At 44.6% G+C, this 72,089-nt stretch overlaps 5 protein-coding genes across 5 annotated transcripts; 4 read left to right on the top strand and 1 right to left on the bottom strand.

Moving 5' to 3' along the window:
• Window positions 1-192: 192 nt before the first annotated feature.
• LOC136624888 (rab-like protein 3) lies at window positions 193-1,734 on the top strand. The gene is made up of 2 exons (XM_066598842.1): window positions 193-234; window positions 1,144-1,734. Exons 1-2 carry the CDS (start codon window positions 193-195, stop codon window positions 1,732-1,734), a joined length of 633 nt encoding a protein of 210 aa, XP_066454939.1.
• Window positions 1,735-6,628: 4,894 nt separating this feature from the next.
• LOC136624794 (rab-like protein 3) lies at window positions 6,629-8,091 on the top strand. Its single transcript, XM_066598755.1, has 2 exons — window positions 6,629-6,670; window positions 7,468-8,091. The coding sequence occupies exons 1-2, from the start codon at window positions 6,629-6,631 to the stop codon at window positions 8,089-8,091; spliced, it is 666 nt and encodes a 221-aa protein (XP_066454852.1).
• A 10,950-nt stretch (window positions 8,092-19,041) lies between these two features.
• On the top strand, window positions 19,042-20,576 carry LOC136624691 (rab-like protein 3). The gene is made up of 2 exons (XM_066598666.1): window positions 19,042-19,083; window positions 19,986-20,576. The coding sequence occupies exons 1-2, from the start codon at window positions 19,042-19,044 to the stop codon at window positions 20,574-20,576; spliced, it is 633 nt and encodes a 210-aa protein (XP_066454763.1).
• A 5,977-nt stretch (window positions 20,577-26,553) lies between these two features.
• On the top strand, window positions 26,554-49,460 carry LOC136624592 (rab-like protein 3). The gene is made up of 4 exons (XM_066598584.1): window positions 26,554-26,559; window positions 26,915-27,407; window positions 31,224-31,243; window positions 49,404-49,460. The coding sequence occupies exons 1-4, from the start codon at window positions 26,554-26,556 to the stop codon at window positions 49,458-49,460; spliced, it is 576 nt and encodes a 191-aa protein (XP_066454681.1).
• A 35-nt stretch (window positions 49,461-49,495) lies between these two features.
• Window positions 49,496-57,765, bottom strand: LOC136624488 (probable G-protein coupled receptor 148). The gene is made up of 3 exons (XM_066598502.1): window positions 56,741-57,765; window positions 55,980-56,055; window positions 49,496-49,561 (listed from the first exon to the last, which is right to left on the bottom strand). Exons 1-3 carry the CDS (start codon window positions 57,763-57,765, stop codon window positions 49,496-49,498), a joined length of 1,167 nt encoding a protein of 388 aa, XP_066454599.1.
• Between the last annotated feature and the right edge of the window lie 14,324 nt (window positions 57,766-72,089).

Here is a 72,089-nt window from a genome sequence, read left to right as displayed (position 1 = left end):
TTATCCATTGAACAATGGCGATCACAAGACCAGTAACTACATACCGTGGCTTCCCGTGACATCTCCAGGCTCTCAGCTACCTTTGGTAGCCAGGAGCAGGGAGATTTTTAATTTCCCGGGCAATCCCTGACTTTTGCACATGCGTCCGCCATTATGCTGACGGGCGCATGCAGCGAAGCTGGGGTTAGGTCCATGGATAAAGATCCCATCGGGGAACAAATCCAGGGACCTTGGGTATGTAATTTCATCTCCCGTCATGGCTTAAGATCCGAAAGGGGCGATGAAACTTTAACTTTTTAAACTGTTTTTTTTTACACTTTTATTTTCGATGGATAACGGTGATCATGTGACCGGGAACCGCATACAGCGGTCCCCGGTCACATCTCCCTGCACTCAGCTATCTTTGACAGACGGGTGCAGGGAGACTTTGAATTTGCCAGACGACCCAGCATTCTGCGCCACATTGGCAAGCCCGCCGCAGCTCTCGATCTTCGAGGGTCATCATGGAGGATGAGGGGGAGGGGGGAGTATTTTCTCCTCCCTCATGGATTTGATCCATGAGGGGAGGGGAAACTTTAACTTTTTAAAACGTTTTTTTTTACTTTTCCGTGATCGCCGTTATCCAGTGGATGCGGTCCCCAGTGACTTATCCTGACTTCCGGCTATCGGTAAAATCTCCTACCTCCCGGCTGCCCTCAGGGGCTGGGACCCAGGAGATTTCAAATTTGCCAGAGCTCCTGGCCTTCTGTGCATGCAACCACATCAGCGGGGGACAGCACGGAGGATGGAGGTGAGTAATCTCAGCTGCCTCCATGGATCCGATTCATGAGGTTAGCTGAATCTTTAGCTTTTTTAAAACTTTTTTTCACTTTATTGTGATCGGCGCTCTCCAATGAATAGCGCCAATCCCATTGCTGGGGGGGCTCCCCGGAGCATGGAATGACTGCTCCATGTTGTCAGCTACCTCCGGGCACCGACAGCATGGAGCTGTCACTTCCATAGCCCATGGGGCTTTAATCCCTGCAGGATGCATGTTTTTACGTCCTCAGGGATTAAAGCCCATTTAGGCAGGACATAAAAACACTATGGGCTGGTCACTAAGGGGTTAAAAATGATTGCAATAACTGGTGCTAGATAACTCAGGTATTGAAAAAATCGTCTTTGGTCCATTTGCTATGTCATGACCAAGTCCTGGGAAACCAATCATGGACAGTTGGCTGCTCGGTGGATGCCTGGCTGCATGAGTATCGGGAGAGGAACACGGGAGGGGAGACATTTTATATTGTGTTGTGGCACGTTGGAGGGTTGGTGGGCAGTGCAAGCAGCATGAAAAGCACCAGAGCCGTGTTCTACAATGGTGTTAACGGTATTGTCCTCGTTCATGATCTCACAAACAAGAAGACATCTCAGAACCTGAACTGCTTGTCCTTAGAAGACCTGAATCAACATCTACTGCCAGCAGGGGTGCTGGTGACCAACAGGGACTATGACCGGGAGCAGTTTGCAAGCAACCAGATCCCTCTGCTGGTGATCGGCACCAAACTAGATCAGATCCCAGAGGCAAAACAGAACGAGGCTCTGACCCGCACTGCGTTTTTGTCTGAGGACTTCAACTCAGAGGAGATAAATCTGGATTACAAATGCCCCCACTGGATGTCCGACTTCATCATTGTGTCATATGTGATGGATCTTGAGTCCCAAACAACCTCTCCCAAACCAAAGATTGTGAAATAAATACACAGTACACTTTCATTGGTGTTTAATTGACAACATTTTATTTGAAATAACATATTTTTATTCAGAGTCTCAAATCTAAGATCAGACCAATTGCTATAAGAAGACACTGAAAATGGCGCACCTCCGACTCACGAAGAGTCATCGTCCAGCACTCAGGAGAGGAAAAACCCCCTGTGGAGGAAACCTCTGGGGAGCCATGGCTGGAGGACGGCCCTCCCTCCGGGCTTAGGGGGTTAATGCCAATATATAACAGCATATTTATCAGAGTTTATACATTTCATCATATTTACAGTAATACATCCTATAACAGAACATATGATAGTTATTAGTAAACAAGGCGAGGGCAAAGCAGAGGCCCCGTGTGATGCCTAATGGAGATATCCAAATGTGACCTCTCCGGGCAGCGGATACTGGATATGACGGAGATCTGGCTGCAGCATCTGTCACCCCATGGATCGCTAGGGATAATAGACATGATCTGGCTGGCTGCGCAGTTATGGCTGATTGGGCTGGCTAGGTAAATATGGCTGATCTGGCTGGCTAGGCGGGCGTCCCCTCCTCCCTCACAGATGGTGAAGCTCCAGGTCTCCAGACACACCAAGCACCACGCTGCATCTGGCCGTATCCCCTTCCGTCATGGAGTTTTATTGTGTAGGCAGTTTATGACATAGGCCTAGCTGTGGATGACATCAGCACAGTTGCCATGGTGACTGCAGGTGTTTATCACCAAGGCCTCATCCACTTGAAGTCACCCATAATTAACTGTTTAATGACTAGTACTGTGCTTATCTACAATAGTTTTTTTATTTTTCCGTTGACATAGTTGTGCAAGGGCTCGTTTTTTGCGGGACGTCCTGTAGTTTGCGTTGGTACCATTTTAGAATAGATAAGACTTTTTGATCGCTTTTTATTGCATTTTTTATTGGAGGCAGGCTAACAAATAGCGCATTTCTGGCGTTCTTTATTTTTTTTTCTGACGACGTTCATCGTGCGGGATAAATAATGCGTTACTTTGATAGATTGGACTTTTATGGATCATAGCAAATCATACAATGATACCAAATATGTATTTTTGTTTTATTACTTAGATTCCTTTATTATAGATACAGTCATACCTCTACTTTTGTCGCCTTCGTCTTTCATCGATTTCCAGTTTTACCAATTCTTCATTGCAGAATTTTGCCTCTTGTTTCATCGCTTGCTTCTAGGTTCGCCGCCGGCCCACGTGACCTTGCTGCGTCACAGCCGCGGCCCCTGCCGGTATTCACTGCCGTGATGAGCTTCTGACGGTGGCGTGTGCCAGCAGGGAGGGCTCTGCGTGCCACCTCTGGCACGCGTGCCATAGGTTCGCCACCACTGTCCTATACTTTGGAACTTGCTACCTCAACCCATTAGACTCTCCACCACCTGGGAAAGCTACAAAAGGAACTAGAAAACCCACTTTTCCGAAAAGTCTACAACCTACAGTAACCCTGAGGCCACACAACAGGAGCATCATCTACCCTCACCATCTGTCTGTAAGTAGTGAAAAGTTTTGTTTGACCATTTTGACGAACGTTTGCAAAAAATACAGTTCAGGCCAAATTTGTTTGAATGAAACAGGAAATTGACAAAAATCCTTAAAACAGTTTTTTAACACTATCACTCTGAGAGTGATATACAGGGCTATTATGGCTCTTAGGCCAGGTTATACACCAGTGTTGAGCACTAATGTTGAACAAACTGAACCAGTAGAACTCTGCTTTGGCTAGAACGTTACTAAATGCTTGGTTCGGGTTCATGCTGAACTGAACTTTTAGCAAAGTTTGACTCAAAACCGTGTACTACTGGTTGGGTTCGCTCAGCACTAACTGTAAGTCTCCGCGAGCAGGGTCCTTTCTCCCTCCACATCAACTGGTTAGTCATTTAGTAGCTGTTTATCATTCCTGTCATTTTATATATGCAATGTGGTTACACTGTACATGTAGTAGTTAGAGATGAGCGAACGTACTCGTCCGAGCTTGATACTCGTTCGAGTATTAGCATATTCGAGATGCTCGTTACTAGAGGCGAGTACCACGCGATGTTCGAGTTACTTTCACTTTCATCTCTGAGATGCTAGCGCGCTTTTCTGGCCAATAGAAAGACAGGGAAGGCATTACAACTTCCCCCTGCGACGTTCAAGCCCTATACCACCCCCCTGCAGTGAATGGCTGGCGAGATCAGGTGTCACCCGAGTATATAAATCGGCCCCTCCCACGGCTCGCCACAGATGCATTCTGACAGAGATCAGGGAAAGTGCTGCTGGTGCCGGAGCTGCTATAGGGAGAGCGTTAGGAGTTATTTTAGGCTTCAAGAACCCCAACGGTCCTTCTTAGGGCCACATCTGACCGTGTGCAGTACTGTTGAGGCTGCTTTTAGCAGTGTTGCACAATTTTTTTTTTTGTATATCGGCCGTGCAGTGCATTGCGTCCGCAGTCTGCAGTCATTGTACAGAGTATAGGGCCAGTACTGGTGAGGAAGGGAAAGAGATATTCAGGCTATATAGGCAGTGGGCTTTTTCCCCAAAATTGGGGAAAAATACTATATTTGGGCTGCCTGTGACCGTCTTCAGTTTACTGCGTGTCTGCTGGGGGTAGTAGTCCTAATTAATACGCAGCTAAGCGTTACAGCAGGCTTGCACAAAATTGTTTCCTGGATCTGCTGTCTCTGTTGCATCAGCGCTGTCATCCCGCCAGAGGGAAAGAGTATACATAACATTATACGCTGCCTACAGTATCTATCTGCTGGGGGTAGTAGCTGTAATTAATACGCATCTAAGCGTTACAGCAGGCTTGCGCAAAATTGTTGTAATATTTGCGCATGCAGGGTCAGTTCACACACCATTTCCGTGGAATTGATTGGCTATTAAAGCCTAATAAGGTCCAGCTGTCTTCTTTTCGGGCCTTTTGTGCAGTGTTTCACTCTTCCCCTTGTGTATTTGTGCATCTCCCATAGACTTCTATGGGGCCATAAATGTGCAAAATGCAGGAAGATAGAGAAAGTCCTATTTTTTTGTGCACACAGGAAACGCGCGCAAAACACGCTGATGAGAACGAATTCATAAAAATCAATCAGTTTTATTCTCTGTGTTTAGCGTGCACAGATTTTGCTTCTGAAAACAGAACCGTGTGAAGGGGCCCTAAGGGCTTCTTCATGCTGCATATACGCAACTACGCTCGCCGCTACAGAGTGTGGCGGTGCATGAACAAGGTAAAAATCTTTTTTTTAACTTGCAAACTCTGCGCTATTCCGTTTGAGTTTGAAAAAAAAGTGGGAAGGTGGGTCCTGCAGTATCTTTCTCGCACATAGTATCTTTACTCAGGTGTAGCATTAACGCCTGAGAATACCGCTAGTGGAAACAACTTCATTGAAATAAATGGTTTTGTTTCATCTCGATTCGCAGACGCATAACGGGACTAAATCACGCCCATCTGTTTAAGCCCTAACTGTGAAAAAGTACTGCTAAACTTCTATACTTTGTGGAGTCCGAAAAGAATAAAATAACACTTAAGCCCTTAGGACTCGGTCACACGAAAATCTGCACCTGCCAAAGAAAGAACATATGGGAGGCAATGAACGTGGTCATGCGGATTTTCATCCGCAAGCGGTGCAGATGTTTTTCCACGCGGTAATACATGCGGATCGCCGCTAGTCTGACTGAGCCCTTAGTGACCAAGCCTGTTTACACCTTAATGACAAGGCCAAATCCTGGAAATCTGACGTCTCACTTTAACATAGAATATCTCTGTAAAGGTTTTGCATATCCAAGTGATTCTGACATTGTTTTTTCACCACATGTTGTACTTCATTTAGGTGGTGAAAATAGTACGATAGAATTTGTGTACATTCATTAAAAGCGCCAAAATTAGGAAAAATTTTAAAAAATTTTCATTTTTTCACATTTTCAATTGTAATATATCAAATATGTGCCAAAATACTGTACAAGATATATATTTACATCTGTTTACTTTATTCTGGACGCACATTTGAAAAACTTTTGTTTTTTTTTAACCAGATTTCAGCCCGGCCATGGCCCTGCGTACGGCAGTGTACTGCACATAACTGCGTACTCACACAGGCAGTCATGCGCCGTACACCTTTATTTGTTTATATTTCTCGCGCCAACGCTTAGCGATGAGGCAGCTACCCGCAGCCTGTATACAATATAGTTGTGTATGGGCTGCGGGTATATCTGTGACCATGGAGCACAATAGGCTCTATGTCGCAGATATCCATGGTAAAATAGAACATACTACGTTCTGTTTTCTGCGAGTGGATTACGTAATTCCGACCCGCTAAATTGAGCGGAATTGTGCAATCCAATGCGATTGATCTGCGTATTACCGCTGATCAAACACATGCAGAATCTGCAATTTCTATCTGGTTATGTGAGACCGGCCTAATGGTAGATCACTACTTTTTTATCCCGTGACCGGGGATCGCTCAACCAGGCCACCAGTCACTGCTCCAGGCACTCGGCGACCGTTGGTGGTCGTGAGCAAGGAGATTTAAAATCTCCCGGGCTCCCGCGAATGTGTCCGGAAAGGTCCATGGAGGATGATCGCATCTGGATTAAAATGCGGAAACCTCCGAAGGGATGTTTCATCTCCTCTCACCGATTGCTTCGGTGAGGGGAGATGAAACTTCAACTTTTTAAAAAACTTTTACGTGATCGCCATTATCCATTGAACAATGGCGATCACAAGACCAGTAACTACATACCGTGGCTCCCCGTGACATATCTAGGCTCTCAGCTACCTTTGGCAGCCAGGAGCAGGGAGATTTTAAATTTCCCGGGCAATCCCTGACTTTTGCACATGCGTCCGCCATTATGCTGACAGGCGCATGCGGCGAAGCTGGGGTTAGGTCCATGGATAAAGATCCCATCGGGGAACAAATCCAGGGACCTTGGGTATGTAATTTCATCTCCCGTCATGGCTTAAGATCCGAAAGGGGCGATGAAACTTTAACTTTTTAAACTTTTTTTTTTACACTTTTATTTTCGATGGATAACCGTGATCATGTGACCCGGAACCGCATACAGCAGTCCCCGGTCACATCTCCCTGCACTCAGCTATCTTTGACAGACGGGTGCAGGGAGACTTTGAATTTGCCAGGCGACCCAGCATTCTGAGCCACATTGGCAAGCCCGCCGCAGGTCCCGATCTTCGAGGGTCATCATGGAGGACGGGGGGGAGTATTTTCTCCTCCCTCATGGATTTGATCGGCTATCGGTAAAATCTCCTACCTCCCGGCTACCTTCAGGAGCTGGGACCCAGGAGATTTCAAATTTGCCAGAGCTCCTGGCCTTCTGTGCATGCAACCACATCAGCGGGGGACAGCACGGAGGATGGGGGTGAGTAATCTCAGCTGCCTCCATGGATCCGATCCATGAGGTCAGCTGAATCTTTAGCTTTTTTAAAACTTTTTTTCACTTTATTGTGATCGGCGCTATCCAATGGATAGCGCCAATACCATTGCTGGGGGGGCTCCCCGGAGCATGGAATGACTGCTCCATGTTGTCAGCTACCTCAGGGCACCGACAGCATGGAGCTGTCACGTCCATAGCCCATGGGGCTTTAATCCCTGCAGGATGCATGTTTTTACGTCCTCAGGGATTAAAGCCTATTTAGGCAGGGCATAAAAACACTATGGGCTGGTCACTAAGGGGTTAAAAATGATTGCAATAACTGGTGCTAGATAACTCAGGTATTGAAAAAATCGTCTTTGGTCCATTTGCTATGTCATGACCAAGTCCTGGGAAACCAATCATGGACAGTTGGCTGCTCGGTGGATGCCTGGCTGCATGAGTATCGGGAGAGGAACACGGGACGGGAGACATTTTATATTGAGTTGTGGCACGTTGGAGGGTTGGTGGGCAGTGCAAGCAGCATGAAAAGCACCAGAGCCGTGTTCTACAATGGTGTTAACGGTATTGTCCTCGTTCATGATCTCACAAACAAGAAGACATCTCAGAACCTGAACTGCTTGTCCTTAGAAGACCTGAATCGACATCTACTGCCAGCAGGGGTGCTGGTGACCAACAGGGACTATGACCGGGAGCAGTTTGCAAGCAACCAGATCCCTCTGCTGGTGATCGACACCAAACTAGATCAGATCCCAGAGGCAAAACAGAACGAGGCTCTGACCCGCACTGCGTTTTTGTCTGAGGACTTCAACTCAGAGGAGATAAATCTGGATTACAAATGCCCCCACTGGATGTCCGGCTTCATCATTGTGTCATATGTGATGGATCTTGAGTCCCAAACAACCTCTCCCAAACCAAAGATTGTGAAACAAATACACAGGACACTTTCATTGGTGTTTAATTGACAACATTTTATTTGAAATAACATATTTTTATTCAGAGTCTCAAATCTAAGATCAGACCAATTGCTATAAGAAGACACTGAAAATGGCGCACCTCCGACTCACGAAGAGTCATCGTCCAGCACTCAGGAGAGGAAAAACCCCCTGTGGAGGAAACCTCTGGGGAGCCATGGCTGGAGGACGGCCCTCCCTCTGGGCTTAGGGGGTTAATGCCAATATGTAACAGCATATTTTATCAGAGTTTATACATTTTATCATACTTACAGTAATACATCCTATAACAGAACATATGATAGTTATTAGTAAACAAGGCGAGGGCAAAGCAGAGGCCCCGTGTGATGCCTAATGGAGATATCCAAATGTGACCTCTCCGGGCAGCGGATACTGGATATGATGGAGATCTGGCTGCAGCATCTGTCACCCCATGGATCGCTAGGGATCATATACATGATCTGGCTGGCTGCGCAGTTATGGCTGATTGGGCTGGCTAGGTAAATATGGCTGATCTGGCTGGCTAGGCGGGCGTCCCCTCCTCCCTCACAGATGGTGAAGCTCCAGGTCTCCAGACACACCAAGCACCACGCTGCATCTGGCCGTATCCCCTTCCGTCATGGAGTTTTATTGTGTAGGCAGTTTATGACATAGGCCTAGCTGTGGATGACATCAGCACAGTTGCCATGGTGACTGCAGGTGTTTATCACCAAGGCCTCATCCACTTGAAGTCACCCATAATTAACCTTTCAATGACTAGTACTGTGCTTATCTACAATAGTTTTTTTATTTTTCCGTTGACATAGTTGTGCAAGGGCTCATTTTTTGCGGGACGTCCTGTAGTTTGCGTTGGTACCATTTTAGAATAGATACGACTTTTTGATCGCTTTTTACTGCATTTTTTATTGGAGGCAGGCTAACAAATAGCGCATTTCTGGCGTTCTTTATTTTTTTTTCTGACGACGTTCATCGTGCGGGATAAATAATGCATTACTTTGATAGATTGGATTTTTATGGATCATAGCAAATCATACAATGATACCAAATATGTATTTTTGTTTTATTACTTAGATTCCTCTATTATAGATACAGTCATACCTCTACTTTTGTCGCCTTCGTCTTTCATCGATTTCCAGTTTTACCAATTCTTCATTGCAGAATTTTGCCTCTTGTTTCATCGCTTGCTTCTAGGTTCGCCGCCGGCCCACGTGACCTTGCTGAGTCACAGCCGCGGCCTCTGCCGGTATTCACTGCCGTGATGAGCTTCTGACGGTGGCGTGTGCCAGCAGGGAGGGCTCTGCGTGCCACCTCTGGCACGCGTGCCATAGGTTCGCCACCACTGTCCTATACTTTGGAACTTGCTACCTCAACCCATTAGACTCTCCACCACCTGGGAAAGCTACAAAAGGAACTAGAAAACCCACTTTTCCGAAAAGTTTACAACCTACAGTAACCCTGATGCCACACAACAGGAGCATCATCTACCCTCACCATCTGTCTGTAAGTAGTGAAAAGTTTTGTTTGACCATTTTGACGAACGTTTGCAAAAAATACAGTTCAGGCCAAATTTGTTTGAATGAAACAGGAAATTGACAAAAATCCTTAAAACACTTTTTTAACACTGTCACTCTGAGAGTGATATACAGGGCTATTATGGCTCTTAGGCCAGGTTATACACCAGTGTTGAGCACTAATGTTGAGCAAACTGAACCAGTAGAAGTCTGCTTTGGCTAGAACGTTACTAAATGCTTGGTTCAGGTTCATGCTGAACTGAACTTTTAGCAAAGTTTGACTCAAAACCGTGTACTACTGGTTGGGTTCGCTCAGCACTAACTGTAAGTCTCCGCGAGCAGGGTCCTTTCTCCCTCCACATCAACTGGTTAGTCATTTAGTAGATGTTTATCATTCCTGTCATTATATATATGTAATGTGGTTACACTGTACATGTAGTAGTTAGAGATGAGCGAACGTACTCGTCCGAGCTTGATACTCGTTCGAGTATTAGCGTGTTCGAGATGCTCGTTACTCGTGACGAGCACCACGCGATGTTCGAGTTACTTTCACTTTCATCTCTGAGACGTTAGCGCGCTTTTCTGGCCAATAGAAAGACAGGGAAGGCATTACAACTTCCCCCTGCGACGTTCAAGCCCTATACCACCCCCCTGCAGTGAGTGGCTGGGGAGATCAGATGTCACCCGAATATAAAAGTCGGCCCCTCCCGCGGCTCGCCACAGATGCATTCTGACAGAGATCAGGGAAAGTGCTGCTGATGCCGGAGCTGCTATAGGGAGAGCGTTAGGAGTTATTTTAGGCTTCAAGAACCCCAACGGTCCTTCTTAGGGCCACATCTGACCGTGTGCAGTACTGTTGAGGCTGCTTTTAGCAGTGTTGCACAATTTTTTTTTTTGTATATCGGCCGTGCAGAGCATTGCGTCCGCAGTCTGCAGTCATTGTACAGAGTATAGGGCCAGTACTGGTGAGGCAGGGAAAGAGATATTCAGGCTATATAGGCAGTGGGCTTTTTCCCAAAAATTGGGGAAAAATACTATATTTGGGCTGCCTGTGACCATCTTCAGTTTACTGCGTGTCTGCTGGGGGTAGTAGTCCTAATTAATACGCAGCTAAGCGTTACAGCAGGCTTGCGCAAAATTGTTTCCTGGATCTGCTGTCTCTGTTACATCAGCGCTGTCATCCCGCCAGTGGGAAAGAGTATACATAATATTATACGCTGCCTACAGTATCTATCTGCTGGGGGTAGTAGTCCTAATTAATACGCAGCTAAGCGTTACAGCAGGCTTGCGCAAAATTGTTTCCTGGATCTGCTGTCTCTGTTACATGATCGCCGTCATCCTGCCAGAGGGAAACAGTATACATAATATTATACGCTGCCTACAGTATCTATCTGCTGGGGGTAGTAGTCCTAATTAATACGCAGCTAAGCGTTACAGCAGGCTTGCGCAAAATTGTTTCCTGGATCTGCTGTCTCTGTTACATGATCGCCGTCATCCCGCCAGAGGGAAAGAGTATACATAATATTATACGCTGCCTACAGTATCTATCTGCTGGGGGTAGTAGTTGTAATTAATACATATCTAAGCGTTACAGCAGGCTTGCGCAAAATTGTTGTAATATTTGCGCATGCAGGGTCAGTTCACACACCATTTCCGTGGAATTGATTGGCTATTAAAGCCTAATAAGGTCCAGCTGTCTTCTTTTCGGGCCTTTTGTGCAGTGTTTCACCCTTCCCCTTGTGTATTTGTGCATCTCCCATAGACTTCTATGGGGCCATAAATGTGCAAAATGCAGGAAGATAGAGAAAGTCCTATTTTTTTGTGCACACAGGAAATGCGCGCAAAACACGCTGATGAGAACGAATCCATAAAAATCAATCAGTTTTATTCTCTGTGTTTAGCGTGCACAGATTTTGCTTCTGAACATGAATCGTGTGAAGGGGCCCTAAGGGCTTCTTCATGCTGCATATACGCAACTACGCTCGCCGCTACAGAGTGTGGCGGTGCATGAACATGGTAAAAATCTTTTTTTTAACTTTGCGCTATTCCGTTTGAGTTTGAAAAAAAAGTGGGAATGTGGGTCCTGCGCTATCTTTCTCGCACATAGTATCTTTACTCAGGTGTAGCATTAACGCCTGAGAATACCGCTAGTGCAAACGACTTCATTGAAATAAATGGTTTTGTTTCATCTCGATACGCAGATGCATAACGGGACTAAATCACGCCCATCTGTTTAAGCCCTAACTGTGAAAAAGTACTGCTAAACTTCCATACTTTGTGGAGTCCGAAAAGAATAAAATAACACTTAAGCCCTTAGGACTCGGTCACACGAAAATCCGCACCTGCCAAAGAAAGAACATGTGGGTGGCAATGGACGTGGTCATGCGGATTTTCGTCCGCAAGCGGTGCAGACATTTTTCCACACGGTAATACATGCGGATCGCCGCTAGTCTGACTGAGCCCTTAGTGACCAAGCCTGTTTACACATTAATGACCAGGCCAAATTCTGGAAATCTGACGTCTCACTTTAACATAGAATATCTCTACCCGCAGCCTGTATACAATATAGTTGCGTATGGGCTGCGGGTATATCCGCGACCATGGAGCACAATGGGCTCTATGTCGCAGATATCCATGGTAAAATAGAACATACTACGTTCTGTTTTCTGCGAGTGGATTACGTAATTCTGACCCGCTAAATTGAGCGGAATTGTGCAATCCAATGCGATTGATCTGTGTATTACCGCTGATCAAACACATGCAGAATCTGCAATTTCTATCTGGTTATGTGAGACCGACCTAATGGTAGATCACTACTTTTTTATCCCGTTGTGAGGGTATATATATATATTGCCATATGTTTTTTTTAATGTTTTATACCTATATGCAAGTTTTATTCAATTCCAAATGAAAAAAACTTATATGTCGCCTTACATCAGATATTCCAAGAGGCTTTGCAAGGCTGAGAGAGATGTTCTAGAAATTCAGAGAAAACCACGGAACCAGACGCAAGGACGCATGTACTTGGCCGTTTTCCCAGAAGTGCCGTATCAAGATGTTCAACCATGTACATAATTTTCACTGTCCCAGGCCGGAAATCCGGACTTCTTAGAATTGAGTGGGTGATTCTTTGCACTGGAGTTAATTGAATACGTGATTTTCTGTACAAGCCAGAGGCGCCAGTATCAAGATAATGACTGTTATATGATTTTCACTGTCTCAGTCCGCAAATCCGGACTTCCCATATATGGTTATGAGCCCATCACCCCCTTGGGGATGGGACAAAGGGTATAAGATCTCATGTAATCTGTAATAAAGCACGTTGGCACAGCCGAGAGCCATGTCCCGTGTGAGGAATGATACCAGATCCCTGTGTGGTGTCTCTTCTTACCGCCGGCAACGGGGCAAGTGGGGTGGGCCCGATTGGTGCTGTACTTAGAATTTTAACCCTGATAAATGGCGCCCGAACGTGCGGCGACAAAACCGGAGCTTACAACGCATTCCACCCGGATCCACGCCGCAGAGAAACCGTCCTGCTGCAAACCGAGCCTGATCAACTCACTTAGAACTCCAGGTAAGACAAACATATATTTATGTTGTGTTTTACGCTGAGAGTCTTGCAGCAGGACTGACTATCTGTGGTTTGTGACCGGACGGGTTGGGTTAAGAGTTCTACACGGTAACTCGTGTGGGCTCCGGGTTTGCCGTCATGGACCACTGACCGTGATATGCGCACCAATGGCTCACCCAGAAACTAGTCTGTAGTCTATTTGTACTTTGAAGTTTTAACGTTTTAATAATAGTGGAGATTGTTGTATCTGCAGAAGTTTTTTTTCTCTCTTTCTTTTCATTTAGTCTCATAAGAGAAGGGACTCTCGGTCGGTTTGCCTTATATATGGGGCTAGCGATTTGATTTCAGAGAGATGCATTTTATGGGGCTGGTTCCATAAGGAGAAGGGACCCTCGGTTGTTCTGCCGGTATACAAGGGGCTGACAATTTGAAAATTAAGAGGGATGCATTCTATGGAGCGTGTTATTATTATTATTATTGTTGTTGTTGTAATATGCGTAAGACCTTATTAAAGAAGATAGAGCCCCTCAAGGGCTGCCGCCGTGTGGATGAATCTGTAAAATGTAAGAAAACTCTAATGAAAATGTGTGACACCGACCCGCACGGCAGATTACAAAATGGTGTCTGGGAGGAGGTCTTTAGGACCGAGAGGTGCCTTGAAAGACCAAGGTTTGCTAGGAGAGAGAGAGAGACAGTCAGAGAAAGTTGTATGTACACATTATTTGTTTAAGAAAGTATCTGTAAGTGAAATGTTGAAAAGTACAGTAAGTGATCAAGAGGGCGTCAGGAGAGTGTCTATTAAAGGTTATATTGGCAGCTAGGTAAGGGAGAGAAGTATGAGTAACAAGCAAGTCGATAAGGAAGTTACAATGCATGTGATTTGTTGGCAAAGAAAGAGATGAAAATGTGTATAATACAAGATAGATAATAGATAATATGTATAATCCATACTAGGTGGATATATATGTGTATATATGTATATACTGTAAGTGCAAATAGTTAACTGAGCTTGCTTTTAGGGGAGAAGAGTTTTGTTGACATGTAGCTGCGAGTCTCTGTGTAGCCTTCCAAGGTCAGAAGATAACAGCGAGAGAGAAAATGCAATAACAACCTTGGTTAATATCTTGGCTTGCTTACAATGAATTGAAATGAATTTAATTAGTTATACTGTCTTAGTAGGCAGGGAAATATAGCAATTTCTAAAACATATATTCTTACTTATACAGGGGTTGAAAGTGAATGTTGCAAGGTCCCAGCATATGTGTTAATTATGATTTCAAAATGCAGGCAATAGTTTAAGCTAAAAACAATTCAGTCTGTGTTTCATATTCGCGGAGAGATAACGGGTTGTTTTAAAAAGGGGGGCTTTCAGAATTCACTCCAAATTCAGGGTCACAGATTCTAAAACACTTCAGTGTTTAATACAGCATATAATAGCTTCAGTAGATAAGAAATATAGAATGTATCAGCAAACTTTTTCACATAATTTGTCAAAGATAGCGCTCATTCACAATCTCATCTCAATAGAATCATGTACTTTATAAAATAATAGCACTCACCTCGGTGTTTTTCAGCTGATGTATGTATGTTTGTCAAACTTTTTTTTGTCCGTGCATCTGTATGTACTGGTACGCCTTCAATAGGGGGTGACGGAGCAGACTTGAGAGCATGGATGGATGAGAGTTAGTGACCCGTGTTCAAGCTGTGGTGGAATGTGTGATGTGGATAATGACTGGGGATAAAAGTCCTCCCCATGCATGGGACTTTGCTTGATTGAGATGTGGATGCTTGGACTGTTACGCTGAAATTAAGTTGGGAAGACGGACGCACGGTGCCAATATCGAAGGGGTGGAGCTAGATGATGTAATAGTACGTAATGTTTCATCCGTCTTGTCCAAGGGAGGGGGTGAGGATTTTGAGCAGCTAGTAAAAGTTTTTTTTTTTTTCTCCTGTCTGAAATTTGATAAAGATATTGCAGGCAGGATCAGACTAATAATGAATTCACTTAAAGGGATATCACATTTCAAATATGAATAGATGTTTTGTAGATTATTCTTCCCTGATGTAACTCATGTTTCTGTTATTGGTGCTAACATCTTACAGGCCTTATCTGCATCCATCAAATCTTTTTACAATGTTGTACTAACTTAAACCCGGCTACTATTGTTCCAATTGAGTACCCTGGTTTAAAGGGGGGGAGGAGAAGGCATAGGTGATCTAGGTATTGCAAGTCAGCCATTTTTAAATTCAGCCATTTTTAAATTTTTTGCAAGTCATTTTTTAATTTTTTAATTTTTTGCAACAAGGTTCTGATCTTTTTTAAATAGAATACCAGTCTGATTGTCTAGCAGTGATGCAACAAGAAAATTTAAGTTTTAAAAAAGTTACTGAAAGCCCTTGTTAATAATGCATATTTTGAGTTGTTTTTTATAGATGGTACCCAGGGTGATTGACGACTCCACACTGGATATACGGTGGTTACACAACAAGATGTCCTAAAAAGCAGAATGCCTCCGCATGTCGCAGTACAAGAAGCGGAACTAAAAGCCCTCGCTGAGGCGTGCAGAGTGGCCACAGGTAAGACGGCAAACATTTACACTGACTCCCGGTATGCATTTGGCATAGCTCATGATTACGGCCCAACATGGAAGACCAGACAGTTTTTTACCACAGCAGGACAGCCAATTGAAAATGTTGCAGCGGTGCAGTCTCATGGAGACCCTACTTCTACCTGACAAAGTGGAAAGCTCACACCAATTCCTACAACGGAGAAGCAAGAGGCAATGCCATCACAGGCCACACAGCAAAGGCAGTGGCCCTCAAGCCGTGGAAGAAAGAAGAAAAGAAGAATTTGATAATAACTTTGGACTTTGGCTACTTTGATAAGAACTTGGACTTTGATTTGAACTTGGACTTTGATTTGAACTTGGGCTTTGATAAAAATTTGAACTTTGATATGCTAAAGAAAAGACTTTACAGTTAAGAAAAAGACAAATGGACTAAAAAGGGACGGCGTATGGTGAACAGTCAACAGCACTTGCTTACCATAGTCCCTGTGCCCCATGATGGCCCAGCTGACGCACGGAAAGACGCACCTCTTAAAGCAACAATGATGTCGACGCTTGAACGAGGACGGGTGGCTCCTTGGTTTTCTGTAGCTGCTGCATCATTTGTCCAATTTTGCATGATCTTTGCCGTAAAGCAGCAGGGCAGAAGTAAATTTGCCACATAACACTTGCCTAGACCACTCTACCCATTTCAGGGATTGCAAATTGGCTACACTCAGCTCCTACTTGTTGGGAAGCATGAATATGTGCTTGTTGTTGATTTTTTTTCAGGTTGGAGACCTACTCTGTTACCAAAGTAAATAAGCAGGTAACCGCACAGAAGCTCATGAATGAGGTAATTTGCAGATACAGGGTACCGGAAGTGATTGAGTCAAACAAAGGTACAAATGTAACAGGTGAAATAATGCAACACATCATGTCTGTTTTGGGGTATATTCCAGGCTTTTCACACACCCTACCGTCCACGGAGTAGGGGAAAGTAGATACAAAAGGCAATGGAGGAAACGGACAAATTTTGAATTGAGTGTCTTTCATTAGTTTTTCTTTTTCTCCAGGAGGATACATGTCACAGTAGCAGAGTTTGGGGAATGATTCTCTTGTTAATTTTGTCATAGGCCTCTCCAAGGAATTGTTAGTAATCCATTCTGCAGTCTCTGCTTTTCTCCCAGGTCCTACAGATGAGTGTCACAATCTGAAACCAGGTGACAGGGTCTATGTGAAAAAGTTTGAGAGAGAAACCCGGTTTGAATGTCCCTTACCAGATGTTGCTCACCACCCCAACTGCAGTCAAGCTTGAAGGAAAGCCCACTTGGATCCACACTTCGCACTGCAAAAACTAATGATCCTGTATATCCTTTACATGCTATAATGTGGTACACTTCCTCTAACACACACCTTTGACTACTGTACACTAGCCCCTGTTTCAGAACAAATTAATACAATCAAATGTGCAATATGTAGACTACACTGAGGGTGAGAATCCAACACCGCATTGTGCTAAGAGAGAAGTTAACGTTCTAGGTGGTAACTTTGATCCACATGTATACATAGATGTAATAGGAGTGCCAAGGGGGGAGCGAGATTAATTTAATTCTAGAGATCAGGTTAAAGCAGGTTTTGATTCCTCATTTGCTTTTGTCACTGTTAATAATAATGTAGATTGGATGAATTATATCTATTACAATCAGCAGAGGTTTGTAAACTACAACAGGGATGCTTTGCAAGGGTTAATTGACCAGTTAGGGCCCACTGCAACCATGGCCCTAGAGTGGCCCTGGATATGATTTTAGCAGAAAGAGGTGGGGTATGTAATTTCCTGCTTGTGTATTATCCCTTTAATGTGACCAAAATTTCCCTTGTTTGAAAAAGATGAAGAGCCAGTTCCGATAGTGCCAACCAGGTACGTTACCAGAAGAATGGAGAGATGGACTAGTACTGCGCCTGCCTCAGTCTCCTAAGATGGACTGTCAGTGGACTTCCCATTTGCCTAGGGAAAGTGCAGAAGACCTTAGGTTCCGGCGAGGGCACACCCTGTGGGGTGTTAACTCGTACAGATAGAGGGTATGGATGCCCGGAAATAAGCCCAGGGAATCCATGGCCTCCTTCTGAGGTGAGGTAGGGATCCCTCCCTTTTAGGAGTAGGGACTTACGGGCAGTGGAGAAACCCTGACGCAAGGGAGAGACGACCGAGGAAGAGTGCAAGGTCTGATGCTTGATCTCCATATTAAGTTTTTTAGGGGGGTTTGTGAGGGTATATATATATATTGCCATATGTTTTTTTTAATGTTTTATACCTATATGCAAGTTTTATTCAATTCCAAATGAAAAAAACTTATATGTCGCCTTACATCAGATATTCCAAGAGGCTTTGCAAGGCTGAGAGAGATGTTCTAGAAATTCAGAGAAAACCACGGAACCAGACGCAAGGACGCATGTACTTGGCCGTTTTCCCAGAAGTGCCGTATCAAGATGTTCAACCATGTACATAATTTTCACTGTCCCAGGCCGGAAATCCGGACTTCTTAGAATTGAGTGGGTGATTCTTTGCACTGGAGTTAATTGAATACGTGATTTTCTGTACAAGCCAGAGGCGCCAGTATCAAGATAATGACTGTTATATGATTTTCACTGTCTCAGTCCGCAAATCCGGACTTCCCATATATGGTTATGAGCCCATCACCCCCTTGGGGATGGGACAAAGGGTATAAGATCTCATGTAATCTGTAATAAAGCACGTTGGCACAGCCGAGAGCCATGTCCCGTGTGAGGAATGATACCAGATCCCTGTGTGGTGTCTCTTCTTACCGCCGGCAACGGGGCAAGTGGGGTGGGCCCGATTGGTGCTGTACTTAGAATTTTAACCCTAATACCGTGACCGGGGATCGCTCAACCAGGCCTCCAGTCACTGCTCCAGGCACTCGGCGACCGTTGGTGGTCGTGAGCAAGGAGATTTAAAATCTCCCGGGCTCCCGCGAATGTGTCCGGTAAGGTCCATGGAGGATGATCGCATCTGGATTAAAATGCGGAAACCTCCGAAAGGATGTTTCATCTCCTCTCACCGATCGCTTCGGTGAGGGGAGATGAAACGTCAACTTTTAAAAAAACTTTTACGTGATCGCCATTATCCATTGAACAATGGCGATCACAAGACCAGTAACTACATACCGTGGCTCCCCGTGACATATCTAGGCTCTCAGCTACCTTTGGCAGCCAGGAGCAGGGAGATTTTAAATTTCCCGGGCAATCCCTGACTTTTGCACATGCGTCCGCCATTATGCTGACGGGCGCATGCGGTGAAGCTGGGGTTAGGTTCATGGATAAAGATCCCATCGGGGAACAAATCCAGGGACCTTGGGTATGTAATTTCATCTCCCGTCATGGCTTAAGATCCGAAAGGGGCGATGAAACTTTAACTTTTTAAACTTTTTTTTTTACACTTTTATTTTCGATGGATAACGGTGATCATGTGACCGGGAACCGCATACAGCGGTCCCCGGTCACATCTCCCTGCACTCAGCTATCTTTGACAGACGGGTGCAGGGAGACTTTGAATTTGCCAGGCGACCCAGCATTCTGAGCCACATTGGCAAGCCCGCCGCAGGTCCCGATCTTTGAGGGTCATCATGGAGGACGGGGGGAGTATTTTCTCCTCCCTCATGGATTTGATCCATGAGGGGAGGGGAAACTTTAACTTTTTAAAACATTTTTTTTAACTTTTCCGTGATCGCTGTTATCCAGTGGATGCGGTCCCCAGTGACTTATCCTGACTTCCGGCTATCGGTAAAATCTCCTACCTCCCGGCTACCTTCAGGAGCTGGGACCCAGGAGATTTCAAATTTGCCAGAGCTCCTGGCCTTCTGTGCATGCAACCACATCAGTGGGGGACAGCACGGAGGATGGGGGTGAGTAATCTCAGCTGCCTCCATGGATCCGATCCATGAGGTCAGCTGAATCTTTAGCTTTTTTAAAACTTTTTTTCACTTTATTGTGATCGGCGCTATCCAATGGATAGCGCCAATCCCATTGCTCGGGGGGCTCCCCGGAGCATGGAATGACTGCTCCATGTTGTCAGCTACCTCAGGGCACCGACAGCATGGAGCTGTCACGTCCATAGCCCATGGGGCTTTAATCCCTGCAGGATGCATGTTTTTTTACGTCCTCAGGGATTAAAGCCCATTTAGGCAGGACATAAAAACACTATGGGCTGGTCACTAAGGGGTTAAAAATGATTGCAATAACTGGTGCTAGATAACTCAGGTATTGAAAAAATCGTCTTTGGTCCATTTGCTATGTCATGACCAAGTCCTGGGAAACCAATCATGGACAGTTGGCTGCTCGGTGGATGCCTGGCTGCATGAGTATCGGGAGAGGAACACGGGAGGGGAGACATTTTATATTGAGTTGTGGCACGTTGGAGGGTTGGTGGGCAGTGCAAGCAGCATGAAAAGCACCAGAGCCGTGTTCTACATTGGTGTTAACGGTATTGTCCTCGTTCATGATCTCACAAACAAGAAGACATCTCAGAACCTGAACTGCTTGTCCTTAGAAGACCTGAATCAACATCTACTGCCAGCAGGGGTGCTGGTGACCAACAGGGACTATGACCGGGAGCAGTTTGCAAGCAACCAGATCCCTCTGCTGGTGATCGGCACCAAACTAGATCAGATCCCAGAGGCAAAACAGAACGAGGCTCTGACCCGCACTGCGTTTTTGTCTGAGGACTTCATCTCAGAGGAGATAAATCTGGATTACAAATGCCCCCACTGGATGTCCGGCTTCATCATTGTGTCATATGTGATGGATCTTGAGTCCCAAACAACCTCCCCCGAACCAAAGATTGTGAAATAAATACACAGGACACTTTCATTGGTGTTTAATTGACAACATTTTATTTGAAATAACATATTTTTATCCAGAGTCTCAAATCTAAGATCAGACCAATTGCTATAAGAAGACACTGAAAATGGCGCACCTCCGACTCACGAAGAGTCATCGTCCAGCACTCAGGAGAGGAAAAACCCCCTGTGGAGGAAACCTCTGGGGAGCCATGGCTGGAGGGCGGCCCTCCCTCCGGGCTTAGGGGGTTAATGCCAATATGTAACAGCAGATTTTATCAGAATTGATACATTTCATCATACTTACAGTAATACATCCTATAACAGAACATATGATAGTTATTAGTAAACAAGGCGAGGGCAAAGCAGAGGCCCCGTGTGATGCCTAATGGAGATATCCAAATGTGACCTCTCCGGGCAGCGGATACTGGATATGATGGAGATCTGGCTGCAGCATCTGTCACCCCATGGATCGCTAGGGATCATATACATGATCTGGCTGGCTGCGCAGTTATGGCTGATTGGGCTGGCTAGGTAAATATGGCTGATCTGGCTGGCTAGGCGGGCGTCCCCTCCTCCCTCACAGATGGTGAAGCTCCAGGTCTCCAGACACACCAAGCACCACGCTGCATCTGGCCGTATCCCCTTCCGTCATGGAGTTTTATTGTGTAGGCAGTTTATGACATAGGCCTAGCTGTAGATGACATCAGCACAGTTGCCATGGTGACTGCAGGTGTTTATCACCAAGGCCTCATCAACTTGAAGTCACCCATAATTAACTGTTTAATGACTAGTACTGTGCTTATCTACAATAGCTTTTTTATTTTTCCGTTGACATAGTTGTGCAAGGGCTCGTTTTTTGCGGGACGTCCTGTAGTTTGCGTTGGTACCATTTTAGAATAGATAAGATTTTTGATCGCTTTTTATTGCATTTTTTATTGGAGGCAGGCTAACAAATAAGGCATTTCTGCCGTTCTTTATTTTTTTTTCCGACGACGTTCATCGTGCGGGATAAATAATGCGTTACTTTGATAGATTGGACTTTTATGGATCATAGCAAATCATACAATGATACCAAATATGTATTTTTGTTTTATTACTTAGATTCCTCTATTATAGATACAGTCATACCTCTACTTTTGTCGCCTTCGTCTTTCATCGATTTCCAGTTTTACCAATTCTTCATTGCAGAATTTTGCCTCTTCTTTCATCGCTTGCTTCTAGGTTCGCCGCCGGCCCACGTGACCTTGCTGCGTCGCAGCCGCGGCCCCTGCCGGTATTCACTGCCGTGATGAGCTTCTGACGGTGGCATGTGCCAGCAGGGAGGGCCCTGCGTGCCACCTCTGGCACGCGTGCCATAGGTTCGCCACCGCTGTCCTATACTTTGGAACTTGCTACCTCAACCCATTAGACTCTCCACCACCTGGGAAAGCTACAAAAGGAACTAGAAAACCCACTTTTCCGAAAAGTCTACAACCTACAGTAACCCTGATGCCACACAACAGGAGCATCATCTACCCTCACCATCTGTCTGTAAGTAGTGAAAAGTTTTGTTTGACCATTTTGACGAACGTTTGCAAAAAATACAGTTCAGGCCAAATTTGTTTGAATGAAACAGGAAATTGACAAAAATCCTTAAAACAGTTTTTTAACACTGTCACTCTGAGAGTGATATACAGGGCTATTATGGCTCTTAGGCCAGGTTATACACCAGTGTTGAGCACTAATGTTGAGCAAACTGAACCAGTAGAACTCTGCTTTGGCTAGAACGTTACTAAATGCTTGGTTCGGGTTCATGCTGAACTGAACTTTTAGCAAAGTTCGACTCAAAACCGTGTACTACTGGTTGGGTTCGCTCAGCACTAACTGTAAGTCTCCGCGAGCAGGGTCCTTTCTCCCTCCACATCAACTGGTTAGTCATTTAGTAGATGTTTATCATTCCTGTCATTTTATATATGTAATGTGGTTACACTGTACATGTAGTAGTTAGAGATGAGCGAACGTACTCGTCCGAGCTTGATTCTCGTTCGAGTATTAGCGTGTTCGAGATGCTCGTTACTAGAGGCGAGCACCATGCGATGTTCGAGTTACTTTCACTTTCATCTCTGAGACGTTAGCGCGCTTTTCTGGCCAATAGAAAGACAGGGAAGGCATTACAACTTCCCCCTGCGACGTTCAAGCCCTATACCACCCCCCTGCAGTGAGTGGCTGGCGAGATCAGGTGTCACCCGAGTATAAAAATCGGCCCCTCCCGCGGCTCGCCACAGATGCATTCTGACAGAGATCAGGGAAAGTGCTGCTGGTGCCAGAGCTGCTATAGGGAGAGCGTTAGGAGTTATTTTAGGCTTCAAGAACCCCAACGGTCCTTCTTAGGGCCACATCTGACCGTGTGCAGTACTGTTGAGGCTGCTTTTAGCAGTGTTGCACAATTTTTTTTTTTGTATATCAGCCGTGCAGAGCATTGCGTCCGCAGTCTGCAGTCATTGTACAGAGTATAGGGCCAGTACTGGTGAGGCAGGGAAAGAGATATTCAGGCTATATAGGCAGTGGGCTTTTTCCCAAAAATTGGGGAAAAATACTATATTTGGGCTGCCTGTGACCATCTTCAGTTTACTGCGTGTCTGCTGGGGGTAGTAGTCCTAATTAATACGCAGCTAAGCGTTACAGCAGGCTTGCGCAAAATTGTTTCCTGGATCTGCTGTCTCTGTTACATCAGCGCTGTCATCCCGCCAGAGGGAAAGAGTATACATAATATTATACGCTGCCTACAGTATCTATCTGCTGGGGGTAGTAGTCCTAATTAATACGCAGCTAAGCGTTACAGCAGGCTTGCGCAAAATTGTTTCCTGGATCTGCTGTCTCTGTTACATGATCGCCGTCATCCTGCCAGAGGGAAACAGTATATATAATATTATACGCTGCCTACAGTATCTATCTGCTGGGGGTAGTAGTCCTAATTAATACGCAGCTAAGCGTTACAGCAGGCTTGCGCAAAATTGTTTCCTGGATCTGCTGTCTCTGTTACATGATCGCCGTCATCCCGCCAGAGGGAAAGAGTATACATAATATTATACGCTGCCTACAGTATCTATCTGCTGGGGGTAGTAGTTGTAATTAATACGTATCTAAGCGTTACAGCAGGCTTGCGCAAAATTGTTGTAATATTTGCGCATGCAGGGTCAGTTCACACACCATTTCCGTGGAATTGATTGGCTATTAAAGCCTAATAAGGTCCAGCTGTCTTCTTTTCGGGCCTTTTGTGCAGTGTTTCACTCTTCCCCTTGTGTATTTGTGCATCTCCCATAGACTTCTATGGGGCCATAAATGTGCAAAATGCAGGAAGATAGAGAAAGTCCTATTTTTTTGTGCACACAGGAAACGCGTGCAAAACACGCTGATGAGAACGAATTCATAAAAATCAATCAGTTTTATTCTCTGTGTTTAGCGTGCACAGATTTTGCTTCTGAAAATGAACCGTGTGAAGGGGCCCTAAGGGCTTCTTCATGCTGCATATACGCAACTACGCTCGCCGCTACAGAGCGTGGCGGTGCATGAACATGGTAAAAATCTTTTTTTTAACTTTGCGCTATTCCGTTTGAGTTTGAAAAAAAAGTGGGAATGTGGGTCCTGCGCTATCTTTCTCGCACATAGTATCTTTACTCGGGTGTAGCATTAACGCCTGAGAATACCGCTAGTGCAAACGACTTCATTGAAATAAATGGTTTTGTTTCATCTCGATACGCAGACGCATAATGGGACTAAATCACGCCCATCTGTTTAAGCCCTAACTGTGAAAAAGTACTGCTAAACTTCCATACTTTGTGGAGTCCGAAAAGAATAAAATAACACTTAAGCCCTTAGGACTCGGTCACACGAAAATCCGCACCTGCCAAAGAAAGAACATGTGGGTGGCAATGGACGTGGTCATGCGGATTTTCGTCCGCAAGCGGTGCAGACGTTTTTCCACGCGGTAATACATGCGGATCGCCGCTAGTCTGACTGAGCCCTTAGTGACCAAGCCTGTTTACACATTAATGACCAGGCCAAATTCTGGAAATCTGACGTCTCACTTTAACATAGAATATCTCTACCCGCAGCCTGTATACAATATAGTTGCGTATGGGCTGCGGGTATATCCGCGACCATGGAGCACAATGGGCTCTATGTCGCAGATATCCATGGTAAAATAGAACATACTACGTTCTGTTTTCTGCGAGTGGATTACGTAATTCCGACCCGCTAAATTGAGCGGAATTGTGCAATCCAATGCGATTGATCTGTGTATTACCGCTGATCAAACACATGCAGAATCTGCAATTTCTATCTGGTTATGTGAGACCGGCCTAATGGTAGATCACTACTTTTTTATCCCGTTGTGAGGGTATATATATATATTGCCATATGTTTTTTTTTATGTTTTATACCTATATGCAAGTTTTATTCAATTCCAAATGAAAAAAACTTATATGTCGCCTTACATCAGATATTCCAAGAGGCTTTGCAAGGCTGAGAGAGATGTTCTAGAAATTCAGAGAAAACCACGGAACCAGACACAAGGACGCATGTACTTGGCCGTTTTCCCAGAAGTGCCGTATCAAGATGTTCAACCATGTACATAATTTTCACTGTCCCAGGCCGGAAATCCGGACTTCTTAGAATTGAGTGGGTGATTCTTTGCACTGGAGTTAATTGAATACGTGATTTTCTGTACAAGCCAGAGGCGCCAGTATCAAGATAATGACTGTTATATGATTTTCACTGTCTCAGTCCGCAAATCCGGACTTCCCATATATGGTTATGAGCCCATCACCCCCTTGGGGATGGGACAAAGGGTATAAGATCTCATGTAATCTGTAATAAAGCACGTTGGCACAGCCGAGAGCCATGTCCCGTGTGAGGAATGATACCAGATCCCTGTGTGGTGTCTCTTCTTACCGCCGGCAACGGGGCAAGTGGGGTGGGCCCGATTGGTGCTGTACTTAGAATTTTAACCCTGATACCGTGACCGGGGATCGCTCAACCAGGCCACCAGTCACTGCTCCAGGCACTCGGCGACCGTTGGTGGTCGTGAGCAAGGAGATTTAAAATCTCCCGGGCTCCCGCGAATGTGTCCGGAATGGTCCATGGAGGATGATCGCATCTGGATTAAAATGCGGAAACCTCCGAAAGGATGTTTCATCTCCTCTCACCGATCGCTTCGGTGAGGGGAGATGAAACGTCAACTTTTTAAAAAACTTTTACGTGATCGCCATTATCCATTGAACAATGGGGATCACAAGACCAGTAACTACATACCGTGGCTCCCCGTGACATATCTAGGCTCTCAGCTACCTTTGGCAGCCAGGAGCAGGGAGATTTTAAATTTCCCGGGCAATCCCTGACTTTTGCACATGCGTCCGCCATTATGCTGACGGGCGCATGCGGCGAAGCTGGGGTTAGGTTCATGGATAAAGATCCCATCAGGGGAACAAATCCAGGGACCTTGGGTATGTAATTTCATCTCCCGTCATGGCTTAAGATCCGAAAGGGGCGATGAAACTTTAACTTTTTAAACTTTTTTTTTTACACTTTTATTTTCGATGGATAACGGTGATCATGTGACCGGGAACCGCATACAGCGGTCCCCGGTCACATCTCCCTGCACTCAGCTATCTTTGACCAGCATTCTGAGCCACATTGGCAAGCCCGCCGCAGGTCCCGATCTTCGAGGGTCATCATGGAGGACGGGGGGGAGTATTTTCTCCTCCCTCATGGATTTGATCCATGAGGGGAGGGGAAACTTTAACTTTTTAAAACGTTTTTTTTAACTTTTCCGTGATCGCTGTTATCCAGTGGATGCGGTCCCCAGTGACTTATCCTGACTTCCGGCTATCGGTAAAATCTCCTACCTCCCGGCTACCTTCAGGAGCTGGGACCCAGGAGATTTCAAATTTGCCAGAGCTCCTGGCCTTCTGTGCATGCAACCACATCAGTTGGGGACAGCACGGAGGATGGGGGTGAGTAATCTAAGCTGCCTCCATGGATCCGATCCATGAGGTCAGCTGAATCTTTAGCTTTTTTAAAACTTTTTTTCACTTTATTGTGATCGGCGCTTTCCAATGGATAGCGCCAATCCCATTGCTGGGGGGGCTCCCCGGAGCATGGAATGACTGCTCCATGTTGTCAGCTACCTCCGGGCACCGACAGCATGGAGCTGTCACGTCCATAGCCCATGGGGCTTTAATCCCTGCAGGATGCATGTTTTTTTACGTCCTCAGGGATTAAAGCCCATTTAGGCAGGACATAAAAACACTATGGGCTGGTCACTAAGGGGTTAAAAATGATTGCAATAACTGGTGCTAGATAACTCAGGTATTGAAAAAATCGTCTTTGGTCCATTTGCTATGTCATGACCAAGTCCTGGGAAACCAATCATGGACAGTTGGCTGCTCGGTGGATGCCTGGCTGCATGAGTATCGGGAGAGGAACACGGGAGGGGAGACATTTTATATTGAGTTGTGGCACGTTGGAGGGTTGGTGGGCAGTGCAAGCAGCATGAAAAGCACCAGAGCCGTGTTCTACAATGGTGTTAACGGTATTGTCCTCGTTCATGATCTCACAAACAAGAAGACATCTCAGAACCTGAACTGCTTGTCCTTAGAAGACCTGAATCAACATCTACTGCCAGCAGGGGTGCTGGTTACCAACAGGGACTACAACCGGGAGCAGTTTGCAAACAACCAGATCCCTCTGCTGGTGATCGGCACCAAACTAGATCAGATCCCAGAGGCAAAACAGAACGAGGCTCTGACCCGCACTGCGTTTTTGTCTGAGGACTTCAACGCAGAGGAAATAAATCTGGATTACAAATGCCCCCACTGGATGTCCGGCTTCATCATTGTGTCATATGTGATGGATCTTGAGTCCCAAACAACCTCCCCCGAACCAAAGATTGTGAAATAAATACACAGGACACTTTCATTGGTGTTTAATTGACAACATTTTATTTGAAATAACATATTTTTATTCAGAGTCTCAAATCTAAGATCAGACCAATTGCTATAAGAAGACACTGAAAATGGCGCACCTCCGACTCACGAAGAGTCATCGTCCAGCACTCAGGAGAGGAAAAACCCCCTGTGGAGGAAACCGCTGGGGAGCCATGGCTGGAGGACGGCCCTCCCTCTGGGCTTAGGGGGTTAATGCCAATATATAACAGCATATTTTATCAGAATTGATACATTTCATCATACTTACAGTAATACATCCTATAACAGAACATATGATAGTTATTAGTAAACAAGGCGAGGGCAAAGCAGAGGCCCCGTGTGATGCCTAATGGAGATATCCAAATGTGACCTCTCCGGGCAGCGGATACTGGATATGATGGAGATCTGGCTGCAGCATCTGTCACCCCATGGATCGCTAGGGATCATATACATGATCTGGCTGGCTGCGCAGTTATGGCTGATTGGGCTGGCTAGGTAAATATGGCTGATCTGGCTGGCTAGGCGGGCGTCCCCTCCTCCCTCACAGATGGTGAAGCTCCAGGTATCCAGACACACCAAGCACCACGCTGCATCTGGCCGTATCCCCTTCCGTCATGGAGTTTTATTGTGTAGGCAGTTTATGACATAGGCCTAGCTGTGGATGACATCAGCACAGTTGCCATGGTGACTGCAGGTGTTTATCACCAAGGCCTCATCCACTTGAAGTCACCCATAATTAACTGTTTAATGACTAGTACTGTGCTTATCTACAATAGTTTTTTTATTTTTCCGTTGACATAGTTGTGCAAGGGCTCGTTTTTTGCGGGACGTCCTGTAGTTTGCGTTGGTACCATTTTAGAATAGATACAACTTTTTGATCGCTTTTTATTGCATTTTTTATTGGAGGCAGGCTAACAAATAAGGCATTTCTGCCGTTCTTTATTTTTTTTCCGACGACGTTCATCGTGCGGGATAAATAATGCGTTACTTTGATAGATTGGACTTTTATGGATCATAGCAAATCATACAATGATACCAAATATGTATTTTTGTTTTATTACTTAGATTCCTCTATTATAGATACAGTCATACCTCTACTTTTGTCGCCTTCGTCTTTCATCGATTTCCAGTTTTACCAATTCTTCATTGCAGAATTTTGCCTCTTCTTTCATCGCTTGCTTCTAGGTTCGCCGCCGGCCCACGTGACCTTGCTGCGTCGCAGCCGCGGCCCCTGCCGGTATTCACTGCCGTGATGAGCTTCTGACGGTGGCATGTGCCAGCAGGGAGGGCCCTGCGTGCCACCTCTGGCACGCGTGCCATAGGTTCGCCACCACTGTCCTATACTTTGGAACTTGCTACCTCAACCCATTAGACTCTCCACCACCTGAGAAAGATACAAAAGGAACTAGAAAACCCACTTTTCCGAAAAGTCTACAACCTACAGTAACCCTGATGCCACACAACAGGAGCATCATCTACCCTCACCATCTGTCTGTAAGTAGTGAAAAGTTTTGTTTGACCATTTTGACGAACGTTTGCAAAAAATACAGTTCAGGCCAAATTTGTTTGAATGAAACAGGAAATTGACAAAAATCCTTAAAACAGTTTTTTAACACTGTCACTCTGAGAGTGATATACAGGGCTATTATGGCTCTTAGGCCAGGTTATACACCAGTGTTGAGCACTAATGTTGAGCAAACTGAACCAGTAGAAGTCTGCTTTGGCTAGAACGTTACTAAATGCTTGGTTCGGGTTCATGCTGAACTGAACTTTTAGCAAAGTTCGACTCAAAACCGTGTACTACTGGTTGGGTTCGCTCAGCACTAACTGTAAGTCTCCGCGAGCAGGGTCCTTTCTCCCTCCACATCAACTGGTTAGTCATTTAGTAGATGTTTATCATTCCTGTCATTTTATATATGCAATGTGGTTACACTGTACATGTAGTAGTTAGAGATGAGCCAACGTACTCGTCCGAGCTTGATACTCGTTCGAGTATTAGCGTGTTCGAGATGCTCGTTACTCGTGACGAGTACCACGCGATGTTCGAGTTACTTTCACTTTCATCTCTGAGACGTTAGCGCGCTTTTCTGGCCAATAGAAAGACAGGGAAGGCATTACAACTTCCCCCTGCGACGTTCAAGCCCTATACCACCACCCTGCAGTGAGTGGCTGGGGAGATCAGATGTCACCTGAGTATATAAATCGTCCCCTCCCGCGGCTCGCCACAGATGCATTCTGACAGAGATCAGGGAAAGTGCTGCTGGTGCCAGAGCTGCTATAGGGAGAGCGTTAGGTGTTATTTTAGGATTCAAGAACCCCAACAGTCCTTCTTAGGGCCACATCTGACCGTGTGCAGTACTGTTGAGGCTGCTTTTAGCAGTGTTGCACAATTTTGTTTTTTTGTATATCGGCCGTGCAGAGCATTGCGTCCGCAGTCTGCAGTCATTGTACAGAGTATAGGGCCAGTACTGGTGAGGCAGGGAAAGAGATATTCAGGCTATATAGGCAGTGGGCTTTTTCCAAAAAATTGGGGAAAAATACTATATTTGGGCTGACTGTGACCATCTTCAGTTTACTGCGTGTCTGCTGGGGGTAGTAGTCCTAATTAATACGCAGCTAAGCGTTACAGCAGGCTTGCGCAAAATTGTTTCCTAGATCTGCTGTCTCTGTTACATCAGCGCTGTCATCCCGCCAGAGGGAAAGAGTATACATAATATTATACGCTGCCTACAGTATCTATCTGCTGGGGGTAGTAGTCCAAATTAATATGCAGCTAAGCGTTACAGCAGGCTTGCGCAAAATTGTTTCCTGGATCTGCTGTCTCTGTTACATGATCGCCGTCATCCCGCCAGAGGGAAACAGTATACATAATATTATACGCTGCCTACAGTATCTATCTGCTGGGGGTAGTAGTCCTAATTAATACGCAGCTAAGCGTTACAGCAGGCTTGCGCAAAATTGTTTCCTGGATCTGCTGTCTCTGTTACATGATCGCCGTCATCCTGCCAGAGGGAAAGAGTATACATAAAATTTTTCCGCTGCCTACAGTATCTATCTGCTGGGGGTAGTAGTCGTAATTAATACGCAGCTAAGCGTTACAGCAGGCTTGCGCAAAATTGTTTCCTGGATCTGCTGTCTCTGTTACATGATCGCCGTCATCCCGCCAGAGGGAAAGAGTATACATAATATTATACGCTGCCTACAGTATCTATCTGCTGGGGGTAGTAGTCCTAATTAATACGCAGCTAAGCGTTACAGCAGGCTTGCGCAAAATTGTTTCCTGGATCTGCTGTCTCTGTTACATGATCGCCGTTATCCCACCAGAGGGAAAGAGTATACATAATATTATACGCTGCCTACAGTATCTATCTGCTGGGGGTAGTAGTCCTAATTAATACGCAGCTAAGCGTTACAGCAGGCTTGCGCAAAATTGTTTCCTGGATCTGCTGTCTCTGTTACATGATCGCCGTCATCCCACCAGAGGGAAACAGTATACATAATATTATACGCTGCCTACAGTATCTATCTGCTGGGGGTAGTAGTCCTAATTAATACGCAGCTAAGCGTTACAGCAGGCTTGCGCAAAATTGTTTCCTGGATCTGCTGTCTCTGTTACATGATCACCGTCATCCCGCCAGAGGGAAACAGTATACATAATATTATACGCTGCCTACAGTATCTATCTGCTGGGGGTAGTAGTCCTAATTATTACGCAGCTAAGCGTTACAGCAGGCTTGCGCAAAATTGTTTCCTGGATCTGCTGTCTCTGTTACATGATCGCCGTCATCCCGCCAGAGGGAAAGAGTATACATAATATTATATGCTGCCTACAGTATCTATCTGCTGTGGGTAGTAGTCGTAATTAATACGCAGCTAAGCGTTACAGCAGGCTTGCGCAAAATTGTTTCCTGGATCTGCTGTCTCTGCTACATGATCGCCATCATCCTGCCAGAGGGAAACAGTATACATAATATTATACGCTGCCTACAGTATCTATCTGCTGGGGGTAGTAGTCCCAATTAATACGCAGCTAAGCGTTACAGCAGGCTTGCGCAAAATTGTTTCTTGGATCTGCTGTCTCTGTTACTTCAGCTCTGTCATCCTGCCAGAGGGAAAGAGTATACATAATATTATACGCTGCCTACAGTATCTATCTGCTGGGGGTAGTAGTCCTAGTTAATACGCAGCTAAGCGTTACAGCAGGCTTGCGCAAAATTGTTTCCTGGATCTGCTGTCTCTGTTACATGATCGCCGTCATCCCGCCAGAGGGAAACAGTATACACAATATTATACGCTGCCTACAGTATCTATCTTCTGGGGGTAGTAGTCCTAGTTAATACGCAGCTAAGCGTTACAGCAGGCTTGCGCAAAATTGTTTCCTGGATCTGCTGTCTCTGTTACATCAGCGCTGTCATCCCGCCAGAGGGAAACAGTATACATAATATTATACGCTGCCTACAGTATCTGTCTGCTGTGTCAGCTCAGCATTTTAAAAAAATAGAAGCAAAATACTTAAGGCCTACTACTGGCCTTTGGCCACTTGACTGCTTCTGCGCTGTGAATTCCACTAGCTCAGTCATACGCACCTACGTCTCACTACAGGCGTGCGCAAAATTGTTTCCTGGCTCTGCTGTGCGTTCCGTAAGGGAAGTCAGCCTCCAACCACAGGCCAATAAGCGGCACATTTAATTACAGCGTTCTGTTTCTGCACTACTGGTAATACAGCATGCTGAGGGGTAGGGGTAGGCCTAGAGGACGTGGACGCGGGCGAGGACGCGGAGGCCCAAGTCAGGGTGTGGGCACAGGCCAAGCTCCTGATCCAGGTGTATCGCAGCCGACTGCTGCGGGATTAGGAGAGAGGCACGTTTCTGGCGTCCCCACATTCATCTCACAATTAATGGGTCCACGCGGTAGACCTTTATTAGAAAATGAGCAGTGTGAGCAGGTCCTGTCGTGGATGGCAGAAAGTGCATCCAGCAATCTATCTACCACCCAGAGTTCTACGCCGACCACTGCTGCAACTCTGAATCCTCTGGCTGCTGCTCCTCCTTCCTCCCAGCCTCCTCACTCCATTACAATGACACATTCTGAGGAGCAGGCAGACTCCCAGGAACTGTTCTCGGGCCCCTGCCCAGAATGGGCAGCAATGGTTCCGAATCCTCTCCCACTGGAGGAGTTTGTCGTGACCGATGCCCAACCTTTTGAAAGTTCCCGGGGTCCGGGGGATGAGGCTGGGGACTTCCGGCAACTGTCTCAAGAGCTTTCAGTGGGTGAGGAGGACGATGACGATGAGACACAGTTGTCTATCACTCAGGTAGTTGTAATTGGAGTAAGTACGAGGGAGGAGCGCACAGAGGATTCGGAAGAAGAGCAGCAGGACGATGAGGTGACTGACCCCATCTGGTTTGCTACGCCTACTGAGGACAGGTCTTCAGAGGGGGAGGCAAGTGCAGCAGCAGGGCAGGTTGGAAGACGCAGTGCGGTGGCCAGGGGTAGAGGCAGGGCCAGACCGAATAATCCACCAATTGTTTCCCAAAGCGCCCCCTCGCTCCATGCCACCCTGCAGAGGCCGAGGTGCTCAAAGGTCTGGTAGTTTTTCACTGAGAATGCAGACGACCGACGAACAGTGATGTGCAACCTTTGTCGCGCCAAGATCAGCCGGGGAGCCACCACAACCAGCCTCACCACCACCAGCATGCGCAGACATATGATGGCCAAGCACCCCACAAGGTGGGACGAAGGCCGTTCACCGCCTCCGGTTTGCATCGCTGCCTCTCCCCCTGTGCCCCAACCTTCCACTGAGATCCAACCCCCTCTCAGGACACAGGCACTACCGTCTCCTGGCCTGCACCCACACCCTCACCTCCGCTGTGCTCGGCCCCATCCACCAATGTCTCTCAGCGCACCGTCCAGCCGTCGATAGCGCAAGTGTTGGAGCGCAAGCGCAAGTATGCCGCCACGCACCCGCACGCTCAAGCGTTAAGTGTGCACATAGCCAAATTTATCAGCCTGGAGATGCTGCCGTATAGGGTTGTGGAAACGGAGGCTTTCAAAGGTATGATGGCAGCGGCGGCCCCGCACTACTCAGTTCCCAGTCGCCACTACTTTTCCCGATGTGCCGTCCCAGCCCAACATTGTACGCGCCCTCACCAACGCGGTTACTGCCAAGGTCCACTTAACAATGGACACGTGGACAAGCACAGGCGGGCAGGGCCACTATATCTCCCTGACGGCACATTGGGTGAATTTAGTGGAGGCTGGGACAGAGTCAGAGCCTGGGACCGGTCACGTCCTACCCACCCCCAGAATTGCGGGCCCCAGCTCGATGGTGGTATCTGCGGCGGTGTATGCTTCCTCCACTAAACCACCCTCCTCCTCCTCCTCTTCCTATGCAACCTCTGTCTCGCAATCAAGATGTGTCAGCAGCAGCACGTCGCCAGCAGTCGGTGTCGCGCGGCACGGCAGCACAGCGGTGGGCAAGCGTCAGCAGGCCGTGCTGAAACTACTCAGCTTAGGAGAGAAGAGGCCCACGAACTGCTGCAGGGTCTGACAGAGCAGACCGACCGCTGGCTTGCGCCGCTGAGCCTCCAACTGGGCATGGCCGTGTGTGACAACGGCCGTAACCTGGTGGCGGCTCTGCAGCTCGGCAGCCTCACGCACGTGCCATGCCTGGCCCATGTCTTTAATTTGGTGGTTCAGCGCTTTCTGAAAAGCTACCCACGCTTGTCAGACCTGCTCGGAAAGGTGCGCCGGCTCTGCGCACATTTCCGCAAGTCCCACACGGACGCTGCCACCCTGCGCACCCTGCAACATCGGTTTCATCTGCCAGTGCACCGACTGCTGTGTGACGTGCCCACACGGTGGAACTCTACGCTCCACATGTTGGCCAGGCTCTATGAGCAGCGTAGAGCTATAGTGGAATACCAACTCCAACATGGGCGGCGCAGTGGGAGTCAGCCTCCTCAATTCTTTACAGAAGAGTGGGCCTGGTTGGCAGACATCTGCCAGGTCCTTGGAAACTTTGAGGAGTCTACCAAGATGGTTAGCGGCGATGCTGCAATCATTAGCGTCACCATTCCTCTGCTATGCCTCTTGAGAAGTTCCCTGGAAAGCATAAAGGCAGACGCTTTGCGTTCGGAAACAGAGGCGGGGGAAGACAGTATGTCGCTGGATAGTCAGAGCACCCTCCTGTCTATATCTCAGCGCGTTGAGGAGGAGGAGGAGGAGCATGAGGAGGATGAGGAGGAGGGGGAAGAGACAGCTTGGCCCACTGCTGAGGGTACCCATGCTGCTTGCCTGTCATCCTTTCAGCGTGTATGGCCTGAGGAGGAGGAGGAGGATCCTGAAAGTGATCTTCCTAGTGAGGACAGCCATGTGTTGCGTACAGGTACCCTGGCACATATGGCTGACTTCATGTTAGGATGCCTTTCTCGTGACCCTCGCGTTACACGCATTCTGGCCACTACGGATTACTGGGTGTACACACTGCTCGACCCATGGTATAAGGAGAACCTTTCCACTCTCATACCCGAAGAGGAAAGGGGTTCGAGAGTGATGCTATACCACAGGACCCTGGCGGACAAACTGATGGTAAAATTCCCATCCGACAGCGCTAGTGGCCGAAGGCGCAGTTCCGAGGGCCAGGTAGCAGGGGAGGCGCAGAGATCAGGCAGCATGTACAGCACAGGCAGGGGAACACTCTCTAAGGCCTTTGACAGCTTTCTGGCTCCCCAGCAAGACTGTGTCACCGCTCCCCAGTCAAGGCTGAGTCGGCGGGAGCACTGTAAAAGGATGGTGAGGGAGTACGTAGCCGGTCGCACGACCGTCCTCCGTGACGCCTCTTCCCCCTACAACTACTGGGTGTCGAAGCTGGACACGTGGCCTGAACTCGCACTGTATGCCCTGGAGGTGCTTGCTTGTCCTGCGGCTAGCGTCTTGTCAGAGAGGGTGTTTAGTGCGGCTGGGGGAATCATTACAGATAAGCGTACCCGCCTGTCAACCGACAGTGCCGACAGGCTTACACTCATCAAGATGAACAAAGCCTGGATTTCCCCAGACTTCTCTTCTCCACCAGCGGACAGCAGCGATACCTAAACAATACGTAGGCTGCACCCGCGGATGGAAGCAGTGTTCTCTATCACCATCAAAAACGTGGACCTTTTAGCTTCATCAATCTGTGTATAATATTCCTCCTCCTCCTCCTGCTCCTCCTCCTGAAACCTGATGTAATCACGCCAAACGGGCAATTTTTCTTAGGCCCACAAGGCTCAGTCATATAATTTTTGTAAACAATTTTTATACGTTTCAATGCTCATTAAAGCGTTGAAACTTTCACCTGAACCAATTTTTATTTTAACTGGGCTGCCTCCAGGCCTAGTTACAAATTAAGCCACATTAACCAAAGCGATTAATGGGTTTCACCTGCCCTCTTGGTTGGGCATGGGCAATTTTTCTGACGTACATTAGTACTGTTGGTACACCAATTTTTTGGGGCCCTCGCCTACAGTGTAATCCAATTAATTTTTTGCCCACCTGCATTAAAGTTGACGTTACATCAGCTGTGCTGGGCACTGCAATGGGATATATTTATGTACCGCCGGTGGGTTCCAGGGAGCCACCCATGCTGTGGGTCCACAGGGAGTTGTAACTGCATGTGTCCACTTCTAAAGAACCCCAGTCTGACTGGGCCATGCAGTGTGGGCCGAAGCCCACCTGCATTAAACATGACATTACCTCAGCTGTGATGGGCAATGCAATGGGATATATTTATGTACCGCTGGTGGCTTCCTGGCACCCACCCATGCTGTGGGTCCACACGGACTTCACAATAGGGAGTTGTTCCTGCCTGTGTCTATGAATTAAAAACCCCGGTGAGGTTGGGGCATGCAGTGTGGGCCGAAGCCCACCTGCATTTAATCGGACGTTACCTCAGCTGTGATGGGCACTGCAATGGGATACATTAATGTACAGCCGGTGGGTTCCAGGGAGCCACCCATGCTGTGGGTGCACACGGAATTCCCATTGCGGAGTTGTACCTGCCTGTGACTATTTATAAAAAACCGCGGTCTGACTGGGGCATGCAGACACCTTGACAGAATGAATAGTGTGTGGCACATAGGTTCCCCATTGCTATGCCCACGTGTGCAGCTCCTGATGGCGGTGGCACAGGATTATATTTCTCATTGCTTCTGTACAGCATTGTGGGCTATCGCCCCGCCCCTTTTAAAGAGGGTTGCTGCCTAGCCGTTCCAACCCTCTGCAGTGTGTGCCTGCGGTTCCTCCTCATAGCAGACGCACTTATAAATAGACATGAGGGTGGTGTGGCATGAGTGCAGCTGAAGGCTGCGCAGGGACACTTTGGTGTGCGCTGTGGACACTGCGTCATGCGGGGGGGGGGGGGGGTAGTTGGGCAGCATGTAACCCAGGAGAAGTGGCAGCGGAGTGTCATGCAGGCAGTGATTGTGCTTTGTTGGAGGTAGTGTGGTGCTTAGCTAAGGTATGCATTGCTAATGAGGGATTTTCAGAAGTAAAAGTTGTTGGGAGGGGGGGGGGCCCACTCTTGCCGCTATTGTGGCTTAATAGTGGGACCTGGGAACTTGAGATGCAGCCCAACATGTAGCCCCTCGCCTGCCCTATCCGTTGCTGTGTCGTTCCCATCACTTTCTTGAATTGCCCAGATTTTCACAAATGGAAACCTTAGCGAGCATCGGTGATATACAAAAATGCTCGGGTCGCCCATTGACTTCAATGGGGCTCGTTACTCGAAACGAACCCTCGAGCATCGCGATAATTTCGTCCCGAGTAACGAGCACCCGAACATTTTGGTGCTCGCTCATCTCTAGTAGTAGTATATGTAGTTTATAAGTAGTTAAACCCCTATTTTTCACTTGAACTGGAATTAATAGCGCTTTAAAACGAATAACAATGATAATAATTTCGGCCCTCTGCCTGTCATAATCTCCATATTCCTAAAGTAAATTCTAGTCCAATTTATCAGGCAACAGCGGATTTTGCCTATTTCTTATATGAGCTAGCTATATAATCCTATTGAGTGTAATACTACTAGTCTGACCACATATGGGATATTGTGTGCAGTTTTTGACACCAGTGTAGAAAAAAGACATAGTAGAGGTTAAAAGAAACCTGTGAGGAGGATTTAGTCCCCAAACTGCCACCAACCTGTAGTCCATTAATTGCAGGCGAAGTAGAGTGAGGTGTACTGGCCCTGACTTCAACTGCACACTGCGATTGTGCCAGATCTCACCTGGACTGGGCGACTTTGAGCAAGTCAGGAGGTGGACCAGACAGCATGACTTCAAAGGAGCGGCGGTGCCCCCATGACTCTTTGCAGAAAGATAAAAAATAGAGCATGTGCTGCTTCATTTGCACATTATGCTGCCTAATTGGTTAGAGGATACAAAGGCATAATTGCCATCCTCTATAACAGGTTGGTGGTGGTTTGGGGTCTACATTCTGCTGGAGTACCCTTTAAGTTGGTTCAAAGGCAGACAGACACCCAAAATACTAAATGGATTGGGTGGAATGAAACACCCAGAGAGATTATCCAAACTGGAGTTATTATTATGGAAAAAAGACCTAAAAACTATGAAAAAAACTAAAAACCTAAAGACTAAGTATAAATAGCAAAAGGTCAATACAGAGAGCTGCGTAATGATCTATTTATGCCCAGAATTTTCACATGGGTTAATCCACCACATTTCAAAGAAAGGTTTCTACACAAACATAGACAGGGATTCTTTACAGTAAGAGCAGTGAGACTTTCTTGAGTTAAATAATATTTTTAATGTCTCTGGGTCCTAGTGCCCTCCTATTGTTTCCAAGTTTTTTCGATGGGTCTGGCAATAGGGATTCCTTAGTACTATTTAGGGACAGCAGTGGAGGGAATGCCTGTGATTGGGTAATGTTTCCCCTGCATGGCTTGGACTAGAGTGATAGTATAAGAAGAGAGAGGTAGTGGGGCCTAGGGATTTGGAGTGGAGAGTAGAGTTGAGCAAAGAAGTGAGAAGAAGGGGAGGAGAGCTAAGGACATAGGAGCCAGTGTGATGGGGAGACAACAAGGTGTGAGTACTAACATCATCTCCATGTCAGATAAGGGGAGAGAATAAGAAGATGTAGGATTACAGCAGTGAAGGATTAGCACCGTAGGAGGAGAGAAAAGTCGGGGCCAAGGACTAAGCTAAATGTGTCAGAAAGCAAAGACAAGGAAAGAAAGAGTAACCTAAATTCACATTAAGATAATGTCAGATAACAGAACAAAATAAAAGTCAAGTCAGTGTCTACAGTCATCTTGAAGATAAGTCAAGTAGATTCATCTTTGTATTTAATTAAATTATTTATTTCTCCCATTTTTGTATTTATTATTTTTGTCTGCAACGGGTCCCTATTCGTATATGGACTGGCGTTACGACAAATCACCATCTTACCCTACCCGAATCCATGGGTAGCACTCCGCTGGGAGTTACCACCTTACTCTACCCGACTCCACGGGTAGCACCTTGGGTTGAGAACTGCCAAGGCGTAACATCTATTTACCATTGTGCAGTGCGGACGCAGGCCGCGTCTGAAAGGTAAAGGAGCAGCAGCGCCACCGTTACTATCATCATTTCATCATAGCCCGCTGCATGTGTTGCATACATTTGTTTCTGCAACAGTCTTGTTCTTATAGAGTTCCTCTCTACTGTAAGTCCTTGGGGTTTCTGGGTATTGGGAGATACCTAGGAAATGACATAGGTGAAATTCAATTTCTGCTTTCTAGTGTCTAACATTGTTACACGAGGGTTGATAATAATATACATAGTAACCATGTAAAGATGTCACTAAGATTCTGATGCTTTGAACAAGTATCACCAGCATTTGTAACTATTTTTATACATAATTCCGGTTATGCAACATGTTTTTCGGTAATTTTGATACTTCTATTCCTATTCCTCTTACTGACCATGTAAATATAAATTTGAGATTTGTAAAGTGTGTAACCTTTATACTATTGTCAATAGAAGTCAATCAAATTCCATATGCCATTGTTATAGTGGTAACTGTTCTCCTTATTGCCTGAACTCGTTTTTATAAAAGGCGCCATATGGTGGCAGCGAACTCTTTCGACCTATCATTGATCAATACCCAACTGCCAAATTAAATGGTGTTTGAGTTATTAGGCTCACAATATTAAGTTTCTTCATTTTAATAATGTTTTATCATCTGATTACCTGTATATTAGTACAGGTGCAGTTAATGAAGTCATAGTGTGCCATAAAGCTCAGCCAAAAATCTTCCAATTTATTAATGTCACCGATCAGCTTGCTATATCTGCCTAGCAAATATAGGTTTTAATGAGATGCTTGTTATCTGGCAGTCAGGCCGGCTTCATGCAGCATATAGCTGATAGCTCCTGTTATTCTACGATGTTGCCTAACAACCCTGCGTAAGCGTGATTCCTCCAATATGTGTACAATGTCTGTGTTCAGTAGGGATGAGGGAAAGGGCTTCACACATGAGAACACACAGTACAGTACTAAAAGATGTACTTCACGTGTCAATAGAATAAAATGCACTTGCTGTACCTGGATATCTCGAAATTTGCTGATTTCTGAAACATTAACTAAATAGCTTAGGAATGGAGGAGTGATGCAGCGGAAAGGTGAAAAACTGACAACAGCTCATAAGCTGTCATGTGTGTACATGTGGAATAACACTATTTCTGGTCATTGTATGACTTGCATCCTGCATCTTGCACATTTTCCTCTCTGTAGGGTGTGTACATCTGATTCTCCATCCTATCAGAACTGGTGGGAGGAGCTGCTGCGGTGCTATGTGTGCTGTGCTCTATAGACTGTATACAGAGAACTATAGAGAGATCCTGCTTTCTAAATGCTTATTACACACACAGGCATAACAGCATTCTGTAGAGGTTTACAGAGAGATTTAGCAGTATACATGTGTATAAACGCCAGAAGATCTCACCATTAGCTCTACTTGCAGCTCTCTGTGTGTGAATATCTCCCCTTTTTTCTTCTCTCCCTCCTCTATGATTACAGTTTAATGAGCAGGAAGACTCATCCCCTGCTCCTGTGTTCTAGTGTTCCCTTATCAATCAAGAGCTAGCAGATAGTGATCATCAAGCTAGGGGAAAGGGACCCAGTAATTTAGAGGAATTGTTCAGCACAAAAAACGTAATTTTAGGTATATAAAGTACATAGCAGTTTTGCCAATTATCGTACTGGCTATCATATAAGCACAAGCTGTTTGAAAAGTTAGTGACCCTTTAAACCTTTTACTTGACACAACAAAATGACAAAACACTGGAAAAAAAATTAATTAAATGGTTTGATCCCTTAGGGACAGTCCCAATACTTTAACAATATATACAAAGTAACAGAAGATCAGTCTTATCCAGCAGGAGAGGCACTATAGATGCGTTATAACTAACTGGCAAGGGCAGGGGTCCTTAGGGAGACAGCTGGACTCAGTTTTCCTGGTCACAATTCTCCGCAGTCAATCAGTGCTTGGTTGGTTGCCTCTTGCTATTCATAACTGTTCCAGACATGTTGCCTGTAGCCCGATCACAATCCTTAAAGATGTGGCTCCTCAACTACTACAGACCTTCTTAATCACAGTCTTTTACCCAAGTAATGCTGCTACACTGCTCTTCTGAAGGGAAGATACACATAGCAAGTGCATAAGCCCAATGATGGTTTCAGCACCATCTATCCCTGTTGACTCATGCATCACACATGTCAGAAGCTCTCTCACCGACTCCTGAAAAAAAAACTGGGATTGCTGCTACAGTGTTTGAATGTGAGATTGAAAAATAATTTTCACCAACATATATTATCTCTCTACTGAAATAAAATATTGTGTGAATGTGGTCTAACACGCAGTAGCTCATCCATTTATATCCTGTAAGCCACATTCAAACTTGAGTGATGTTTGGCGCCACAATGGTGTCAAAAATATCAACATAATGAATGTAGAGGAACACAAAATCTTGATCACAGTACCAATGTTATCATCATGGACCATATAATTAGCTCATTACTTGTTTCTGCAGAATTTGACACACAGACATCTTTAACTCCTCGATTTTCCAGGGACCTAGCTTTGTTTTATAACTTTCCCCTTGTTGTGCTCCCTGTAGGCCCCACATAGTAAGTGCCACTTTTCATGTCCCACGTACAATAAAATTGCCCACACTCAATAATAGTGCTCCCCTTATGCCCTCACTTAGTAATAATGCCCCAAATGGGCCCCTGACTCAGTAGTAAAGGCTGCACATAGGTTCCCACTCAGTAACAATCCCCTCACAGGCTCCCACTCAGTAACAATCCTCTCACAGGCTCCCACTCAATAAAATCCCTCACGGGCACCCACTCAGTAATAATGCCCTTAACAGGCTCTTACTAAGTAATAATCCCCCTCATAGGCCCTTATTCAATAATAATGCACCATATAGACCCCCACTCAGTAATTATTCCCCTCACAGGCAGGTTACCACTCACTGATAATGCCCCTTTTGGTAGCAATGCCCCTCATAGACCCCAGTCCCCCAACTCAGTAACGGTGGCACTCATAGGCCCCAGATTTCCCCACTCCCGCATTCAATAGCGGTGCCCTCCACTCAGTAGCAGTGTACAGTAAAAAGCAGTTATACTCATGTGTGTCGCTCCTCCCACTCCTGGCCTCTGCAATCCAGACTACCCACACAGCTTGCCTCTCGCCTAGAGTGATAATGTGAGTACTGAGGCCAGTTCCTGGCTGCAGCGATCACTTGTACATAATCGCTCTACCAAAAACTCAGTGGGCAGATTGCAGAGGTCAGGAGTGGGAAGAGCCGCACAGGTGAGTAGAACTTTTTTTTTTACATTTCACTAGCAGCAGATTATCAATAGGGATACTTTAGGTGGCTGTGTGCACCCCTGGAGCCTCTCTTACCTCTATTATAATCCGCCATTGGCTTTATGGTTCCTTCTAGGGGGGAATAGCTCTATAATATTATGTTAAGAATATATAACATTTTTTTCTGTCAGGAATCTGGAAAAATAAAAACCTCCTCTTTATGCCTCGGAGTGTTTGTTAGGCTAATAGAAGATATCTAAATTCACAAACAGTTGCACAAGAACTCTATCAAATCATGTTGTGCCTTGTTTTATAGATTTGCAGCTGTGGTTGGGCAATGAGAGGATAGAGGCAATAGTATTGATATCAGCAAAGCCTACTTCCTATTACTTTCCTGAGCACCTGAGGCATTCAGGCAAAAACGAACACACTAGGTGCACATTGACCCTCATCAAATAATCCTGTTTTCTACAGCCAGGTTCCCACAATACAGTTTTACATTCTATTCCTCTAATTTTATTGCAATAATCTCTTTCTTCTGTTAGAATGTTTGACATACAGGTTTTTGTGGAACTTTTTGTGACTATTTTTCATGCATTTTTTAAGCCAAAGCCAAGAGCAAAATCTAAAGGTATGGAAAATATAAAGAACGGACTTTTACTTCTCCTTCCTGCTGGATCCATTTCTGGCTTTGGCTAAAAAAACTGCCACAAAATCTTATGTGAAACCACTCTGGGTGTGCTTTTGGATTTATCATATCCTTTGTACAAGTACTCTAGCAGGGTAAAAAATACTAATTTTGGTGCATGATGTAATTTTACAAAAGTTTGCAAATTTTTACAATTTTCCGCCACACTCCCCACTTTTTGAAAAAGGTCAGTAGAAGGGTCAGCATCTCTTCAGGATGCCAGATGTACTATAATTCATGCCAGAAACAAGTGCAAATTATAGCTCAGATCTACTAATACACCGACTCATAGCTGGTGTCTCCTAATACATTGGCACATCTTAATTCAAGGAACCCATTTATGGCTTTGGCTCAAAAAACTATATGACAAACTGCCACAAAACTGCAGCGTTTTTCCAAAAAATGTTATGTGTGAAAATACCTACGCGTTGAAGCATTGCTTACAATTATTAGTGCATGGGCATTACTCTGTTTTGAGATGGTATTTAGGCCACATTCAGACAAGCATATTTTTAAATCCCTATTCGGTCCGTGTTTTGTGTACTGTAATACAGAGCTAATAAAAATACATACATTTTTCATACATTACAATTTATCTGTAGTATGTCCATATTACAAATTCATGTTGCAATAAGGTCTACTGAAATTGGCCTTACTTGTAGTTATGCATATGATGTTTCTTTCCCTTTTGTAAGTACACCCACACAAGATCATTCTCATTAGGGATCAGTTAGCCTGCCAGTATGTATACCAGCAATACTCAGTTGATCCTCTGGATGACTTCAAGTCTATGCTCCCAGTGACTGTTTACCGTATTTCCTACAATGTAAATGAGCACACGGAGTTCCTACAGCTCCATACTACACAGCAGTTGGTACTCCACGTGCCACCATATGGTCACAGTACATTGCTGTATTACAAGGTTATTCTGCATTACGGGATCTTGTAATAGCTGGAGGACTATTAGTCGGGGAACACTTGAATAAACTATCCTCTATTTCTGCTTAAAACACATGGACAGTAACTAGTATAGACAAAAAATGTCATTCTATCACTTAGAATAGTCACACATAAGATTTTAACCTAATTTTATTCTCAGGGGATTTTTTTTTCCTCCACAATTCTTTGTTAATTTTTCTACTACGCCTTCAAAGTTGTAGAAATTGTACAATCTTCCTGGTTGCAAAGAATAATATGTTCTAATAATGTTGTATTTTACTGTATGACTTGAAAGAAGTTTGCGAATGAAGAATTTTTAAATTATACTTGTTACGTCTGACTGGAATGTATTTGTTGCATCCTAAAAGGTCAAGTAAATTTACACATACAGTATAAATGCGGAGAACATAAAAATGTTAAAGAAAACTCAAAAACGGGGAAGACAGGGAATATAACCCTAAACCCTAAGATACAGGAAGACCCTACCCACTAGCGGAGCGTTCACCCTGATAAAGGCGACCCCACGTCGAGAAGCTGGGGCAACCCTGACGTTTCCTAGATGGTCGCAGGGAACAGTGGCAAAGGTTAGATAACACCTAATAAGTATTAAACCTCAATAATACAGGGAATACAATGTTCAATACCACAGATAAATAAGTAAACCACCAGCAGACTTATCTTAATGGGAATGCAAGTTGAAGCTGCAGACAGGAGCAGAAACACCTTCCGACTGAGAGTATAACTGGCATCTTCTATGAGGAGGAGCCAGAATAAATATACACAAACTGGTGCTGATTGGCTGGCCCACCTCCCTACCAACCAATCAGCGCATACACCAGCAGAAAAGTGTCTCTGTGGGCGTCCAGACCTGACTTAACAGTGCGGATGCACCGGTTAGGATCCGCACATGGACCAGGGTTGACGCAGTGACGTCACTTTGCTCCTGATCTCCATCACTTGGCAAGACAATACTTTTCTATATTTGATGCCACTTACCTGTGAAGGCACTAAACCTAGAATGAATGCATAAGAGAACGATTCGGATCACACAGCTATTCCTTTACATATTGTTGTTCATTGAATTTAATTGGAAATTGTTTGTTCTTAGTGTATTATTGGAGCGACCACTTGCAGACATGTGATGAACAGCAAGTAACCAGGGACATGATGTCCCCATGGTGCTGCATACATCTCAGCAATAACCACCTTAGTCAGCTAAATGAGTCAACAGACTGTTATCTGCTGATAACCAATTCATTACATATTGAACCGCAAAGGGGAAAATGATTTCCTATGCAGTGCGGCAGGTGAGTGCAGTGCTCCATAAGGAAGAATGCTATCATTAAGGGATTAGAAGGGATGCTGGATGAGTCTTCCATATTCGACTATTGAAAATTTGTGAAAGATCTAAGAGCATAAACACATAGGTAAGTGTAAAGTCCTTTCTTCATGTATAGCACTGTTCATTCATAGTTGGCAGGTTTCCTACTTGTAAAATCCATATGACAACTTTTTGTCATGTTTAGGTGACTTAATGTGTATACGCCGCATCAGTTATACATAAAGATGGAACATTGTTGCGTATGTCATGTTTTTATTTCAATGGGTCATTTTCAGTATTTGAGATGATGACCCTCCAGTTGGTCAAAAATGTAATAAGCCTCAAGTTGTGTTAAAGAGAAAAATGCTAAAAGTGAGATATGAGGTTCTGAATCACAGTAAATGGGTTGTTTGAGTCAATAAAACAGGGGCTTATTTATCTTAGCTGCTCTTTATCCAGTCTTCAGGTGCTTTTAGTCTCCTTCAGTAATCGGGATGGTCTTTGGACTTGGTATCCTAGAAACAAATTGTGCCAAATGCTTTGGTTTTCCAACTGGTTCTAATAAGGGACTTTTCACACGGGACGGAATATTCTGTAACAGCTGCTAACTGCGTACTTTGACGCGGAATTGCCGTCAGGATTCGGCTATTTTCAGTTCTGCACCAAAAACTGCAGTCTGGATTTGGTGATGAATATTCTGTAGAAGGGCTTATTCTTCAACACTGTTGTGGAATATTTCATTCCGTGTGGTAGGACCCTAACTCAATCCAAATGAATGTTGCTGCCATACATACCCTAGATGTTGCTTTCACTGATCCAGTTGGGTTTCATACTGCCACATTAAAGGTATTTTTAGGGAAGGCTCACCCTATAGCCCAATGAACATTTCTAGTGCCATGAAATTTAGTATCAGCAAACAATCAGATGTGAAATTTTCTAGAAAGCGTGTAGTTCCTCCTATCTTCATGTTTTGCCGTCCATATATTGTGTGTATGTGGTCTTGGATACAAACTTTCAACTTCTTTTGCACCTATTACAATTCACATTTGGTCCTCTGTCCTGAATACGGTACTTGAATACCACCATATCCAACGCCCACATATCAAAAAAAAGCATATATCAACGGACTGCCGAGGGTTCAAGCACTTCAAAGTGATATGCTACTGTGGAGAATATCTATGCTAAAATTATGATGTGGTATTGACTACGGTGAATTCTGTGGTGAAAATTTGCGCCATTTCCACAGCAAATGGAGCATGCTGAAGATTACAAAAGCGCGACTATCTTCCGTAGTAGTTTTTTTTTCTGCTATAAGTGAATTGGGTCTTGTTAAAACTCCATTGACTTACTCTGTACTGTACAATGACTCGGAATTTTGGTGTAAAATCTGCAGCTGAAGTTCCGCAACAATTTTACAATGTGTGATCTCCCCCTTAGAAGGAAGGAGGTGCCATAACAAGATGGTATAAAACTATATAAACTCTCTAAATAAGTAGACTGAAACTAAAAATGGACTTTGAAAACATGGCTGCTTTCTTCTAAAAACAGCACCACGCCTGTAATGGGTGAAGTGTGGTATTGCAGATCAGCTCCATCGAAATATGAATGGGGCAGTGCTGTAATACCACAAACGCGCTGTGAACAGATATGGTGCTGTTTTTGGAAGAAAGCAGCCATGTCTTTTTACATGTCTTGTATAGCCCCTTTAAAGGGCTTCTATCAATAACTATACTTTAAAGCAACCTTCCAGTCCAGAAACAAAGATGGCTCCCAGCTGCTCTGGCTACCTGATGCAAGCTGTGCATTAGTATGCATCATTGGTCTAAAGCACTATACACTGCTCCGATCGACCACATAAGCAGCATTGACCAGTCATATCAACACAGAGTATTGATGCATACTAAGGGACAGTGTACATAAAGTAGTCACAGAAGCAGTGTGGCCATCTTTGTTTCTCCAGGAGCAGAGGGTCGCCTTAAGGAAAATTTCCTATCACCTTTGAAGAAATTGCCTTGGGGTGCCGGGAGATTAGAGCCAAAGCCAAAGACTAGCCTCGTATTCTTTCTCTGCATTGATATCAGTTTCAGCAAAGAAGTGAAAGTTGAGTTGTCCCTATGAGACATGTCACATGTAATTATGGCAGTGGAAATAAGGGATAAAGTTGTCAAGGTCCAATATAAGTTCTCGTAACCTACAGGCCCTAGTACTCCAAAACAGTAACCATGAGTAGCACTAGAAGTAGCATGGTAAGGCTAAATCATCCTCTTGTTCTATTCAATTCCAGAAATTTCCCACTTTGTTCTTCATTTAAATGGAGGAAGGGGTGATAATGGTCCAAAATTTTCATCTTTGAACTTTTTAGCAGATGGTTAATGTGAGGGCACGATAAAGTCACTAAATATATCTATGCAGGCATTGAATGAAAGCTATAGGCTACTTGTGACTTTATAATTACTCTACAACATTTTCATGAAGGATGTTTCCACCATATCAACCAATCTTAGAGCTAAACCAAATAAAAACTATGTTTTCAGTGAATTTATGTAAAACTTGTGATACTAATAACCATAGATCCATATCAGGCACATTTTCAGTACCAGATATTAAGGCCATATAATTCCACATTGATGTGTATATGCCATGGTTGTCTGCACTACTGACTCTTCTGAGCCTCGATAATGGCGAGAACCTATTCAGGAGCCTCAATCTTAGAACCACAGAAACGCACCACTAATTTTTTACATGTAATATCCAACCTGATTGCATCCCTCTATATCATGGCCACACCAGATAACCCAAATCGTTTCTGGTTGTAATCTGAAGACAGTACTGCATTCTCTTCGGATGACAACTATTTCACTCAACACATTTGGCTAGGCCAAGCGTGCATGTGTTCTGAATGTAGAGAGGGGAGAAAACAGCTGCTAGACCTCATCTAATATATGTGGCCATCTTAACTAGGGCCAAACCGGCTTTAACCGATGTGAGATATTCAATTGTTGCTGATGTTTTTGAAACATAGTCATTTCCACAAAATATACAGGGTGATTCAAAAAGAAGGGTTCCAAAGTAAAGCTGATTTCTTCATAGATGAAATGACATACAACAGCTAGAACAACCTAAAACACCACATGTCTGATCAGAACTGGACTACTGAATTGACATCTGCTGTGTCACCAGCATCGAACATCTGTAGAAGAGTTCTTCCATCTTTTCATGTCATTCTGGCTGTTGTATGACAATATATGTATGAAGACAATGGCTTTACTTTTGCACCATTCTTTTTGAATGACCCTGAATAAATGGAAAGGATTATGGATGAGAGTGGACACGTTTTGTTCAGTTCAGTTCAGGTCATTATGTATTGTATCTGTCAGTAATAATTATTAACTTTTTAAAGTGGATTAAAAGTAAATGAAAGCAGAAGGTACAGGAAGTAACATGGGAGAACATTCAGTTAGACTGGTTTTACATCTGAGTCGAAACCTCTGGTTGGAGGTTCCATCGCAGATCTAGCTGAAAATACAAAAAAAGCAAAGCGCTTATCTTTCGTCCAAAAGCCTGGCAGATTGGCGGATAGCTGGTGCACCCCATTATAGACAATAGAGTCCATCTGGCACTGTTCTCTTCCATCTAGAGATGGAACCATTTGGCTGCAGGGATTCCCCTTTTCTGTTCCGCAAATGGAGCAGAAAAGCGGAATCCCCAACGCAAATGTGAAACTACCCTTATGTAGATGGGTAATATAAGGTTAGTTTTGTCATTTAGAATGGTACACTAGAATGAGGTCAGGAAACTAAAATGTCCACTAGAATCTCTTAGCAGTCAACAATCTGAAAAAAGATTGTAGTGCATGTTACTAGGAGGCATATTTGTTATCATGTTAAGATACAAAACTTACACTTGTTAATCAAGAACAGCAGGACAATGAAAAGAAGGTGAGGAAAACGTAGAAGAAACCAGTAAAGAGCTGCCTAAGTGCCAACACAAAAACTATACATATTGGTGTAGAGTATGGTAATGCTGAACCCCAATGTATATGACATTTTACCACTTCTATTTTTTTGGCAGGTTGTATTTACTTATCTTGAAGACTATGGGCATTTTAGGAAGACCTTATCTCCATGAACTCTACTGAATAATGAAGGAAAGATGCTTGTCGATTATGTGAACTGGATCCCTAATTTCTCCAAATCATCCTCATTGACCACATCTAATGGTTCCCTGGACTACAACACAACAAGAGATTCACAATACATTCCTAAATCTGTTTCTATGTTGTGGACGTTTCTAATTCCAGCAGCCATCTTCAGCGTTGTCACACTACTGGTCAACCCAATGATCCTTGTTAGTATTCTGAAAAAGGACAAACTCCGAAAAGAGACCAGATACATTCTTCTGGCCAACCTGATGGTTTCAGACCTGATCTTCCTTCTGTTTAACTCAATCATCTCTACATGTAATGTAATCCGATGGTATGTGCACAAGATTCTCTGTTATACAATGATTGTCTTCACATTCGCGTCCTACTCCAGTTGCGTTTTGACTTTTACCGCCATGGTGGTTGATACTTATCTAGCGATCTGTTTTCCCCTTCATTACTATTCTCTCCTTTCAATGCAAAGGACAAAGAAGATATTAGTGGCCATATGGATTTTTTCCATTCTGTTTCCCTTATCAGTTTTTTTAACATCTGAAACATTTGATGGGGACACTCTCAAAAGACAAAATGTCTGCCTCATGCTGTACTATGGCCCCGATGAAAGGAAAAATACGTTGGTGACTATAGTCTGTTCTTGCGCCATATTCTTCTTGATGATTTGTTCTGTTATGATCACATATTTTTACGTAAAGTTATACACAATGACACGGAAGTCAGGCATCTGGGTGCACCGCTTCTCCAGAGCTCGAATTACTCTACTGACCCACTCCATCCTGTTGGGTCTGTATATTGTTCCTGCTTTTATCCTGACGGCTGAAATCATGATGTTCAAAAACAATGTCATTAGTATGAATGCAAGAATGTGGATATCGGCTTGTAATAATGGACTGATGATGGTGATGCCAAGAGCCTTGTCACCCCTACTATATGGACTTCGTTATCGAGAGATAGCTGCCACATTGAAACATTGGATTTCTCGAAACAGAGTGAGCTCAGATTCATGTACATGACATCCGCTGTAATAACTCTAATTTATTTATATATTAGGTAATAAATTTATTAATTATATGATTCAGCTTTTTTCATTCAGTTAGTATTCCAAAAATATATAATGCTGGGAACTCGTTGAATGGTATTTGTTGCACACTTAAAGGGTTTTTAGCAACTACCGTGTTTTCCCGAAAATAAGACAGTGTCTTAAATTAATTTTTGTTCAAAAAGGTTTAATTTTTTTTATATGTATAGCTGCTTGGACACTATTTAAATTGACTTTTTTAATTAACTGTTAGCAGGGCTTAATTTTGGAGTAGGGCTTATATTCCAAGCATCCTCAAAATGCCTGAAAAATCATTTTGCATCCTCAAAAATTCTGGAAAATCATGCTATGTCTTATTTTCAGGGAAACAGGGTAAATGATGATATATCACTAGTATATGCCATCACTGACTGATCCATGGCGGTACATTGCTAGTTGCCCATGATCCTTGGATTAAATACGTTGAAGCGCTAGTGAAGTGTTCCACCTCCTTCACTGATTTCCATAGAATGGAGCCCTGGGCAGCAAGCTAAGAGGTTTCCACCTCACTTGCTGTCGGAGGGTAAGTTCACTCGGTGGATTTTGGAATTTTCCACACAGATTCTGCCTGTAAAACTGCAGCATAAATCTGTGGCTATTCTGCCGTGGTTTTTGCCGTGGATCTGCCCACGACTTTAGCCCTATCAATGGAGAAAATCTGCATGCAGAATTTCTGATGCACTTTTGCGCAGATCAACAGAGAGAGTTCATAAGTCACTTCTTTATGTGGATCTCTGTAAAAATGCATTGGAAATTCTCCGTTGACAGGGCTAAATCCATGTGCGATAAAAACAGCAGCAGAATAGCTGAAGGATTTCTGCGACGGTTCAAAAGGGGAGTCCAGTTGTAAACTATTGATGCTTTGTTGTCAGGATAGTAAAAGATCAGCATGGGCCTGTTTCCTGGGAGCCCCGCTGATCAGTTGTTTGCAAGGCTGGTGCGCTCATGCGTTGAGCTGTTTCCTGCAGGAAGCTGATGGCTCCATTTCCACTGCAGTGGGCAGGCTTGGTATTGCAGGCAAAGTTCCTACTAAAATGAATAGGAACTTGGCCTGTAATAATAGACCTAGCCACTGTAGTAAGAACGGAGCTGTCTGCTTCTGGCAGAAATCAATCCAGTGAATGAGTATACTTGCCTAGAGAGCAGCTGATAAGTGATGGACCCCTGCCAATCTACTGTTATGTATTCTGAGGATTGGCCATCCATAGTTTACAAGTGGAGAACTCCTTTAAAGGTGCATTCCACACGGAAAATTCTGTGACAGAATCTGGTGTCTAATCTACAGTGCAAGTTGAGCTACGGATTTTTGTGTGGATCCACATCAAAATCTGCCATGTATAAATGCACCATCAGATAGTTTTTCCTGTAATATTAGCCCAGAAATGACTGCTATATTGTGTCACATTATTACTGTTACTAATGTATGTACTAATTTATTAGATATGTCCATCTGTCTGGGTGTTGTGGTACAAGGGTGAGTATTTAGGCGTTTGCTGCCTGTTGTTTGTACACATGTCCTTCTCCTTTTTCTTCTGCCCCAGCCCTTGTTTGGGTTGCGTTCGGGTAGGTCATTGTCCCACAGCTTGCGTGAACATAACAGTATGTTGACACGTGGTGGATGCGCAGCAGATTGCCTCAACGCCTCAGACCTTGTAAGGGGCTTTCTTTTTTGAAGTGATACAGTGTATAAAGATAAAACTTGTGTATTTGCAGACAACGAAGAAAAAAGTGGCAAAGTTAGAAACTAAAACATTCCTGCATGTGTTCTTCATTACTGGTCTTTGAGGTGCAAGGAACAATTCGGTGGAGTTTCTAGCATTCAGGAACTGATCTGGTGAACTACCAAGCTTTCCTGAGTTCATCCAATACTGAAAGCCAGCAAAGGGTTTCCCGCCATTTTAACCTGCTTATAATGTCTGACAATAATACCAAATAAGAGAGATGGAACAATACCTCTGAATTGCCACCTATTCCTGCAAGTCAATGTTAGACTCTTTATACAAGCCTTGTAACAGTAAATGGGAATTCCCCGCCTCCAGCAAAGATAATGCTCTGATTGGCTAGCCAGTGCCAGGGTCAGCCAATGGAAGCCGACGCTGGGTTAACCAATCACAGCCATTCAATGACGTCATTGAATGGCTGTGATTGGTTAACCTATCGACGGCTTCTAATTGGCTGACGCTGGCTAGCCAATCAGAGCATTATCTTTGCTGGAGGCAGAGTATTCAAGCCCTGCTTCCAGAAAGAAATGCTCTGCTGACATGGAGGGCATCGCGGCAGCCTGTGGGAACGACGGGGACCTGCAAGCGCACCAGAACGCCGGAGGTAGGTGAGTATTTGACCAACCCAGTATGATTACAAGCGAGGAGCTGGGCCACCCCAGTTGGGAATCACTGAGAATATCAGCCCTGGTGTCAGATAGGCACATTCATTGAGCACTGGCTGTGATTGGCGTCAGCCAATCACAGCCAGCTCTTCCAGGAGGCGGGGATTTTTCAATCCCCGGCCAGAAGATGAAGAAGAGAAACAGTGCCAGGACTCGAGGAGAAGCTGCAATGGCATCAGAGAGCGCTTCTAAGGTGATGTATCTGTTTTTTTCTGCAGCTAGGGCTTAGATTTGGCTTTGACAGTAGGATTTCCTACTCTCAAAGTTGCATTGCACCACACGAAAATCACGTTTTCGTGCGATGCAACAGAAAGGAAGGCTCCATAGGGAAACATGGGCTACAAAATCTCACAAGTCGTGTGCATATAGCCGGACCCGTGAGGTTTTTGTGTTGTGTTGTAGCATGCTGCAAAACATGTGTGAAGTAACCCATAGGAAAGTACGTGTGATGTGTAGCATTGTAGCAACGCGACAAAATCGTGCGACTTTGTCTCCCGTGTGAAGGAGCCTAACACACTTAGTGGGTCAAGTACTTTTAGCCCATAAGCCTAGTTTATAGGGCTAAAAGTAAATGACAGATTCCCTTTAACAGATCCTGAGATGTGTGATGTGAAGTGACCGACTTTGAAAAAAGGCACAACTTTGCAATACTCTGTCGGGGAATGTATGTAGTATATTTGTCTTTTGTAGCCTCCTAGTGGTTGTGATGTGGATTGCAGCCTGTCGAGGGTTTTGCTAGCATATCACAATAATGTATTGAATTTGTACAGTGACAAAGTGAAGTCCTCAACAAGATTTTCCAGAAGGAAAAGGTGGATGGACATATCTGTCTCATATATATATATATATATAACGTATTGAATTTGTACAGTGACAAAGTGAAGTCCTCAACAAAATTTTCCAGAAGGAAGAGGAGGATGGACATATCTGTCTCATATATATATATATATATATATATATATATATATATATATATATATATACACACACACATATATATACATGAGACAGATATGTCCATCCTCCTCTTCCTTCTGGAAAATTTTGTTGAGGACTTCACTTTGTCACTGTACAAATTCAATACGTTATATATATATATATATATATATATATATATATATATACACACACACACATATATATATATAAAATCCCCAAACACACAGTTTAGATATACAAAAGGAATAGTGGCTTTACATATGTTATCTGTATCTGTGTGATTAGTTCAGAGCATGGCTGCAAATTGAAATTTTAATACATATAATCACATACTGTACATACATAGAGAATATATTTTATATGTTTGACTTTAACAAAGGCGACATTGGTAATTTGCAGGCCTTCAAGCCATTCCCAATCTTCAGAAGATGTTCCATTTCCTAAAAGAGGCCTCAGCCCATAAAAGTGTTACAATGTGACAGTTTTATCCAGTAATGTATCCAGTCTTCCACAATTAGCCAATGTATCAGCCCAGAGCAAAGCCCTAACATCAGGCCGAATGCCAGGAGACATACAAATTCTGTGCTGCCATATCATATATATAAAATACATATACCATACAAAGGATTGAAAAAGTGAAAATGTGAGACCAGTGACGTAACTTGAGACTTCTGGGCCCCAATGCAAAGCCTGTAACAGGGCCCCCAACTATAATGCTTTATTCATAGTACTGAGCTACCTACCGTATATAGAGAAAAGTGGCCTTATGGGCCCCCTAAGGCTCCTGGGCCCGGGTGCAACCGCATCCCCTGCATCCTCTATAGTTATACCCCTGTGTGAGACTAAACACAAGGATGATATTTATTTTACAGAGATATACTGTATATTGCAAATGACAAATCATAAGAAATGGTCTTAAAAGGCAAAAAATGGCAGAGCGATTCCTCAGATAGTATATCAGAATAGTGTAAAGCTCACCTAATATGTTGCGCTAGCGGCAAAACAACTCAAGTGTATTAATGTAATTAATGGGTGCAATGCTCTTAGACTGCTGGACTTAAAAATGACCATAGAACGGTAAAAAACCCAGAACATGCGCTCCCCAGTGGTTGATGGCGGATATTATCTACGTAAATGAAGGGCTTCCTGAGCACAACAATGTACTTTCACATTAATTGTGCAAAATAAAACGTGTGCAAAGAAGTTGCATTTTGAAGCAGACACTCCTTCCTGTGATCTGAGGAAGGAACTCCTGCTCTGTAACAAGGGATCTATGGACACTTATTTTACAGTGTATGTTTTTTTCCATTGTTGTGCCCAGAAAGTCCTTCATTTATCCCCCATAACTCATCAACCACTGTGGAGCGCATCTTCTGGTGTTACTACCTATGGTCATAATAATGGATTCATAATAGATCTACACATAATCCCATCAAGTATGCTGTAACAAATATATATATTCTTCTATGCACTTTCCGGCTGCTAATGCTAACCTACTCAATAACCGAGCTAACTAGAAGAACATCCAAAGAACAACGGAGCCTCTACTGTTTCCCTTGCCTCATACAGCAGCGCCAATCTTTTCCCTTTGGATATTCATCTAATCAGCTTTCGGTCCTGGTTCCAGCGTTCCACCAGCCGGACGGCAGCAGCTCTTCTATGCACTTCTGTATGTTGTTCATACATTCGTATGAGGTTTCACCAGACCATTTTCATCTCTTGATCCCATGATACTGGCGCTACGGGGGGGGGGCTGTTTTTTTGCTTTCTTCGCCATAAGCCAGTTAAGCAGTTCACACATTGAAAAAATGCTACAAATTTTTCATAGCGGAATTTTTTGCAGAAAACCCAGGATTTTACAGTACCAGCAATGTGGATGAGATTTCAAGACAATCCTCGGCATAAATTGACCAGCTTCTATTGCCTGATTGCGCTGGATTGACAGGTCCCTCCCTATACACATATACCCTTCACCCCACGCCCAGCTTGTTTTAAAACATACAGGGATATTTATTAATGGCTGTACGCCAGAATTCTGGGGCAGAATAGTCGCAAATCTTTATGCAAAATTCTACTTGCGCAAACATTTTGCGAGTTTTCTGCAATGGACTTGCCACTTTCGTCAAAAATGGTGGGAGTGTCAGCAGAAGGCATCGCCACCCTGAAATGACAAATTTATGAATAATTTACACTAAAAACTGGCATAAAGTATGCCAGAAATGTACAGAGGTGCATTAGGTGTAGCATGTGTTGGAAAAGCCGGTCTTAGTAAATTTCCGCCATAGTTTGTAGTGGTATAGGAGCCTGTCAGTATTTAATGCAGCCGGTGGTTAGAGATAGGACAGCATGAATCTACAGACAGGTTCCCTTTAAATAGTGGACGAAGAATAGACTGCCATTAAAATTGTTCAGCATGTAATCATGTATGTGCCCATTCTTTTGTGCAATATATATGCAATCTATACATTGTCCGCCCATCATCCACCAAGAGAAGCCTTCCTACCACTTCTGTATCATTCGGAGCTATTCCTTTCATCCCAAGGTAATTCCCTTCTTACTATTAGTACTGCATTACCTTCTTCAGGTATAAATGGGAGCCGTTAGCAGCTTTCTTTCCTAATTTTTAACCTTTGTATATACACAATATGCTTCATGTCCAGAGCATTAAAATGAGGTTCTCACATAATGCAGGCTTCCCTGGACAGAGTTGTATGTCTTGAACACAGTATATGCTGTGGATCAAACCTTAGATAATGCAAATGTAATTTCTAGTGTGAATATACTATAGTAATCCTATAGGAATAGGAGATGCTTGGAGCTCCATCTCCAATAACCCTCAAACGTACCTATTAGCTGGCGTTACAAGACCCTGACGATTGAACTTGCAGAACAACCTGAGAGATTTATATATCTCCCTATACCGGAGCCCATATAAGTATGGAGACACACCTTTGGGCAAGACTATTAGAAGATTACAGATTGTCAATGTGATCACCATTCCTGTCTGTAGACCTATAAACTCATTAATATATAGTAGGGATTCTGCCAACAGAAGAAGAAGAGGACAGAAGTAGAACCCAAGGATGATCTGGTGCATCAGGAAGGTGACACTCGCCCTGGACGAGGCGCCCTTCCATAGTCCTCTTTCTCTGGTTTTGTAGCACAGGAATATATAGCAGCATAAAATCATCAAAAAGCATAAAAGGAAACCAATAATGAAAAGGATATGAAAGAACATGATAGTCTGGTCACCATGTAACGTCATGAGAAGTATAACTGGAAGGTAACACAAATCATAGTGGCATGAAACAGGTTTTTGAGTAAAGTGCAAGACTGAAAACAAGGTACCAGCAAAGACACATGAGGAGAACCATAGCAAGACAATCAACTTTTTAGTTCTTGATGGAGGTAAAAGGATCAAGTAATGTAGAGGCCACAGAATGGCCAAGTATGTGTCCACCACCATTCCTAGTGCCGTGAGGACTCCACAACTGTAGGTTGCAGCCAGGGTAGATAGAAGCAGTGCACACAAGTGTTTGGGGATATGTACATTCATCATGTTACATAAGCTGCTCACAGTGTACAAAAGCAGATATAGTAAGTCTGAAACCATAGCATTTCCAAGGAGCAGGAACCGGGTCTCCTGACGAAGGCTGAAGTTGGAGAAGATAGAGAACAGAATTGGAGGAGTCACTAATAGGGCAGCTACAAAGCAGATGGTGGTGGGAACCAGGAACATCCTCATTTCCAGGTGAAAGGTAGGTAATACCCATTCCGGGTACGAACGGTGAGACTTGCTGGCCACAATTCGGGTGAAATTGACCACATTTCTCTGTGAAATCTGTGACACACCACAGCCCGAAAAGTTCATGTCAGTTCTTCAGATCCAGGTGTCTCCAGATGTACAATGTCATAAAAGTCCAGGTCCAAAAATCCAGATTCTTGGCACAAAGATCCTGATAATATCTATGACGATTGAATTCATATCCACAAAGGTAGAGAACACACGGGTGCGTGTCTACCTGTAGCTTCAGTACCATCCACTGCAGTAATGAAGCAACAGATGGGCTATCCGCTTGATCAAGCACATGACTTGTGTGTATAGAACAAGATGAGTACGCTCAGCCATAATCCTGACTAAACTGAAACTTTTAGCCTTTTCTGCTCCCGCGGTATTGATTATATCTCCGACACATGTCACTCGATGATAAAACAATAGCATACAGACGCCAAGAAGCTGACTGGTCAAGGCTGAAGCGCCTCTGTGCTTTGTACCTATGTAAGTGTCTTTAGGTCATGATCAGATGAAATGAAGCGTGATGCATGTCCGTTTTTGCATGAAAAGGACTTAAACACGTGGACCTGTATTAGTCCTGTTATGCGGCCGTGATGTTCACGATAATTGCATGGTGCAAGAAAAGCTAGGACTTGCTCTATCTTTTCCGCATGTAGTAATAACCACAGGTGTAACTATAGAGGGTGCAGGGGCTGCGGTTGCACCCGAGCCCAGGAGCCTTAGGGGGCCCATAAGGCCTCTCTTCTCCATATAGGGAACCCAGTACTATGAATAAAGCATTATAGTTGGGGGCCCTGTTACAGGTTTTGCATTAGGGCCCAGGAGCTTCAAGTTACGCCTCTGGTAATAACTACGTGCGGGAAAGATAGGGCAGGACCTGTCTTTCCGCATTTTGTTTTTTTCAAATACCTGAGCTATTGCGCGCAGTTTAAACGGACAGGAAAAAACCTCATTCATGTGCAAGTACGCTCCGTGACAGCGAGCGTAGTCGTGCATACGGTCGTCCGAAACTGCACTAAAGGAGCATAGTTGCACCTGAACTAGTTTATGTTTTTCCCTCGCCGGCTGTTCAAACTCCATGCTATTTCCCCACACATAGTTAATAGGGTACTTTTAATCTTTTAATCTTTTCTAAACCGTTTTTTACAATTACGCGGCATCCTGGATTCTAACCTGAAATTATGAAAAAAAAAGTTGGAAAACACTTAATTGCATTTTTTATTGTAATATATACATATCAATTCTAAGATTTAGGCAACACGGTATCTGATTTACATTTTAGTTATTCAACTATTTTACTATATATACTTTTGTTTATTTAAGGATTTCACTCCTCTAACCTTGTGGATCTGAATAACGGCCCATATGACTTAGTTGGGCTAAATCTCAGGGCCAAGAGCTAACTCACAGTTTTCAATGTTGTTTTTGACATTAATAGAGATGAGCGAGCACCCAAATGCTCGGGTCCACGTTATTCGAGTCGAGCTTTTCAGAACATTCGAGAGCTCTACTCGAGTAACGAACCTCGTCAACTACAATGGGACACTTGAGCATTTTTGTATGTGGGGTGCCGGGTGCCGAGTTTTTTCTTTTTTCTTTCTTGGTTCGTGTTCTCTCTCTCTCTCTCTCCCCTGCCTGCCTGCCAGCCAAAAATTTGCCACTGACGCGCACGCTGCATCGCGGAGGGGCCAAAACAGGCGTGTTGCAGCAGGGAGGAGCCAAAAACTGGGGCGGAGTTGAACACGATTTGATGCTCGTTCGAGTAACGAGCTCCATCGAGTATGCTAATACTCGAACGAGCATCAAGCTTGACAGAGTATGTTCGCTCAACTCTAGACATTAAGTAACACCTATTTTCAAGTCGGAAAGATTGTCACTGTTGACCAGTGTTATTTGCATAGCCGCGACAGAAATCTGTAGCTCAGTTGCGGATTTCCACAGCAGGGTTTAGAGGTGAAAAAAAATCTGCATTGGATTGTGTTACCATGTGAAAATTGCCCTTAGCGAGTACCTGCCCGCTCGAGAGAAAAGGTTCAGGTGCCGGCGGCAGGCAGGGAGCTGCGGGGGAGAGCGGGGAGGAACGGATGGGAGATCTCTTTCTCCCTCTCTCCCCCCCACTACCCCCTGCTGACTGCCGCAACTCACCCGCGCCGGCAGCCGAACCTTTCGTCTCGAGCGGGCAGGTACTCGCTAAAGGCAATGCTCGCTAGAGCAATTGCCCTTAACGAGTATACTCGCTCATCTCTATTCATGACCTATACTAAGGATGGGTCATCAATACAAATAGTTTAGAAAACCTCTTTAGGACGGTCTCACATGACCGGATTTGTATTGCAGAATCTGCAGCTGGCAGCCGCACGGAAGATCCGCAGCAAATAGCATGTAGTTTTGGTTTTTTCCTTCACATTCGCGGAAACGAACTGCTATTTCCGTGAGCGGAGGAAAAATCGCAGCATGCTTTATTTTGCTGAGGACAGCCTCCATTGAAGTCAATGCAGGTCTTCCAACCCACAGCCCATGAGCAATTGACATTGCGGATAGGCTTCTGGTACTCGCATCATTGCCTAGTGGCAGTGCGGAAAATACAAAAAAAATAAAATAAAATTTGTACTGTGCATGACCGACGCCGAGCGTTTGTGGCCATCCGCAGTACAGGAAAACAAGGCACTGATAGAGCCGGATTCTGCTGCGAGCGCTCGCATTTGTGGAATCTGACTAATTTGTGTGCTTAAGGAGCTGTAGTGCAATTTAATAATAAATACGGTAAATGAACCAGATTAAAATAAATATACACTAATACACTGTTTGTAAAAAAAATCTCGCCTCTAGAAGGAGTTGTCATGCAAAACTGAGCATGAGATTATCGTGAAAGTCTGCCCACACACTGCCACTGCCTTATTGGCTCGTGTGTGGAAGTATGGAAGAAGCTGAGCGATTCCCTGTTGTGCGGCCTGGGATTACTCCGCCTGGGATGTACTGGCGCTACCACTAAGTAGCGGGTAAGAAGAGGGATCGTTACTTGGCATGTTCAGTTACAGGAAGCGTGAGTGTGTACTAGTAGAGAGCTGAGGAGAGAAAAAGACAGTTGGCGGGAGCAGGATCACACCGATAAGTCGACTGTGGATCTTCCGGATTTCTCCGTGTATCCACCCTGTCACTCCACCTTCTCTTGCTGTATCTGTGCCAATCTACTGTTAGACTGTTTTCCAAGTTACTGTAAATGGACATTACCGACCGTTCCCGGTTTGTCCATAAAGTTTATTCCTGTGTGTGAACTATTTTATTCCATCATCAAGATTTACCGCAGAGGACGGAACGCTGGAGTCACGAGTGACAAGAAGACCACAGGTAACCTCCGGGTCCCGCGTTACCCCCAGGGAAGAAGATGGTAGCGTCACTGTGGCAAGACCTTTAACTATCCCTGCCATCTCCTCGGCTGTGGGCCCGCTCATTAGATGCTGCATATGCAGTTTTTTAATGTGATTTTAATTGTGGTTCAAAAATGCAACAAAAACAGGAACACAGCCTTAGGCCAGCTGCACACAACCAGATCGGATGCTGTATGTGGGAGCCCGCAGCGGAATCCAACCCTGTGCCCGGCCGTAATCCGCGTGTACCTGTCATTCCTTTCTTTTTTCTGTACTGCAGATGGTCCACACGGCGAGTAGTCGGATATGCGAGGTACTATTTTTTTTAAGTTAAATCTCTGCTTTAGGCCGCCTGCAGACGAGCGGGTCGGATCCAGCGTCGAGGATTCTTGCCGTGGGACCCGACCTGAGCGCAGGGAAGAGCGCGTACTCACCCGCGCCCCGGCTCTTTCATGTGCCGGCTGCCAGGTAGCCGGCGCATGCGCAGACTGGAGCCGGCGGCCGGGTGAGTGGCGTTTCTGTGCGGGGCTCGAAATAGGACATGCCGCGGTTTGTTTGCCGCGCGAGATTTCACGCGGCCAAACCGCGGCCGTCTGCATAGGATTGCATTTGTTAACGCAATCCTATGCAGGCTTTGAGCGGCGGAAATCCCGCTGCGGGATTTCCGCCCGTGTGCAGGCAGCCTTACCCAGGCTGTCACTAGGCAGTGACGCGGGTGCCCAGGAAGGGCCAGGGGTCAGATGACTTTCGTTGAGTTCAATGGAGGTCATCCATGCGGAATTCACACTAAAATTTTTCTTTTACGAATAGAAAATCGCAATGTGTGCAGGAAAATGCAAATCTGGCTGTGTGCAGCCGGCCTTAGGCTAATTTCACATGGGTGAGTCTGATATTGGGCTGCGAAGCTCAGCCTGATATCACGCTCGTGAACATTCGATGTCCCCACGGATGTAAGGGGTTTTTGTGTTAAAACCAGCTAGCATCATATCAGGGAAGTAGCAAAGCTTTTAGCTGTGGTGGAGGATCGCAGAGTGTTTACCATTGTTTACAATGAGTAAACATTGTATTGCACTCGCATGCACCTCGTATGCTATGCTGGACCCATTAAAAACAATGGATGATGCGAAGCATTCCAAGCGAATGCCCAAAGATATGGCATGCTGTGATATTTTCACGGGATGCAGGGGAAAAAAATAGCTCATGTGTATGACCCCATTCAAAAGAATGGAGTTCATATTTTTGTGCGATTTGTACGTCTCGCAACGTACAAATGTTGTGCAATTTTCGCGGCCGTGTGAAAGTGGCCTAAGGGGCTACAAACAGATTTTCACATAGTCCGAAAAATGAGTCATGTTTATTGGAGTTATGCCAAGGGGCTAGATCATGTATGTAAATTAGCGCGGTTTAGGTATGGGTACGGGTACAGATAGAGGTCGGGGGCCCAGCTGAACTTTTGCACCCAGGCCCCTGAGCTTTTAGCCACGCCCTTGGGGGCGCGTTATTTGAATGCTAGAAGCTGGATGGTCATATCAATGAATTGCCGCCACCTGGGCCGTTCTGACCAGACTATGGAAGTGTTGGGACCAGTGAATGCATGAGGGCACACAAGGTAACCGGGCTCAGGATGCCGTTGACAGACCACCAATAGTGAGGACTGTCTGATCGTCCAACAAGCACGAGCAGCTGCAACTTTTTCGTTGTTCGCCATCCAGAGACACGTGGCACCATCTTTACGGGCCCGTGTCTGTCACAACCATTTCCAGGCACTTGGCTGAAGGACATTTGGTTTTGTGGTGCCCATTACATGTACTACCTTTGACACCCACCCACTGTTGCTTTTGTTTGCAGCTGTGTCGTAAGCAACGAGACTGGACTACTACAGAATGGAACTGGCTTGTCTTCAGCGAGGAATTCTGGTCTAGTTTGAGCACTGACAAAGGCCGTGTTTATGTTTAGAGACCTGTGGTGAGCGACTGCATCCTGCCTTTGCTGTGGCGAGGCACACTGCCCCCTGCTGGTGTGATGGTCTGGGGGTCATCACGTGTAACAATTGTGGTATGAGGGGCAATGACAGCTTAGCGGTGTTTTCAGGACATCCTGCAGCCACAGGTGTTCCTCTCATGGCGGCTTCCAAGAGGCAGCAGGATAATGTTCGGCCGCACACACAAGGGGGTCACTGGAAGCCCCCACAACATTGTCACACTTCCATGGCTGCCCGGTCACCAGATTTATCAACAATAGAAGATGTATGGGATCATCTGTGATGCCAAATTCAACAGACTATGAGTTTGTACGATCTAGAGGCTCAGTTACATCAATTGTGGACTGATATGCCACAGGATACAATACAGAACCTGTATACCTCCATGCCCACCTATATTACATCTTACATCCATTCTAGAAGCGGTCCAACAGGATACTAGAGCCTCCATACCCACCCGTATTACATCTTGTAGCCAAGCTAGAGGTGGTGCAACAGGGTACTGGAGCCTCCGTGCCTGCCTGCATCACTTTTTGTATCCAAGCTAAAGGTGGTACACCAGGGTACTAGAGCCTTCATGCCCGCCCATATCACATCTTGTATCCAAGCTAGAGGCGGTACACCAGGGTACTATAGTCTTCATGCCCACCTGTATCACATCTTACATCCAAGCTAGAGGCAGTACAACAGGGTACTAGAGCCTCCATGCCCACCTGTATTACATCTTGTATCTAAGCTAGAGGTGGTACAACAGGGTACTAGAGCCTCCATGCCCATATCATATCTTGTATCCAAGCTAGAGGCAGTATAACATGGTACTAGAGCCTCCATGCCCACCTGTATCATATCTTACATCCAAGCTAGAGGCAGTACAACAGGGTACTAGAACTTCCATGCTCACCTGTATCACATCTTACATCCAAGCTAGAGGCAGTACAACAGGGTACTAGAGCCTCCATGCCCACCTGTATCACATCTTGTATCCAAGCTAGAGGCAGTACAACAGGGTACTAGAACCTTCATGCCCACCTGTATCACATCTTGTATCCAAGCTAGAGGCAGTACAACAGGGTACTAGAGCCCCCATGCCCACCTGTATCACATCTTGTATCCAAGCGAGAGATGGTACACCAGGGTACTAGAGCCTTCATGCCCACCCGTATCACATCTTGTATCCAAGCTAGAGGCAGTACAACAGGGTACTAGAGCCTCCATGCCTGCCTGTATCACATCTTGTATCTAAGCTAGAGGTGGTACAAAAAGGGTACTAGAGCCTCCCTTCAACTGTTTAGTTTTCTGCAATAAATTCTCATTTTGCTCTGATATTGTAACCATTTACTTATATCAACGTTACAGTCACAGAGAAAGTTTCATTTGATTCCAACAACTTCTTCTAGTTGCAATGAGCGTATATTTGCATGTAATGAAAAACGTTTGTTACCATGTTAGCCAGTAGAGCAAAATGTGATTGTTCCCAGCAAGAGAAACCAAGTAATCTTGTAGATGTGATACCTTTTAATGGCTAACATCGTGTATTTTTGTTAGCCATTAAGTGTATCATATCTACAGGATTACTTGGTTTCTCTCACTGAGAACAATCACAGTTTGCATGCAATGGACACAACTTTTCAAATAAAAGCCCAATGGCGACACCTAGTGAATACTTTTAAAAATACATCAGTTACTAAGTATAAATTCAGATACTATTATATTGCACACAAAAACAAGAAGCAATATTTTATACTAACAGTCGGTCATGTGACAGGTCAGTGATGCGAGAAGAGCTGGAGATTCTCATTATACTGTAATTAGTTATTAGGGAGGCTTTCATGGAAGAAGAGAGTGTGCATGCTAGAGAGAAAGACAGAGTCTTGTGCTGGAAGTTCTTGACACTTAGTGGATATGAATATTTAACTAAAATGAGTTTGGAACGTACTGGATAGCAAATAATTTTAGCAACACAGTATATATGGGGCAGAAAACTCCTAAACTAGCTCTAGCCGCTGCTGGCCACAAGTCACCAGATATTTGACTATGTACAGGAACAGATGTATCAGAAGAATGGAGCCCAGCTGCTATATAGCAATATTAACACATTAATTAGCAATTACCTACTTAGACTAAAATTGTTGTTCAAGAGAATACACACTTTAAGGGCTCATTCACGCAAGCGTGAAAATCTCGCCAAAGTTACCAATGTAAAAAAATTTGCAGCTGACTGTGCGAAAAATAGCATGAATGGACGATTTCCCGCTATCAAGTCCTGAGCTTAATTAACAGTCAAGTTGCCCACTCACATAATTGGGAAAACGAGCACTACTGCTCCAAGAGGGGAAGGAGAGAGAGCTGAAGATAAGCCCCATGGGCTTTCCTACATCGCTGCGGACTCCCTTCATCTCAGTGCGATACCGGCATTACCCTGCAGGGGAGAATAAGGGATTCCCCATAGCAGGGAGAGAAGGTGGGGCTACAATGCTTCCCCGAGGGATTCCCCGAGAGCGGGGGTGAGAGGGTGGGGTTGGAGGGATCCACCATCTAGCCCTGCCCCTCTAGCCCCGCCCCTCTAGCCCCGCCCTCTCTCTTCTTGCTATGGGAGAATTCCTGGAAGAACCCCTCTAGCACTGCCCTCTCACTAGCCGTGCCCTCTCTCTCCCCATCTCCACGCTACCTTTTATTATAACGCTGCTTGTGATGCCAGTAATAATGACGTGACTGCTGAACTAGTGGTCAGTGAGAAAAATGCAGGATTATAGGATTTAAAAAAATATATAGATTGTGATATAAAAAAAATAAAGAAAAAATCAGCGAGCTAAGTTCCGCCCCTGTCCCACCCCCTCTCACTGCAAAGAGTAGCGAGGGGTGGAGAGAGAGCGGGGAGGGGGTTGGAGCTCAGTGCACTAGCTCTTGGCCCATCCCGCCTCCTCCCCTTGCAGAGAGGGGCAGCGTGAAAACCCGACCGATATACGCCCATCTGAATAAGCCCTAAGGCTAATTGCACACAGATGATATTCCTGTCCAATTAATTTTAATAAGTGTATGCACTTTGGCTTTTTTTTTTACTTGGAAGGAAAGTCGAGGCAAAAAAAAAATTCAGCATGTCCTATTCTTGTCCGATTCTCAGACAACACAGGATGTTGCTGTGCTGCCCAATGCGAGTTGCGCCCGAGAATATTGGGTGTAACTTTAAAATCATCAATGTGCAAGAAGCCAAATAATAATTTTTGGAGATACACACTCTATTCCTGTGAAGTCTGTCCTTCTAAGCACTTTTTCTCTGTAACTCTAGTCTATCTTTTCTACACTTTTGTCCTTTCAGGAAGAAGATGTTCATGTTTTCAATGAGACCCATCTGTGTGCAAAACCATCATCCTTTACTATCTCAATCCTACGTACGACCGGTAAAAGTCATCAGCCATTTGTAACTTCTGCGAAAAAATATGTAAAAAAAATTCTGAAAACTTTTATTGGTTTTAGGTCATACAATGAGCACAGATAAACAAGTCATCGATTTAAAAGCATTCAATTAAAATCACACTTAATATCAAAAGTTAAAACACCAGTTGCTTATTAAGTTAAGACATTACATTCTGTTCTTTAATACATTCACTGAATGAAATATCTACTATGGCATACACAGAATTCAATTTCATTCAACTGACACAACAATAAATATGGAATGTTAGTCCGCCAAAATCACTCTCTATCTCTTTAAAATCTTAGGTCTCTTAAGATGCTGCAAGTTTTTGGTAAGTATGTACCTTAAAGTGGTTGTACCAGGATCACAAGTTATCACCTATCCACAGGATAGGGAAATAACTTGAAAACTCCAAGAATCCTGATAAAAAGAGTCCCCTGCACTGAGGAAGAAACTGAATATGGCGCTGGTCGCTCAAGCACGCTGCCGCTCCATGCACTTTCAATGGGACTGCCGGAGATATCGAAGCGGCAAAAGCTTGGATATTTCCGTCAGCCCCATTGAAATGAATATAGAGATGATCACGCATGCTTAGCCAGCGCTCCATTCATCCTGCCATCACTACGGGGGTGAGGTGACCCTGCAGTGACAGACAGGGAGGACATGGGACCTCCATTCTTGAGATCAGATACCCCTACCAATCAGCAAGTTATCCCCTATTCTGTGGATAGTAATACATTGTGATGCTGCTACAACCACTTTAAGAACTTGCTACAAATCGTCTACAAGACCAGAGCAGACAGTCTGGCATTTGTATCTTGATAAAATTAAATGTTGATTGGATGGTGTGGAAAGAACGGGGTAAATCAGAAAGAAAATGCACTTTTTCTATAATAGTCCACAGCTTTAATGGATTCTGTAAGCAGACATCAGATTCATGCTGACCAAACTGCGGGGCAGTACGAACCCAAGACAGTGAAGTCTCTTGCCCCCTATGAGTGGCTGTAGAGTTTCAGAATAAATGCACTTTGCTCTCAGTATTGATGCAGGAGATTCCCGATAGAGTAAATAAAACCTTCGAAATCAATGGTTTTGTTTCATCCCATTTTGCAGCCGTGATTTTCATGGCCACAAAGCGGGATAAAAACATGTCCATGTGCTTAAAGGGGTTGTCCTGTGCCGAAACGGTTTTTTTTTTTTTTTCAACCCCCCCCCCCCCCCCCCCCCGTTCGGCGCGAGACATCCCCGATTCAGGGGTTAAAAAAGAACACCGGACAGCGCTTACCTGAATCCCCGCGCTCCGGTGACTTCTTACTTACCCGGTGAAGATGGCCGCCGGCATCTTCTCCCTCGGTGGACCGCAGGGCTTCTGTGCGGTCCATTGCCGATTCCAGCCTCCTGATTGGCTGGAATCGGCACGTGACGGGGCGGAGCTACACGGAGCTACACGGAGCCCCATTCAGAAAAGCAGAAGACCCGGACTGCGCAAGCGCGTCTAATTTGGCCATTAGACGGCGAAAATTAGACGGCAACCATGGAGACGAGGACGCTAGCAACGGAACAGGTAAGTGAATAACTTTTGATAACTTCTGTATGGCTCATAATTAATGCACAATGTACATTACAAAGTGCATTAATATGGCCATACAGAAGTGTATAGACCCACTTGCTGCCGCGGGACAACCCCTTTAAGCCCTGAGATGGTCCGCTACCATGACTTGTAGCCCAGCTCTGAGTCAAAATTAAAAGTGCATTTACCCTAAAACTCCACAGCTATTCAGAATAAAGCACCCACGGGGGCTGCTTGTGTTTTTAAATCTGATGACAGAATATATATATATAATTTTTTTTTTAAAAAGTGATTCTGCAAATAGTTTGTTTTTCACATCTTTATGTCTCACATCCATTGATATTCAGAACTGCACTGGCAAATCACCAATACATAAAGTTCCAATTACTCTGTTATTCCTTCTTGCTCAGCGTCTGTCCAATGTATGTGTTATTGTAATCAGGGGAGTTTAGTCTTTAAGCACCTTACAGCAAGCAGTCCAGTATACAGTCAGTGGAAGAAGGACATCCTGTGTAAAGGCTGTGTATTTGTTAAAAGGATATTCCGGTTGCTTCACGTTTTTTGAAGTTTTCACCCATCCACTGGAAGGCTGAAAACTGATCGGTAGGGGTTCTATGAAAATATGATTTTCATGCGAGTTTAATGTGATTTTCTATTTTTACTATTGGAATAACATACAATTTTCACGCCCATAAAAAATGTGTGTGAAAATCGCCAGTCAGGCGATGCAATGAGTTTTTATCACAAAACGCATCACAATCGCCGGTTTAAGAGTATGACATCGATCCAAGTTTCTCGGACCAATATAGCACTTGCCTGTGTAAATCCGGCCTAACCAGTAGAATTTGGAATGGATCGCGAATGTGAAAAGAAAGTCACACAGTCTGCAACTCAGAGACCCCATACTTACCTCTGGATCCGCTGCCTGACGTCTTGCATGACGCTCCAGCGCGCATGCACAGTAAAGTGCGTGACGCGTCGGCCGCGTCATATGACACGCCTACAGCGGAAGATAGCGTGATGGACGGCTTCCATTGACTGCAATGGAAGCCATCTGCGCGTACGCCCGCGGCAAATAGAACATGCCACGGGTGAGTACGGGAGAATTCACGGGGCGAAATTCTGCACCGTGAGCAATGCGCTATTAGGTTCAATAGAACCTAATAGCTGCGGGGCAACGCCACGGATTTCCGCCACATGGCATGCGGCAGAAATCCGCCCGTGTGAATTAACCCTTACTGATTATGTTATAAATGTACTTATATAATAAATAAATAAAGCTATAAATACTCTTCATATCGCCCTGTACACCCAGGTATGTGAGGCACTAGACTGTGTATATATCTAATAGCATTCCGATCTGTCTCTGAAGAGGTACATGATGTCCTCCAGCTTCCAGTTCATATGATTTGAGAAATGACCTTTACTACTTACTTTACTGTTTTCAATTCCAACTACTACTGACTGAGTAAAGATATTTTCATGCGCAGCATTTCAATATGCATTGTTATAAATACAAGAAAGCCTGATACAAATATCAATTAAATGATATAGTAAATGTAGAAAATATATGTATCTAGAATGCCATTATTTGCTCTATGCAAATAACCTAAGCATATACTCTAAATGAAAGGCAAATACATATACAATATAAGGTGCAAAACAGAGTAAAAAGGCAAGCATTGTCCTCCTATACATTAGAGAATTTCCGAACTGCTGTCCTCATATCTACATACAGTCTGTGGTCACTTGCTTAGGTACGTCTTTCTAGAATAGGACTCCCCTAGGTCATCGGAGCAGCCTGAATCCTATAGGTGATAGAAACATTCTTTGGTCCAGGTTTCCATGATCATACAGGTGATACATTGGCATCTGGTGACTGCAAGGTAGTAAAGTAGGCTGAACTCATTACCATTTTATTGGAAGCAGTTGAGATGAGTTGTGATGGGGGACACTAATCTTTGAAATCGCCATTACAAGATAGTGGGCATCAGCAGAGGCATAACTTGAGGCTGCTGGGCCCCGGTACAAAATCTGGAACTGGGCCCCCAACTATATATTAATAGTAAATAAGTAAGCCGGGTTTCTCAGTGCAAAAGATTTTTCTTCCCTTATTAGTTTCTTCTATTACATAGTGGGACACAGAGATAAAACCGCTAAAGCCCATAAATGGGCTTTATCACAGCTTAACAGCACTATCACAAACGCCGAAGAAGTAGTGGATTTAAAGCCTGCTGGAATAGGTGAGCTTACAATCTTTTTACTGTTACTATATAGTAATAGCATTGATTTGCAATACAGAAGAGAGACTTTATTGGCCCTCTAGGACTCCTGGCCCCGGCTGCGACTGCACCCCCAATAATTACCCCTATAAGTTCAGCAACAATACCAGGAACATCATGTCATCTATATAGTACTGAATTAAGGTGTTAAGGAGCCCAAGAAAACAATAGCCATATACTTATCATATTACATTCCTCATTATACCATGACTGTTGACCTGAACCACTTACATAAGGCAGGTGAGATCTATAGATTCATGCTGATTGCACCATCCTGATGATGTTAGGTTTGCAGATATGAAAATGCATTCCTCCACGTGACTTTTCTATAAAAACCAATTGTTCTTTTATCTGGACCCTATGCCCACTGTTACTTCAGTTTCCTGGTCTCAGCTTACATGAGTAGATCTCTGTGTGCTGTTGTATTCCATGCATGTAAAACAGCTCATGGATTGGGAACTATGCAGGTCCTCATTTTCCCTGTAGTAGTGCACGGTGGCGGAATAAAGCCCTGGACTGTTCATACAATTTGGGCCACCCCGCCATGACTTTAATCAGAAATATACATATCTCCAATGCCCCTCTCAGTGCCTCCCTATAGTAAAAATGTGTCCCTCCCTTGTGTCCCATACAGTACAAGGGACCCCTGTGACTAAACGTAATAGTACCGTGACACAATATTAATTCCCCCATAGTGTCCTCTACCACAGTAATGGTACCCTCTTTTATGTCCCACATTCTTCTTTATGCCCCCTCCCATAATGTCCTCTTCACACCCTGGAAAAGTAATAATACCCTCTCTGTGCCCACCAAAATGATACAGTCATACCCACTGTGCCACCACAAATAATAGAGCCAACTATGTGTCCCCATAAATAATAGCACCCCCTGAGAGTAATAGTGCCCCTCTGTTTCCCCTCCACACACAATAGTGCCTCTCTATTGCCCTACCACACAAAATAGTACCCCTCTTTTGCCCTTCCACCCCCAATAGTGCTCCTCTGTCACGCACAATAGTGCCTTCTGTTGTCACTCCACAGCCCTTGCAACACTGGTCGTACACTGAATAACCTGTATTCCGATTGTTGGTTGTAGCATCATCCTATCACAGCCTGCATGTTCTGTATTCCAATTATAATCCTCCATTGCTAATGCAGCTCTAGGGGAATTGAACGCTATTGAACACTTGGTGCCAGTGTCCCAACATATAACAGCTGACCACCACTAAAGGTTCCAGCAGCAGGACAATCTACAGTCTGCGACTAGTCAGCGTCTATGGTGGACAACCCCTTTAACGAAGAATGTTTGCCCATTATTAGTTTTGTGCACCATTGTTTGTACATTGTAGACACTGTTGTATGTGAATAACCCCGAAGATCAGCAGCTTCTGAGATACTAAACTACCTTCTTGGCTTTACAGTTCATCAGATCCCATTTCTGGTGTTGAGTTTGAAGCAGAACCCCCTGACCATGTCTGCAACTACATAGATGCTCCTAAATGATTGTCTGATTAGATAAGAATGGTACCTAATAAAATGACCACTGAATGTAGTTATTACAGCATCCAAGGAAATGATAGATTCTGATACATTGTTTTGTACATATTTTAGAAATGGCTACAAAATCTTTGCATGTAAATGTATCAGTAGAGCTGGGAGGTTCACCGGAGAAAGAACGGGTAGATGTCCACATTCAATTCAAAGCATTTGGTAGCAGAAATGATATAAATGCCCACTCCAACCCCTCATCTCCAACCACTGCTACATGTTTTATCTTAGTAAAT

Source organism: Eleutherodactylus coqui, chromosome 1 (assembly GCF_035609145.1).
Source record: "Eleutherodactylus coqui strain aEleCoq1 chromosome 1, aEleCoq1.hap1, whole genome shotgun sequence".
Lineage (NCBI taxonomy): Eukaryota > Metazoa > Chordata > Amphibia > Anura > Eleutherodactylidae > Eleutherodactylus > Eleutherodactylus coqui.
Note: the sequence above shows the minus strand (reverse complement) of the source record. Positions and strands in the feature narration are given on the sequence as shown.

Coding starts and splice junctions, on each gene's coding strand:
- LOC136624592 (XM_066598584.1), top strand. Junction 27,408..31,223: donor AGAGGAAATAAATCTGGATT/ACAAATGCCCCC, acceptor TATCTGCTGGGG/GTAGTAGTCCTAATTATTAC. Junction 31,244..49,403: donor GTAGTAGTCCTAATTATTAC/GCAGCTAAGCGT, acceptor TTTTTTTGGCAG/GTTGTATTTACTTATCTTGA.
- LOC136624888 (XM_066598842.1), top strand. CDS start 193: ATGGATAAAGATCCCATCGGGGAACAAATCCAGGGACCTTGG. Junction 235..1,143: donor AACAAATCCAGGGACCTTGG/GTATGTAATTTC, acceptor TAGATAACTCAG/GTATTGAAAAAATCGTCTTT.
- LOC136624691 (XM_066598666.1), top strand. CDS start 19,042: ATGGATAAAGATCCCATCGGGGAACAAATCCAGGGACCTTGG. Junction 19,084..19,985: donor AACAAATCCAGGGACCTTGG/GTATGTAATTTC, acceptor TAGATAACTCAG/GTATTGAAAAAATCGTCTTT.
- LOC136624488 (XM_066598502.1), bottom strand. CDS start 57,765: ATGAACTTTTCGGGCTGTGGTGTGTCACAGATTTCACAGAGAAATGTG. Junction 56,056..56,740: donor CTTGTAACGCCAGCTAATAG/GTACGTTTGAGG, acceptor TTGTCATTTCAG/GGTGGCGATGCCTTCTGCTG. Junction 49,562..55,979: donor TTGCAGAAAACTCGCAAAAT/GTTTGCGCAAGT, acceptor GTTGTGTTGTAG/TCCAGGGAACCATTAGATGT.
- LOC136624794 (XM_066598755.1), top strand. CDS start 6,629: ATGGATAAAGATCCCATCGGGGAACAAATCCAGGGACCTTGG. Junction 6,671..7,467: donor AACAAATCCAGGGACCTTGG/GTATGTAATTTC, acceptor TAGATAACTCAG/GTATTGAAAAAATCGTCTTT.